The sequence below is a fragment of the Rhinatrema bivittatum genome, chromosome 16, assembly GCF_901001135.1.
Source record: "Rhinatrema bivittatum chromosome 16, aRhiBiv1.1, whole genome shotgun sequence".
In the NCBI taxonomy this organism is placed as follows: domain Eukaryota; kingdom Metazoa; phylum Chordata; class Amphibia; order Gymnophiona; family Rhinatrematidae; genus Rhinatrema; species Rhinatrema bivittatum.
In genome coordinates this window covers 38425661-38483420 of record NC_042630.1, presented here as the reverse complement: position 1 = coordinate 38483420, position 57760 = coordinate 38425661, and the positions used below count along the sequence as shown (strand labels likewise).

General features: G+C 50.2%; 1 protein-coding gene across 1 annotated transcript; it reads right to left on the bottom strand.

Annotated features, from left to right (window-relative positions):
* Window positions 1-5318: 5318 nt before the first annotated feature.
* PCP4L1 (Purkinje cell protein 4 like 1) lies at window positions 5319-54714 on the bottom strand. The gene is made up of 3 exons (XM_029581749.1): window positions 54590-54714; window positions 12790-12847; window positions 5319-8030 (listed from the first exon to the last, which is right to left on the bottom strand). The coding sequence occupies exons 1-3, from the start codon at window positions 54596-54598 to the stop codon at window positions 7888-7890; spliced, it is 210 nt and encodes a 69-aa protein (XP_029437609.1). The 5' UTR covers window positions 54599-54714; the 3' UTR covers window positions 5319-7887.
* Between the last annotated feature and the right edge of the window lie 3046 nt (window positions 54715-57760).

The window sequence follows — 57760 nt, the reverse complement described above, 5'->3', positions numbered from 1 at the left end:
GGTGCGATTCGGTTCGGGAGGCTGGCGCTCCTCCTGCACCCAGGTGTGAATGCGCCAGCCCATTCCTGGGACGGCCACGGACCATCACCGCCTCAGAAAAGCCCAGGCCAACACTGAGTGCCCGTTTTCCGCACTTTACTGTATCGGCCTGAGTATTCGGCGAGCGCCTGTGTTTATACCTCATACGTGGGCCGATACAGTAAAAGTCACGGGAGAGCCGCTCTCCTGTGCGCGCAATTCTGTATTCAAATGAGGGCCCGTGGCAAAAAGAGGCGGCTGTCAGCGGGTTTGACATGCATTTGCATGTTGCGGGCGCTATTAGGTTCAGGGGGGTTGGACGCACGTTTTTGATGCGCTATTACCCCTTACTGAATAAGGGGTAAAGCTAGTGTGTCGAAAACGAGCATCCAATCGCGTACTGTATCGGCCTGACAATAAGATGAGGGCCATCTGTGTACGCAGTGCGGTGCAAGATGAATTGGCCGGTTCCAACCAGAGGCCCCTCTCCTTCCGTTCGGGGTAGAAATAAGGCAACATGATGAGGTCTTTTATTTCCAATATTTTTATTATTTAAACATGCTAAAAGAGTCACCAGGGTAGCGACTGGGCTGATGGGCTCAATAACACCCAAAGCGCTAAAGGTGTCCAATCCCCAACCCCCATTCCTCTCACACACACACCCCCCCCCCCCCCCCAGCCGATATCTCTGGAACCTCCTGCCCTCCCCTCAAGGTGGCCTCCTGGAGTTGAGAGTCATCAACAGAATCTCAGATTACAAGGGGGGCCGGGGGGAGAGAGGAGGGGGCACAAAACACGAGGAAGGGGGGAGAGGAAGGGTAGATCTCTGGGGTGTGGAGGGAGGGAGGTGAATGTTCACAGTCCTGAATGCTGAAGCTCTAGCAGAGTGAATAAGTCATCTGGCGGTTAGAGCAGTGGGTGAGGACCTAGGAAGCCGAGGTTCAAATCCTGCTTGTCCCACTGACGCACCTTGTGCCAATCACTTACCCTTCCACTGCCTCACCCAGAACAAGATTGTAAGCCCTCTGGGGCAGGAACCTACCAACTTTACCTGAATTTGTTACTCGTCTTGAGCTCAGATTTGGAAAAGTGAGTAATTTCAATTGCTGCCCCTCATCACTACCACCACCACCCCTTAATGGATATCCCCCAGTGAATATGCAATGATCTATATTTGCACTGGAAAAATGCCAAGGAAACATGACCTCCTGAAGGGTGTGAGGCATATTCATCTTTCACAGGATACGGGGCTTGATGGAGCCTTGGTCCGACCCAATAGGGCGGTTCTTATGACACCATGAGCCCAGCCCAGCTCTAGTACTCCCACGTCACTTAATGACAAGAGAGTTCTCCAATTCTTGATCAATGAAACGAACGCATGGAGAAGAACAACTAAAACGAGAGAAAACCAAAATGGTTCTTAAAATGTCTTTCTTCAGTCCCAGAAGATGTTTTATGTTTTCTTCTTTTTCTCTCACTTTTAGAGGGTTATTTTTCTTTCTTTTTTCTGATCTGTCCTATCCCTACATCTCTCTCTCTTTCTGCCCATACTGGCTGCTCAACAAATAGGAAGTCATATCCCAGAATGCAAGAGGAGAGGTGTGGCTACAAACTGAAGGAAGCTCATTGGTTCACCAGCAGCCATATTTAAAGCAGATCTTAAATTATTTTTCAAAGGGATTTTCTAGCAAGGCCATGAACATACTGACAGGGTCACTTAACCAGAAGAACTCGATAATGAGCCAGTGTGGGACACCGACTGGAACCGACTCACAGTGTTCTGTGTATTTGGATTGATCTCCCACCATGATTCGCTTTACGTTGAAGGCAAGTTACAATCTAACCATAATGGGTCAGCACATAAAAACACAAAATATTATAAGACTAGAATATATACCAGAGCATATCAACTTTTTAATCAATATAAAACAGCTAGTAACGACCACAAAGATCCTGTCCAACATCTGCCAGATAAAATAGCCTGCCTAAATGAACAATCACAGATTCAGATTGCCCCATGAACCCAGCAGCTTGATCCCAAATTGGCTAAGAGTAGTTTGAACTAGAACAGATTTTACTGATTTTCTAAAGGCCCAGCCTTCTTTAGGGAGCGCGTTCCAGGATTCAGGACCAGCCACGCCGAGAGTCCTTTTATCAGCAGACTGCAGCCAGGCTTCCTTGGGTGAAGGTAACACCGCCGGCAAGGTCTCGTGAGAGGATCTCATGTCCCTCAAGGGCTTATAAAGGCTCAGGCTCTCACGTATGCTGGACACAAATTACGCGTGGATTTTAACGATTAAAGAGAGAAAGTTCTGGAATGGGACTGGAAGCCGACGTAAAAGATTCCGAGTGGGTAAAGTACTTTCCCAGGGAAGCGTGGCCATTAGACGGCGAGCCACACGATTCTTTCGTTCGCAATCTAAGCAGGGGATGCCACAGAAGGCCCACACAAGAGAGCACTGCAGTAGCACAGCACCCCTTTTGTCTTCTTGCTGGTGAGAGTTTGCCACCCCCCAAAATGTTGATGCTCTAGGTGACTGCCTAGTTTTCCTAATGGAAGCACCGGCCCTGTCTTAACAACTGGGGCCCTAAGGAGAGGAGATCTCCTCAACCAGAGCAATTCAGATTTACTGGGGCTTAACCTAAGATCATGCCTGAACATCCGGTCAGCAGCCACTGCTGGCTAACAACGTAAAAGATCCAAGGCCTTCTCTCTGTCTCTACCCATGGAACACAGAGCTGAATATCATCCACACGACACATAAATTCCATGCCCCACTTCCATTCAAATTTTGCTGAGGGGGGAAGAGAAAGATTAAATAAGGAAAGAGGAGACGGGGAACCCTGAGGAGCAGCACAGGGAACCTCGAATGGCTGAGGAATAATTCTCCAGCACCACTCTCTGCTTCCTATTCTCCAATAGTGACACAAATCACTAGAGGCTCCTGTCCACAGTATCGACCGTCCGAAGCCACGACCTTAGGATTACACGGGTCTCCTGTATCAAATGTCACAGCCGGATCCATCGGGACCAGCACCACCCTTATCCAGACGTTTGTGAAGTGAATCCACAAGAGCCACCAAAGGAAGTCTCTGTGATGGGACCAGGTCAAACCCTGACTGGCACTTCTCCAAGGCATTATCATTCTCCAAGAACTGGAACAATTGCATTAGTATTTCTTTCTCCCAGTTCTGGCAAGGTAAGGCAAATTAGACACGGGACTAAAGCTGACCAGCAGCCTGGGATCAAAACTAGCTTTTTTCGGCAAAAGATTTACCAGTGCCTCCTTTAAGGAGTCGGGAACAAAACCATGTTGCAGTGAAAGATTCACAGTCTTCCCCACCAGTCTGCTTATGTGTGGGCTGGCCAGTTTTCAAAACCAAGATGAGCAGGGGTCCAGGGTACACGAGGTGGGGGTCTCAGAAATGTCAACGCTGATCAAAAGTCCAGTTAGCTCTGCAAACTTAACCATAAACCGACCAAAACCAGGTTCGGTAGAGCACCACCTGTCATAACCTTCTGGTGCAGTCCTTCTTGTGGGAACAAGCGGTGATTCCCACAGGCCAGGAGACAAACTAGTCTGATTCTTGCCTTGCTTAAAACAGTATAACTTTATTACAGCTTCACACATGCACAACAGTAGATTGTCTTCCCTTCAGAACTGGGTACTCTCTTTACATACAGTTCAGTACTGCTTCCCTCAGTATTCACAGTTCATCCTCGTCTCAGCTCCGTGTTTGGACAGAGTTATGTTACAGGAGCTGTCTTCCTCCTGGAGACCTGGGCCTTGTCTGATTATCCCCACCTGGATCCCAGCTCTTATTCCTCAGTCTCTGGTTATGCCCTCTGAGCTCCACCTGCCCTGCAGGATCCCGCCCATAGAGCATACACTCCTTAAGAAATTTAAGGTGGGCTCCTGCACGGGTAAATAGGGAAACACCCTCCTGCTGCTGCTTCAGCTGAAAATGAGGACTGGTATTTTATTGTCCAACAAATCTTTCCAAAGGGTCAAAATCTTATCTCTTGAAAAACAAAAAACCCTCACACTTAGCCACTGAAGCCTCAGGTCCTTCTCTGGCTGGGCTTGGAAGTTAAACTCTGAGTTAATGCAAAAAGTTCTCTAGATCTATTCAGCGAGCTGTTTAAACAAGAGATAAAAAGGAATGCGTTTCAAAATCTCAACATTATACATTTTTGAGATGAGACGTACCCAACTCTATCCTGAGAGAGATTTACATAAGAACATGCCATACTGGGTCAGACCAAGGGTCCATGAAGCCCAGCATCCTGTTTCCAACAGTGGCCAATCCAGGCCACAAGAACCTGGCATGTACCCAAACATTAAACAGATCCCATGCTAGTAATGCCAGCAACAAGCAGTGGCTATTTCCTAATGATTAATAGCAGTTTATGGACTTCTCCTCCAGGAACATATCCAAACTTTTTTTAAACCCAGCTACACTAGCTGCCTTAACCACACAGATTTGCATACTATTGAGGCAGTGCGCATGCAAATTGTTCTCATGCATATTCATTAGTGATGTCCTGAAACCATGCCTGTTTGCAGCCCCTGAGGGCTGGGAGCGAGTACCACCGATCTAGTCAATCAGCAGAAGCCTAACGGACTCCCTATAACCCCACAATAATGCATTCTGATATTGAGGGGGGCCTAGGAAATTCCATAAACTTGCAGAGGCCTAAAACACAAGGTAAGACTGGATAAATCCCCTCTAGTCTGCCACACTCCTTCCTAGTGCAGTGCCATAGACCCCAGCAGATCTCTGGCTCCCCCCCACCCCCAGCACTCACTTTTTCACCACTAGGGATCCCATCTGCTTATCCCCATGCTTTCTTGATTGTCTATTAGCATGTTAAAATGACGGGCACGATCCCTACCCAGGGCAGTCATAATCAGTCACCCCTCTCATGAGAACATTCTTTCCTTCAGTGACCCCCGCAGACTTCGAGCTTTTCAGATAAAAAATACACAGAAAAATACGTGTGCATATATTGGACTCGTGGGAGCCTGGAAATGTAGCTGTAACTATACAGAATCAGCCATGTTTACAAGTGAAGAGGGAAGGCGTCTGGCTGGGGATCGGGGCAGAATGGGGGGGCAATCAGCTTCCTAGTGGCTTTTCAAAATGTGCTTCTCCTCAGACTGCCTCTCCATGGCCCCCACAATAGTCCCGTTCCTTTGCAAACCTCCTCTCCCTACTGGGATTTAAAAAACTCTGAGACAACAGGCTCGGCCTTCTATATTGATCTAGGTTGGAGGTGAGGGGAATGAGAGATTTGGTTTTGCTAGATATCGGGTTTTGTACTTTTTTTTTTTTTTCAGGAAATTGAATTCTGACAGCCTATGCGAGCTGCATGAATGCACAGCAACTAGGGGTTTGAAATATCCAATAGATTGGACAAAGGTGCCTGAACTGTGTGCAAACTGGAAGTCAGGTGGCCACAAGGTGGCGCCCTCCCCACAGAGAGCAAGCCCTGCTCTTACGACCCTAAGGCCATCTCACCTCCCTTCCCAGGACAAACATTTGTTCTCTTTCAGAGGCCCAGCAGTTAAGTGGATAGTCTATCCTTCAAAAGCACTGTCACCACAAAAGTTTCGGCATTTTGCATTATCCCAGAAAAATTCCTCATAATTTACATCGAGGTCTATTTAGGGCTGCCACCTCATCCAGTTATACAGGATTGCCTGACCTAGTCCTGCTTTTTGCTCCATTGCATGCAGGAAGCCGTAGTTCTACTTTCCATAAGAAAAGTACAAATTATATCTCCATTGCATGCAATGGGGCAAAAACCAGGACTGGAAAACCTGTCCTAGCTGACTTGGGATTCCTAACGTTGGCAGCTCCACAGTATTGCCTGTGCTTGTTGAACAATACAAGCACAGGCAATATTGCATGCTCCTCCCTCCTTTGCTCTTTTGTGGATCATTCTAAGGGGCCCTGCCCCAAATAGTTTATGGTCTATGTTGGTGTCAGCAGTGGGATTGGAACCCTGGTCCCTTTCCTGGACCTCCAGATTAACAACAGCTAACAAACCCAATAATGAAGGCATGAGTCACTGAGGTTAAGGACAGCTTTCTCTGTTGCTCCACACCCACCATCTCCCTCCACCCAGCCAACCCCCTAATTAACAAAACAAATTACAGTTATTACCTCCGTGCAAGGACCTCGCCACTGACGAGATAATTAAGGTTTCATGCTTTAATAGCGCTGATCACGTTCATTACCGAGGCACTGCTTTGGGTTCTTATTTCTCTCTTTTATTTATCTTGTGAAAGGTTAGAATGCTGGATTTCCAGGGGGTGCTGATTTTCAGTTCACTGGGAGAAGAGGGGGGTGAAAGTGCAGCCTCAGGAGCCACGCACAGCTGGGAGTGCCATTCTTGTGTTGAATGCATCTGGTGGCTGTATGATAGATACTGGGTCACGAACAACAGGCTAATCCAGGTCTGGTTTTATACTCCTCTCCCCTCCCCCCACATACCCACTGTTGTTCTTACTGAAACTGCAAATGTACAGATGTAATGGGGTACCAGCACAGCCATCCAGTCATGGCTATTTAATTCCAGGTTTTGAAGGCCAGTTTAGTTCAGTCCTGTTCTATCCATCCTCCCTGGCTTTCTGGGATATGTAGTTAAGCATTTCTCATTCAGAAGTACAGAAATACATTTCCCAGAATACCCTGGGAGGAGATTTAAAGAAAGAGAAATGTAGGAGAGCGGGGTGGTCTCCCTAAGCTTAACATTACTTTGGGGCTTTCTGGTCTCCTTAATGAGAGACTTCCCTTCAATGTCCAGTGCAGTGATACTAACAAGCATCACAGAGTGAGGGCCAGGGCTCCAGGGGCCTCGTCCAGAACTGAACCGGGATGGCCTGCACGACCTGTGCTGTCAGATGATTCGGCCGGCCTACAACTCCTCTCTTCTTTTCCCTGTCTCTGCTTCTCTTGACCCTTCCTCTCCTCAGCAGTGGCTGTATCGGTGTTTACTGCCCTTACTTCACCCTTGCCTGTCCCTCTGTCTCCCCTCAGAAGTTACCATATCGCTCTTTATTGTCCCCGCCTGCCCACAGGGCTGTCACAAGGGCTGGGCAAGCAGGGCGACCCTCGCGGGGGGGGGGGGGGGGGAAGGGCATGCTACCCTTTTGAGTCAGTCTGTGAACATTCAAGCCCAAAAAGGGAAGGGAAGCCCCGAAAGCATCCCTTGCCTGGGGTGCCATTTTCTTCAGGAATTGCCCTGCCCCTCCTCTCTGGCCTTTTCACGGGTCGGGGGCACTGTTCCTGGCGGCTGGATGCTGTCAGGGATCCTTCCTGTTTCTTTATGGAGCTCATCGTGCCATGGGCTCTTACCACAGGTAGCTTTGCTTAATAAAGTCTTTACAACCAATTGGAAACGTGTTGGTATTTCCTGGCTTTGGACTGGCTGTTATTGATGCTTTTGAGTCGAATGGACGGGGGATGGAGGTTGACTGGGGAGGGTCTTAAAATTATTTCTACCTATGACATCATCACTCCTCCATGGCTTTGTGAGTATGACATCACCACGCGGTGCTATCACAGTGCAAATAATCAAGCATTGAGTATCTGTACCACACGAGGAGAGACTTCAGGGACCCAGATATGAACAGATTCAGAAGATATTCCAGACTCAGATGGAAGCTTTCCTGGGCAACGATCTCCAGAAAAAAAAAAGTGCTCTAGATGCAGAGGTCCCATAGATCCAATACGTGATGCACAGTTTACATCTTGTAAAACTCAATATTTTAACCTTAAACCCACTGTAGAAGGGAGGAAATGAAGGAAGAGAGAGGTGCTGGGGCGGAATCGGGCGTGGAGGAGAGAGGGTGCATGCACTCAAGGGCTGGGATCCTGTTTCCGTTTCTGGAAGCGGCGGAACTTGTTCTGGATGGCAAGCGCAGCTTTCTCCGTCTCGGGCGCGTTGAGGTCAATGTCGATCTCCTCTTCGGCTTCTGCCTTCACCGTGTCGATCGCTTTCCCTGCACAAGAAACAGAGGGTCAGGGAAACCGATCACTCTCTGGACCCAAATAAGGCTCAAGGGGTATATCGGCCATCCACTGGGGAAATGAGAGGCAGCTACTGCAGAAAGGCATGCATGCAACTTTCCTCCCATGAGGATAACATCCTCCCAGCCATGTAGTTCACTTCCATAGACTTCAGTGGCATCACCTTCTTAAATATCTCTTCCCCATGTCATTCACCTCCATATATTTCAATAGCATCACCCTCTTAAATATGTCTTCTCCATATCATTCATTTCCATGTACTTCAATGGCATCATCCTCTTAAATATCTCTTCCCCATGTTATTAATTTCCATAGGCTTTGATGGTGTCACCCTCTTAAATATCTCCTCCCCACATCATTCACCTCCATAGACTTCAATGGTGTCTCCCTCTTAAATATCTCTTCCCCACAACATTCACTGCCATAGACTTCAATGGCATCAGCCTTTTACATATCATTTTCCACATCATTACTGGATCATCCAGTTGAGAGTCAGCATATTGGCACTTTTGCAAGAGATTTGGTGAAGGGCTTCCAAGAAGACTTGGGTGAACTGCAAGGAGGAACCATGGATAAAATCTAAACTTTGGTAAGCATGGGGAGGCTGGATCTTAACATAGAAAGGAGTCAGGATGTTAGCAGAAGGAAGAAACAAAGTTGAAGATAGCAAGACCTGAAATAGCGGAGGTGCTAAGGGTCATCACCATTACAGATTTTGAGCATGCTAGGGGCAGATATGGAGGGCAGTGGTAGGAAAAGGGTTGAGACATCAGGCAAAAGATGTTGGGAGAGGGCGTTGATGTTTGGTAGCATGTTGAAACTCATATTCGAATCTACCCACAGTGCACAAATCTCAACTGGGAAGACTGGATGAGCCATTTTGGTCTTTATCTGCCAACATTTACTTTGTTATTATACTAAAAAGAGAAAGCAAGAGAATGGTCTAAAGTCCCTGCACCCCCTTTGCTCTTCTCCCTGGACATACACTGGAGGAATGGAAACTTACAGCACGATACGGTGGAAAACCAAGGCACGTTCTTAGCAAAACTGAAGGTGCTTCCCTGCACAAGAGAGAGAGAACTGATAGCTCTCCATCAGCAGCTTCCTCCGGGGTTGGTTAATGGATGATTCCAAGCTGGAACCTGCCTTGGGATGAGAATCCCTTCAGCTAATTAGATAATTGCATGATCCATCCCAAAACGGTCCCTCTTTCTGCCATCTGCTCCAGGGTTCAGCTGCGTGCAGTTAAGCGGTGGAAGAGCCTAGCGATGAAGCTCATTCCATGAGTGTGGCAGATGTTAAAATGAAAAACCAAAAAAATCTTTAACGGAAGGAGCGGAAATGTGGTTATTATAAGCACAAATGGGCAAAACTGGATGTTTCCGGTCCAAACTCACAGGGGAGAGAGGAGAAGCCACGGTGCTGGTTTCAAAACAGAATGTGACAATGCAAATAAGAGGATACCGGGGTGGGAGTGGCGTCTTTGTAGGCCTGGCAGTAACTGCCACCAGCCCACCACACTCCCAGGTCCGAGCAAGGCCCAGCAACCCGCCTCCCACTGTGATAGGAGGTCACTGACAGACAGACTGACACAATCTCCCCCCGTAAGCCGTTCTTGCTATGCTTTGCATGAGAATGCCTGAAGAAAAATGGGTGTGGCTCAGCCAATCAGGTCGGAGCAAGGGGGTTTCCGCAGTCTGTGAAAGGGGCTCGTCAGCATTTGCACAGGGTTTGTCTCAGTCCATTATTAGCACCCCTGGGTCCGCCCTTCTCTTCTCCGGGCTGAACAATCTGTGGCAGGTGGACAGAGAGAGTAAAATGCCCACCTTTGTGCCAAGACATTCGTTACTTCGGACTTTAAATCCCACTCCTATTCCCTCTGAAGTCCCACCCACCCCGTTTCCTGCGTGTCCTCCCCAGACCCTATGTGCCACAGGGAAGCCCGATGACAACAAGTGACCCCAAACAGGAATAAAACGCATGACAAACCACACAAAGAAAGGCTGAGAAGGCTTAGCGTCTGCTACTAAAGGGAGTGACCCGGTGGAGACCTTCAAATGTTTGACTGCTTTCGGGGTGCTGGGGAAAGATGAATTCTTTCTTGGAGGGGGGAGTTTAGGAATACGAAGCTGCAGGGAGGGGAATGTACCAGATGATACTTTTTCTTTGGCTGGGAGAGTGGTTGATGCCCGGACCGGCTTGCAAGCGACGGTCATGGCAGAACGTGGAAATGCTTGAGAAAGAGCCAGGGCATGGTGGTTCGGGGTAACAGGAGGAAGGAATGACAGAGGGACAGGCCTGAGGCAGTTAAAGAGAGCAGCAGTAGGAGCGAGATTGAAGGGCTGGGTGGGCGACATGGCTAGGGGAGCTGATGCTGATTTGGGCAATGAGGCTCCGTGGGTTCATCTCTCCAAGGTGGGAGGAAGATAAGCAAAGAGAAGAGTCTCAGATATCTGGGCAGACTGGATGGCTCTGTTTGTTGGTCTTTATCTGCCATCATTTACTATCGGGCCGATACGGTAAAACCCGCGGGAGAGCCGGCGCTTGGAGGCGCGCGCCGGCTCTCCCAACGCGGGCCCAGGCCACTCTCCTGGGCGCGTGATCCAGTATTTAAATGAGGGCCCGCAGTAAAAAGAGGCGCTAGGGACACTAGTGCGAACCTAGCGCCTCCTTTTTGACAGGAGCGGCGGCTGTCAGCGGGTTTGACAGCCGACGCTCAATTTTGCCGGCGTCGGTTCTCAAACCCGCTGACAGCCACGGGTTCGGAAAACGGATGCCAGTATAATTGAGCGTCCGTCTTCTGACCCGCGGGCCGCGGGTTTTACTTTTTTTTTTTTTTTAATTTAAAATTTTTTTTTATTTTTGGGGCCTCCGACTTAATATCGCTATGATATTAAGTCGGAGGGTGTACAGAAAAGCAGTTTTTCTGCTTTTCTGTACACTTCCCCAGTGCCGGCCGAAATTAGCACCTGCTTTTGGGCAGGCGTTAATTTCTGAAAGTAAATGTGCGGCTTTGCTGCACAATTTGCTTTCTGTATGGCACGGGAATGTCTAATAGGCTCATCAACATGCATTTGCACGTTGCGGGAGCTATTAGTTTCGGGGGGGGGGGGGGTTGGCCGCGCATTTTCGACGCGCTATTACCCCTTACTGTATAAGGGGTAAAGCTAGCGCGTCGAAAATGCGCATCCAAACCCGGAGCGCACTTTTCTGTATCGGCCCGTATGTGACCCTGTAAATGGATTACAGCCAGCAGCAGAGACAGGCTCTCCCTTCCCCACACACAGACTCTCTCTCTCTCTCCAATCCACACTGTAGGCACAGGACACAGAGGACCAGACATGAAATTAATAACTGTCCACCCTCTGCAGACACGCACGCTGTAAACAGCGCCACCAGAGCATGACCAGCGGAGGCAGGGACTCGGGCAAGGAGAAGTATTAGATTGTCAAATGCAGGCGCAGGGCAGGATTTACAGCACATGGCATTTCCGCAGCATGGCTCCTGGTGACTGGAGGGTGGCACCCTCCAGAGGACCTGGCATCCTTTGTGCCTGCTGTGGCTGATTGGAAATCTGGTCCCCGCACAGGGGGTGTGGCCGGGATTAAAAACGCACACTTTTCTTTCCAAGCTAAATATGAAAAAAAATATTGCAAAAATACTGATTGAAAAGACCAGAAGAAAAGAAACAGGGGACAGATGCTGGGGAAGGAGGAGGGAAAAGAGGCAGGGGGGGAGCTGTTCCCTCCTCCTTCCCGTCTTTGTAGCATGCCTAGCCCTAGCTGACCTGAACTGGACTTGAACTGGGGACCCTCTGTATGGCATCATGCAGCACTCGCACCGAGCAACCAAGCTGGCCCCATCGTCTCCCACAGTCAGGAGCCTAAATCCTTTGAAAATGCAGTTGTGTGCGTCAGTGGATACAGCAGTAGGAAGTCGGCCACTCACTGCCTGCATGACCCTCAACCTCTCTCCATCCGCCTCCATTCTAATCCCAGCTCTGCCACTGACCCCTCTTAGAGAGCGTTTCCCTGTTCAAGTTAGCCCTCTTAAAGACGAAGGGGATCATACACTGGCAGTGTTTCCAGTGCCTCCAGGCCCTCTAACCACTACACCTGTAATGGGCTGACTCAGATGTGCCAGGACCCTGCTGCTAGGGGAGGGGTCCTGAGCCATATGTGAGGACACACATCCCCCCCCCCCCCCCCACCACCACCACCCTATAACTAGGCCCCTGCCTTATGCAGATCTTGCTAGTCCCTCCTCCCCCCAACACACACACTTAACCTTCTCCAGCTTCCGTTCAGTAAGGAGGTTATGGTTTCTTTCCCCTTTCGGAATACGGCAGGTGAGCCAGAAATGTGCTGCTCATCCATCCGCACCAGAGCTGGCTGCACTTGTGTGACCAAGATAAACCTTTAAAGTTCCTGTTACAGTGGAAGGCTGCAGTACGACGCTGAGTTACTATTAATAATAAAAAATGTCCCCTGCGCCCGGTGCCTGTGATCTGCAGCCCTGGTCCTCACACAGGAAGATGCTGGTGCTGGTCTTTATAAGGGGGGTTTTGCAGGAATTCTCTCAGACCCCGGAAAGTCTCTGAAACATTTACACAGCCCCCATATGAGAAAGTGGAGGATAAGGCCTGTCTCCTCAGCAGGGGCAGGGTGCTCAGGCAGCTTTGGAAACGAGTCCAGGCCGCAGCACTTGTAAAACCCGCCCCTCTGCGCTCACCTTTTTCCTGGCTGCCGGGTGCTGGGTTCTGCGAGGGAGAGCCATTGTTTGCGCGGAGCTGGAAACAAATAGAGAAAGTGGTGATTAGCATGGCAGGCGCTGGGATGATGGGAGGGGGAGGAGGAGGAAGGCAAGGTGTCCTGAGTGCAAAATTCGGACAGTGAGAGACATTGTAAATGGGCTAAAATCAAAATAAAATCTATAGAGATTCCAGCCAGGTTTACTTTGCTGTTAATCTCGCACCAGAGAACTGTCCAGAGCGAGGAGAAACACAGCCATAGCTTCTGCAGACAGGTGCACCCAGCAGTAACTGAAAGGGTAGTAACTTCATGTTTAAGATCAAGGGGAATATTAAACTTTTTGCCACCTCTCTATAAATACCCCCCCCCCCCCCCCCAGTAACGTTTCCCTTACCCCTTAATGTCTTCCTCCCCCTCAGGTCGCAGTGAATTTCCCGAACATGTTTTCCCCCCTGTATTTCCCCTCTTCCAGGAGTTTGCCACTCTTTCATGTCTGCCCAGTTTATTTGGGCCTCCCCCCCTTGTCTGTAATATATACACACCCTCTACATAGTTAATTTTGTTCTGTTCCATTTTATCCCTTATCATGTTGCTACATTTTGTTACCTGTTCAATGTAAAGCCTCTTGCTGCATTAAGTTACCTGTAAACTGAGGTGAGGTTCCCAACGAAACTCGCTATATAAGAATGCTTAAATAAACATACATACATAAATAAACTCTCCTCCCCTATCCCCAGCTCACCCTTCTCCTAGCCCTCCCAGGCATGCTCCTCTCCTCCCTCGGCATACCACACTCCTCACCTCAGCTCTTTCCCTCTACTGGCACACCCCTCACATCGCCCTCCCCTCTCCCCCTCCCCAGACTGGAGAGCAGCCTTCACAAACATTAGTGGGGAGGGCGGTGGTACAGTTATTGCTTTATTGAAGAGGAATTCTGGGAGCCCCTTATCACATTATGGGAGGGGTATTATGGACTGCATTTATTTTATACCGCAGTTGTAAGATTATTATGGATTTTTTTTTTTTAGATGTTACTCTTATATACCTGCCTACAGCCTTTCCATAGGATGGGCAACAGAGAAAGGCAATTAAATAAATAAACCTGGGGACAACCCAGAGAGGGGATCAAAGCTGGCGAGAGCTTCTGGCTAAGATACTGGCAGCCCGTCACTGGTTCCAGTGAGGATGTGCCCAGTCTCCACTGGGGCAGGAGCAGAAGCGATGGGATTAAACCCCAGCGGGGCTTTTCTAGCTGTGGAGAGAGTGATCAGGCACTGGAAGGAGATCTCCGTCAGGGGAGGTTTTAAGAGCAGGTTGGCCACACGTGGGTGAGAGAAGGCTTTAGGTACTGCAGGCCATGCCCGGAGGCAGGGGATCCTTTGGGGTCCCATTCATCCCTATAAGTCTACGATTCAACGGTTATGTACCTATATAGGATGCCGGCCCTTTAAGACGACTTGCCATCCTGCAATAGTCTTAGGCTTTGCAATTTGCAACACAGGTTCCAACTTTTCAAAATGTTTAGGGGGTGCTAAACTCAACACACTTGACCCCTCTCTGGACCCACTGCGCTGCAGACAGGCGTTGGAGGTGACATGGATGGCCGGCTCTGGGCTCCCGGAAAGGCCTCGGCACGTCTCGAGTCAGGTCAAGGATTGCCATCCAGGAGTTTGAAACAGCTGTCGCCCACACGAGAGGGAAGAATGGAAGACGCTGTCTCAGCAGAAGGCTCTTTTGTTCGGTGTAAAAGCTTTTCCAGAGCTGTGCTATCAAAATCCATCCCAGCCCTCTCCATCCTGTTGTTAGCGAGGGGGAGAGATGAAAGGAAAGGGAAGGTGGGGGTGCAATCCATGGCAGAGACTTTTTCGACAAATGAAAAGAGGCTTTATACCCGAGCAGAGGATGAAGATAAGGCGTACGATGGAAGCTGGCAAAGCTGCTCGCATCATACACGGAGGAAAGCATCCCTAGCACTCCTGTGTGACACAGGCACGAATGTACAAATGTGCTCCTATCATCCAGGTGTGGAAGAGTGCCACATCACTTCTGTGCAACACAAACACAAGTGTGCAAACGTGCATATATCATGCATGGAGACAAGGGTCCCTGACACTCCTGTGTAACAAAGGTGCAAGAGTGCAGATGTGCTCTTATCATCCAGGTGTGGAAGAGTGCCACATCACTTCTGTGCAACACAAACACAAGTGTGCAAACGTGGATATATCAGGCATGGAGACAAGGGTCCCTGACACTCCTGTGTAACAAAGGTGCAAGAGTGCAGATGTGCTCCTGTCATCCAGGGGTATAAGGGTGCCAAATCACTTCTGTGCAACACAAACACAAGTGTGCAAACGTGCATATATCATGCATGGAGACAAAGGTCCCTGACGCTCCTGTGTAACAAAGGTGCAAGAGTGCAGATGTGCTCTTATCATCCAGGTGTGGAAGAGTGCCACATCACTTCTGTGCAACACAAACACAAGTGTGCAAACATGCATATATCATGCATGGAGACAAAGGTCCCTGACACTCCTGTGTAACAAAGGTGCAAGAGTGCAAATGTGCTCTTATCATCCAGGTGTGGAAGAGTGCCACATCACTTCTGTGCAACACAAACACAAGTGTGCAAACGTGCATATATCATGCATGGAGACAAAGGTCCCTGACACTCCTGTGTAACAAAGGTGCAAGAGTGCAAATGTGCTCTTATCATCCAGGTGTGGAAGAGTGCCACATCACTTCTGTGCAACACAAACACAAGTGTGCAAACGTGCATATATCATGCATGGAGACAAGGGTCCCTGACACTCCTGTGTAACAAAGTTGCAAGAGTGCAAATGTGCTCTTATCATCCAGGTGTGGAAGAGTGCCACATCACTTCTGTGCAACACAAACACAAGTGTGCAAACGTGCATATATCATGCATGGAGACAAGGGTCTCTGACACTCCTGTGTAACAAAGGTGCAAGAGTGCAGATGTGCTCCTGTCATCCAGGGGTATAAGGGTGCCAAATCACTTCTGTGCAACACAAACACAAGTGTGCAAACGTGGATATATCAGGCATGGAGACAAGGGTCCCTGACACTCCTGTGTAACAAAGGTGCAAGAGTGCAGATGTGCTCCTGTCATCCAGGGGTATAAGGGTGCCAAATCACTTCTGTGCAACACAAACACAAGTGTGCAAACGTGCATATATCAGGCATGGAGACAAAGGTCCCTGACGCTCCTGTGTAACAAAGGTGCAAGAGTGCAGATGTGGTCCTATCATCCAGGTGTGGAAGAGTGCCACATCACTTCTGTGCAACACAAACACAAGTGTGCAAACGTGCATATATCATGCATGGAGACAAGGGTCTCTGACACTCCTGTGTAACAAAGGTGCAAGAGTGCAGATGTGCTCCTGTCATCCAGGGGTATAAGGGTGCCAAATCACTTCTGTGCAACACAAACACAAGTGTGCAAACGTGGATATATCAGGCATGGAGACAAGGGTCCCTGACACTCCTGTGTAACAAAGGTGCAAGAGTGCAGATGTGCTCCTGTCATCCAGGGGTATAAGGGTGCCAAATCACTTCTGTGCAACACAAACACAAGTGTGCAAACGTGCATATATCATGCATGGAGACAAGGGTCCCTGACACTCCTGTGTAACAAAGGTGCAAGAGTGCAGATGTTCCTGTCATCCAGGGGTATAAGGGTGCCAAATCACTTCTGTGCAACACAAACACAAGTGTGCAAACGTGCATATATCAGGCATGGAGACAAAGGTCCCTGACGCTCCTGTGTAACAAAGGTGCAAGAGTGCAAATGTGCTCTTATCAGCCAGTGGTTTAAGGGGTGTCACATCACTTCTGTGTAACACAAACACAAGTGTACAAACGTGCATATATCATACGTGGAGATAAGGGTCGCTGACACTCCTGTGTAACTAAGGTGCAAGAGTGCAAATGTGCTCCTATCATCCAGGGATGTAAGGGTGTCCCGTCACTTCTGTGTAGCACAAGTGTGCAAACGTGCATATATCATACGTGGCGATAGGGTCCCTGACACTCCTGTGGAACAAAGGCACAAGTGGGAAAACCTGTTTTGCAGAAGGCTAGCGCTCCTTACTCTTGCAGTCCAACAGAGGGCAGATGAGATGTTTGGAAACTGGCAGCATGGAAACACAGGGCTCCCCTGGCACTCCCAGGCAACAGCAAAGGAAATGTGTGCTGGCTGGAATTAGAGAAGCAGGTGGAGGCTGCTGTGCGCTCTGCTGCCGCATTCTCTTCCTGGAAACCCCAGCTGCTCCTGGGAGCCAAGGTCTGCGGAATCAGACAGGAGGGGCTTCACGCGTTACTCAGTGTGGCAGGGGGCGTCTCATCAGTCACTCCATTAAACTGCAGTCTAGGCAAATGAGTTAATTAGGAGAGCCTGAGAGCAGGTGGCACTTCAGTGGGAGACTCTTGCCCCAGCCAGAGTGGGAGGGGGGATGGTAGCATCTGTGGCATCCTGGAGAGTGAGAGAACATGGGCTGGAAAGAAGGATCGGGTTTGGTCAGTGGAAGTTGCCGGGGTCTCTATGCCGAGGGGGACAGCGAGAAGCACGAAAGGGAACCAAGGAAAAAATGAGAAAAGGACAGAAAAAAAGGAAAAGAGAGAGTAAGAGGGAATGAGAGGGCAGGAAAATAGCGAGAGGGGAAGGGAGAATTTTACATAGGACCCGTGCATACAACAAGCTTAGCATGGGTGGTGCAGGCATGTGACATTGGCACATGGGCATTTCTTTAGGGAAAAAGGAAGAGTGCAAAGAGCAGAAGGTGGTCCTCAACTACTTGCATTGTATTATAATCCTACCAGTAGTAAAGGGCCGTCCAAGGACAGGGAGATCCTGTTAAGTGTAGGCAGTGCCTAATTGAAATATGTGGTAGGAGAGAGTGCAGGCTGAGCTCCAGTGCACTGTGTGGCCAATGCACTGTGTGATAGAGAGAGAGCGTGCAGGCTGAGCTCCAGTGCACTGTGTGGTAGGAGAGAGTGCAGGCTGAGCTCCAGTGCACTGTGTGGTAGGAAGAGTGCAGGCTGAGCTCCAGTGCACTGTGTGGTAGAGAGAGAGAGAAGGGCGGAGCTAGTGAGTGGGGCAGAGCTCAGTTTGCATATCAGGGAGGCAGGTGCAGGGCAACTTTCCTCTTTATTATAGTTAGATAGAATAATAATTTTAATTTATACCACCATTTCTTTTTATAAACCCAGGATACTACCCAGCTGCTCAGCTCCAGGACCCAGATCCTGTATACAGGGCCAGACTTAGGCATAGGCAGTTGGTTAGGGTGTTAAATTCTGAAGGCACCAAATATCCAGGTGAAGGAGAAGCCACTGCCAGCTCCTGCTTGCTATAGGGCCTCGTGCCAACACAACTTCAAAGAAGCACCCATTGCCATGGCTCAGCCAATGGGTGCCACAACCTTAAATCTGGTATTTGATCTCCCCTGGAGTAGATGTCATGTCACCTTCTCAAGCACAGAGAGGAGGAAGACACTGGGGCATGAGGGAAAAATTGACTTCCCCAAGATCACACAAAGAGTCAGTGACAAAGCCAGAATTAGGAATGAGGCAAAGGGAGGAGCTGTGAGGCCCATGGTTCAGGGTCAGGGCTCTGCACTGACATGGGAGGGACCTAGGTTTGATCTGCCGGACTGGGTCAGAGCTGGAGATGCCATGGCAGCAGCATTCACAGATCTTGGAAGGGAGGGTATTGCGGTCATTGCACAATGGCGACACCTAGTGGCCAGATTTAAGGCCCAAGAGTGCAGCGTTCCAGAAGGAGCCCTGGTGCGTGGCCCCCGACCCATGACTGTTACTGTGGTGAGTGGATTAAAATAGGAAGACATGACGGCTCATGGTGCCAGGGTCCAATCCCGGTTCCAGTTGAGCTGGAAGGAATGGCCAACCCCAACCCCAAATCCCGCCCCCCCCCCCCCCCCCGACCAAAAAAACCCATGGAACTGAGGCAGAGGGAGATAAAACAACAGTCCTGGCAGAGCCAGGGTTCATTGACCTCTGTTCTTTGGTTGCAGCCCTCTTCTTCTTTGTCATTCGGGAGCTGGGAAGGAATACATTTTTATGTACTGCGGATTTGGCGACAGGCGCACTGTGGGGTTTTCCCGCTTCCCCTTCCCTTCCCCCCCCAGGAAAGAGCCGGTAGGACAGCTGGAGCAAGGATGGCTTCGAAGGCCCTTCAAGTCTTCTGTCAGCCCCTCTTAGCAGCTACGAAACGATGACCTGGGAACTCCAGCCTGCCATCAAGGGATTCTACCATTGCTACCAGCCTCGCCCTGCCCAGCAGCGAGGGTCGCTACCCCCTCCTCCACAGCCATCCTGCAGGTTAAGCTCCAGGACAAACACCAGAGCATTCTGAATGTATAATTTCATGATAGTCTATTATTGTCTGTTAGGAACAGATGTGTTTACCTTCCCCTTCCCTCCGCCTGAGGCACAAAAAATAGGAATAATCCTTTTGATTAGATCTTTTAAAGGGCCAGGTCAGAGCTGAGCAGAGTTTACACTCTAATGCATGCAAAGCAAAAAACATATTTAAATGGGGCTTTGAAAAGGTAAAACAAATCCCATCAGCTTCTCAAAGCATGATGTTTCAGTACTAGAAGGCATTTTTCGAATACTGTATGTGCACCGCACTGGGATTTTGCATGACCCCGGAAAATCTGGCACATGCACGTAAGTTAGAATGACTTGAAGGGTTGGGCTAATTATATCAGATTTTTAAAAAGCCCCAGGAATAATTCCAAACTGGAGCCGGCCTCCCTAACAGCAGTCCGTGGCCTGTGCTTCATGTGTGGCTTGCTGGATAGGGCATGTGAAAAGAACAATAGCAGCGGATACCCTGCTCCCTGGGATCGGGCATGCTGGTCCGTTCATATCTGCCAATGTACCAAACTGGAATGTATCCTTGTGAGTGGACAGGGCTAGCTGCAGGAGGCTGGATGGGACAATTGGTCTTTTTCTGCCATCACCTACTATGTCACTGCAGCAGGGCCACAGCAGGTTCCACAGAAAGGGCTCTGGGCGGAGAAGACCCCAGGGTCTCTGCTTGAGTTCTGATGCTAATTTTTTGGGAGGAGGTATGTGGTTGCACTATAGGAGAGCAGAAGCTGTGGTATTTGGAATGGCCACTAGATGGCATGCTTTCTGGTAAAACTACAGGATGTATTTGCACTGCGTAAATGTGGGTGATGGATTTTTATGGGGTGAGGGGAGAAGTCCTGTAGAGGGAGTGTTCCTCTAGTATAAAATGCTGGGTTTAGGTTTTGACAGGGAGTTAGAGAGAATCCATCTGGGGAGTTCGGGGGGGCTCGCCTCTTCTGAAAGGACCCTGCAGGGGCTTTCTCCTTCAAGGGTAAAGGCCAGAGGCAGAGGCAATGCTTCTCTTCAAGAGGACATAACCAGAGGACCCGTCCTGGGTCCCGGGGGAGCGGCAGGGGACTCCCACCCTCAGTGGGGAGGAACTGGAGCAAAGGAACCTCAGAAGGGTGAGGGCCAGGGACTGAGAGGAGTCATTTGAAAGGTTACAGACTTTCTGTAGAGAATGGAGAAAATGACATTGTATATCCAGTAAGTGAGTCCCGGGGCATCCCATGTGCTACATTTCATGCTAAGACCGTGAGAGTTATGGTCTACCGGGTAAAGAGAGCAAGAAAGAGTTGGCGGATGCGAGTGGAACGTAATATTCCCTGCAGGTACTTGATCTACTGGAGCGGAGAGAGGGGGAAGATTTTGCAAGAAGTTCCCCTACCCAAGAGGAAGGAGCATGTAATGGCTGAAGAGCCTAAGGATCCTGATTGCACCAGTAACACTGCTAGCATTGGAAAATGAAATATCTTTTAAGTGAGTTTGGGGCAGTGCAGATATATCAGTCAAAGGGGGGAGAGGGGGGGCATGGAGGGGATTCTCATCGGGTGATATGTCCCCAGGGCTCGAGTCCAACACATCATCTGCTTCACCCCCCATTCCTTATGAACCCTTCTATTTAAAAAAGCCTACTATTAATGATCTGAATCCTCTACTCTTTTTCCTTATTTCCACAGTCTACCATATATTGTTTACATTCTATTAATACAAAGTTATACATGGTATTATACTTGTTCAGTTTATATATTACATTGTAAAGCGAAATGCTGAATTATTGTTTGAATGTAAACCGAGGTGATGTTACTTTCGTACCCCGGTATATAAAAATCTGTAAGTAAGTAAGTAAATAAATAAATAAATAGATAGATAGATAGGAGCCCGGCATCTGCTCCCCTAACATTTTATGTGTCCTGTCCAATTGGGGTCACCGATACTTGTTCTAATAGGTTTCCCAAAAAGACGGAGGCCGCCGTGTGGAGAGCACAAACGCCGGGGAGTGGCACATCGGGGCGCGCACCCTCAGTCAGCAAATCCCGCATGAGTTTTCTCCGTCGCGGGCCCATCGACGACAGATTCCGCTTCTGCTTAAGAGTGGGCGGCGAGACTCCCCAAGTCCGCATGGGCCGGAGCGCCCCCTTTCCTCCCCGGCAAGCTCGCGGGGCTTCATCTCTTTGAGACCTGACCTTTGGAAACTTCCTCAAAGGGGAAAGGCGCTGCCGGCGTGGCCCTGTGCGGCGGTGATGTCATCAATCCCATGATGCTGCAGAAAAGCAAGATGGCGCTGCCCAGACCTGCAGGACACATACTGCGCTTTCAGCCATAAAATCGTAACCAAACGCGCACGTGGAAAATTGTGCATAGAAATCAGTTTGGTAGGTCACTGCTATTCAGGGCAGTAATACACCATCGTGGCTGGGTGGACCTCCTCCCGCCCCAAGCTCCCTAGTGGCTGTTGCCAGGTAGGGAAAAACGTTGGTCAGGTCATGGTCCTAGTATCCTACCCCAGTCTGCTGCCTTTGGTGCTTTATGTCAGTTGCTGCCCCACAAAATAAGCCATGTCTGTGCTTATCCCAGGCTTTACTCCTCACTCCCCCACAGCTAAGGATCCTCTGTGCTTATCCCAGGCTTCACCCCTCACTCCCCCACAGCTAAGGATCCTCTGTGCTTATCCCAGGCTTTACCCCTCCCTCCCCCACAGCTAAGGATCCTCTGTGCTTATCCCAGGCTTCACCCCTCACTCCCCCACAGCTAAGGATCCTCTGTGCTTATCCCAGGCTTCACCCCTCACTCCCCCACAGCTAAGGATCCTCTGTGCTTATCCCAGGCTTTACCTCTCACTCCCCCACAGCTAAGGCTCCTCTGTGCTTATCCCAGGCTTTACCCCTCACTCCCCCCACAGCTAAGGATCCTCTGTGCTTATCCCAGGCTTCACCCCTCACTCCCCACAGCTAAGGATCCTCTGTGCTTATCCCAGGCTTCACCCCTCACTCCCCACAGCTAAGGATCCTCTGTGCTTATCCCAGGCTTTACCCCTCACTCCCCACAGCTAAGGATCCTCTGTGCTTATCCCAGGCTTTACCCCTCACTCCCTACAGCTAAGGATCCTCTGTGCTTATCCCAGACTTTACCCCTCACTCCCCACAGCTAAGGATCCTTTGTGCTTATCCCAGGCTTTACCCCTCACTCCCCCACAGCTAAGGATCCTCTGTGCTTATCCCAGGCTTTACCCCTCACTCCCCACAGCTAAGGATCCTCTGTGCTTATCCCAAGCTTTACCCCTCACTCCCCCACAGCTAAGGATCCTCTGTGCTTATCCCAGGCTTTACCCCTCACTCCCCCACAGCTAAGGATCCTCTGTGCTTATCCCAGACTTTACCCCTCACTCCCCCACAGCTAAGGATCCTCTGTGCTTATCCCAGGCTTTACCCCTCACTCCCCCCACAGCTAAGGATCCTCTGTGCTTATCCCAGACTTTACCCCTCACTCCCCCACAGCTAAGGATCCTCTGTGCTTATCCCAGGCTTTACCCCTCACTCCCCCACAGATAAGGATCCTCTGTGCTTATCCCAGACTTTACCCCTCACTCCCCCACAGCTAAGGATCCTCTGTGCTTATCCCAGGCTTCACCCCTCACTCCCCCACAGCTAAGGATCCTCTGTGCTTATCCCAGGCTTCACCCCTCACTCCCCCACAGCTGAGGATCCTCTGTGCTTATCCCAGGCTTCACCCCTCCCTCCCCCACAGCTAAGGATCCTCTGTGCTTATCCCAGGCTTTACCCCTCACTCCCCCACAGCTGAGGATCCTCTGTGCTTATCCCAGGCTTTACCCCTCACTCCCCCTCAGCTAAGGATCCTCTGTGCTTATCCCAGGCTTTACCCCTCACTCCCCCCACAGCTAAGGATCCTCTGTGCTTATCCCAGGCTTCACCCCTCACTCCCCCACAGCTAAGGATCCTCTGTGCTTATCCCAGGCTTTACCCCTCACTCCCCCACAGCTGAGGATCCTCTGTGCTTATCCCAGGCTTTACCCCTCACTCCCCCACAGCTAAGGATCCTCTGTGCTTATCCCAGACTTTACCCCTCACTCCCCCACAGCTAAGGATCCTCTGTGCTTATCCCAGGCTTTACCCCTCACTCCTCCACAGCTAAGGATCCTCTGTGCTTATCCCAGGCTTTACCCTGTCCTCCCCCACAGCTAAGGATCCTCTGTGCTTATCCCAGGCTTTACCCCTCACTCCCCCCACAGCTAAGGATCCTCTGTGCTTATCCCAGGCTTTACCCCTCACTCCTCCACAGCTAAGGATCCTCTGTGCTTATCCCAGGCTTTACCCTGTCCTCCCCCACAGCTAAGGATCCTCTGTGCTTATCCCAGGCTTTACCCCTCACACCCCACAGCTAAGGATCCTCTGTGCTTATCCCAGGCTTTACCCCTCACTCCTCCACAGCTAAGGATCCTCTGTGCTTATCCCAGGCTTTACCCCTCACTCCCCCCCAGCTAAGGATCCTCTGTGCTTATCCCAGGCTTTACCCCTCACTCCCCCCCAGCTAAGGATCCTCTGTGCTTATCCCAGGCTTTACCCCTCACTCCCCCCCAGCTAAGGATCCTCTGTGCTTATCCCAGGCTTTACCCCTCACTCCCCCCCAGCTAAGGATCCTCTGTGCTTATCCCAGGCTTCACCCCTCCCTCCCCCACAGCTAAGGATCCTCTGTGCTTATCCCAGGCTTTACCCCTCACTCCCCCACAGCTGAGGATCCTCTGTGCTTATCCCAGGCTTTACCCCTCACTCCCCCTCAGCTAAGGATCCTCTGTGCTTATCCCAGGCTTTACCCCTCACTCCCCCACAGCTAAGGATCCTCTGTGCTTATCCCAGGCTTCACCCCTCACTCCCCCACAGCTAAGGATCCTCTGTGCTTATCCCAGGCTTTACCCCTCACTCCCCCACAGCTGAGGATCCTCTGTGCTTATCCCAGGCTTTACCCCTCACTCCCCCACAGCTAAGGATCCTCTGTGCTTATCCCAGACTTTACCCCTCACTCCCCCACAGCTAAGGATCCTCTGTGCTTATCCCAGGCTTTACCCCTCACTCCTCCACAGCTAAGGATCCTCTGTGCTTATCCCAGGCTTTACCCCTCACTCCCCCACAGCTAAGGATCCTCTGTGCTTATCCCAGGCTTTACCCCTCACTCCCCCACAGCTAAGGATCCTCTGTGCTTATCCCAGACTTTACCCCTCACTCCCCCACAGCTAAGGATCCTCTGTGCTTATCCCAGACTTTACCCCTCACTCCTCCACAGCTAAGGATCCTCTGTGCTTATCCCAGGCTTTACCCCTCACTCCCCCACAGCTAAGGATCCTCTGTGCTTATCCCAGGCTTTACCCTGTCCTCCCCCACAGCTAAGGATCCTCTGTGCTTATCCCAGGCTTTACCCCTCACTCCCCCCACAGCTAAGGATCCTCTGTGCTTATCCCAGGCTTTACCCCTCACTCCTCCACAGCTAAGGATCCTCTGTGCTTATCCCAGGCTTTACCCTGTCCTCCCCCACAGCTAAGGATCCTCTGTGCTTATCCCAGGCTTTACCCCTCACACCCCACAGCTAAGGATCCTCTGTGCTTATCCCAGGCTTTACCCCTCACTCCCCCACAGCTAAGGATCCTCTGTGCTTATCCCAGGCTTTACCCCTCACTCCCCCCCAGCTAAGGATCCTCTGTGCTTATCCCAGGCTTTACCCCTCACTCCCCCCCAGCTAAGGATCCTCTGTGCTTATCCCAGGCTTTACCCCTCACTCCCCCCCAGCTAAGGATCCTCTGTGCTTATCCCAGGCTTTACCCCTCACTCCCCCCCCAGCTAAGGATCCTCTGTGCTTATCCCAGGCTTTACCCCTCACTCCCCACAGCTAAGGATCCTCTGTGCTTATCCCAGGCTTTACCCTGTCCTCCCCCACAGCTAAGGATCCTCTGTGCTTATCCCAGGCTTTACCCCTCACACCCCACAGCTAAGGATCCTCTGTGCTTATCCCAGGCTTTACCCCTCACTCCTCCACAGCTAAGGATCCTCTGTGCTTATCCCAGGCTTTACCCCTCACTCCCCCCCAGCTAAGGATCCTCTGTGCTTATCCCAGGCTTTACCCCTCACTCCCCCCCCAGCTAAGGATCCTCTGTGCTTATCCCAGGCTTTACCCCTCACTCCCCCCCAGCTAAGGATCCTCTGTGCTTATCCCAGGCTTTACCCCTCACTCCCCCCCAGCTAAGGATCCTCTGTGCTTATCCCAGGCTTTACCCCTCACTCCCCACAGCTAAGGATCCTCTGTGCTTATCCCAGGCTTTACCCCTCACTCCCCCACAGCTAAGGATCCTCTGTGCTTATCCCAGGCTTTACCCCTCACTCCCCCCACAGCTAAGGATCCTCTGTGCTTATCCCAGGCTTTACCCCTCACTCCCCACAGCTAAGGATCCTCTGTGCTTATCCCAGGCTTTACCCCTCACTCCCCAGAGCTAAGGATCCTCTGTGCTTATCCCAGGCTTTACCCCTCACTCCCCACAGCTATGGATCCTCTGTGCTTATCCCAGGCTTTACCTTTCACCAAGGTCCTAAGAAGGGATGAAAGGCTTTTCTATGCAGTGTATCTGGGGGAAGGGTTATATGGCCATTCTTGTTTTTGTCTGACAGGTTCCTCCTTCTCCTTTGGGTTTCCAGCTTAATCAATACCGGCTTTTGTTGAGCTGTGGCATCCTGCGTCTTTATCTGTCACTACCCAGAGAGTTTATATATCCACCCTCCCAATTAAATGAGCTAAGTCAGTGCAGTGCTAATCCTCAGCTGCAGTAACCTTGTAATCATGGGCCCTAACTCCGGTACGTGCCCATCCTTTGGTGAGGATCTGTCTGTGTTCTGTGTGTGTGTGAGTGAGGTGAGGTGAGGGATTCTGCTGGCCTGCAGGTTCTGTACCTCCCAGTAGGAGGTGTATTGATATTCTAGGGTCCGGTGTAATATTTGCAGTGTTGCCTTTTGGTAGGTAGGGCTGTTGCCATTTGAGTCTGGGCAGTTAGTGCTGTTATGGCCTGGCAGGTTGGTGCTGAGCGTGGTTTTTTTTTGTTTTTTTGCAGGGTTTTGTATCTGTACAATATTCCTGGAAATGGAAGGAGCCTGTGTGGCTTTTACAGAGCTGATGCCACAGATTGAATATTCTTGTTTTGTATGGGGAGAAGTAAGGGGAAGCATCCTAGTTCTGCTCGTCTGGGGACACAAAATGTCTGTCTGTAGGACCGGAGGGGTGCGGTTTCTTTTAGGGCTCTGTCCCCTTCTGTAGGGTTTTGGGTTGATGATAGACCCCCCACACCTTTTGCTCCCTCTCTGTTTCCCTCTCTCGTTCTATCCCTTTCTCTGTCTCTCTCTCTCTCTCTCTCACCCGCTCTCTGTTTCCCTCCCTCCCTCCCTCTCTCATCCATAACGTGCCCTGGAGCACTAATTCCTCTGAAGCCATAGACAATTTATTTTTCCGCAAGACGGATTGTTGCAGTTAAAATATTGGCAGGCTCTGAGCAGCTCACGAGCGAGCAATGCTTGTCGCTGCCGCAGCGCCCACACACCATGACATCAGGTACAGCCCAGAGCTCACAGCCTGCTCCGTCACCTGCCTGGCAGATGCCCCTGTTGGAGAAGGAAGGGGCCAGAGCAACTAAGGGGTGGAAGGAATTTCATTTTCTTTGTATGTACCTCCTGCCCTAAGTTTTTCAGAGCCATTCTATGAATAAAGGCGGTTAAAAGAGGGGAAATCCTTATCGACGTGGAAGAAAATACAAGCGGCATCTGTAAGAAATGTCCGATTCCAGTAATAAAGCCATTGTACCTGCAGATAACCATGCGAGGGGCAGAGTACAAACCCAGCCAAAAGCACCCTAGGGCCTAGAAGAACACAGCACCCCCACTGGAGCAACTCGAGATACCAAAAAGTATTCATAGAAAACTAAAGGGAGAAAATCAGAGCCATGAAGCCATTCATGGGCCTGAAATCTGAGTGGAGACCCCTGGTGCAGTCAGATGACTGCCCAGGCCGAAAACCCTCACCTTTATAGGACAGCTTGCTTAGAAGCTGCTGCAAACAGCTGGATAAACTCAGGAGCCACCTGGGGATAGTTAATGGAGGACCACCAAACCTCGCTGTGGTTGTGATTTGCCGAATACATGTTGAATGTCCATCGGTAAGACCTGCTCTAGCCTTCCTATGGATGGATTTGTTCGATAGGATGCTGTGTTTTGGTTCCAGAAGAAGGAGCTGCAGGCTGGGAGTCCCCTCAGCAGAGAACGTGTCTTCCAGGAGAAGGGGATTTGGGGTCCTGAGGTAATGGGGCGGGGGCAGTGGTGAGCTGCCAATGCCGCCTGCCGGGAGAAGCCATAACTGCAGGAACTGTAAGCTGTCCCTCATCGCCAGTGCTCCTGCACCTTTCCCTACAGCGCCTCCTGCTGGGAGAGGAGCTGTGTCCTCTCCTCACAGCCTGTGCTCCTGCACCATTCTGTACAGCGCCCCCTGCTGGGAGAGGGGGAGCTGTGACCTCTCCTTACAGCCTGTGCTCCTGCACCATTCCCTACAGCGCCTCCTGCTGGGAGAGGAGCTGTGTCCTTTCCTCACAGCCTGTGCTCCTGCACCATTCCGTACAGCGCCCCCTGCTGGGAGAGGGGGAGCTGTGACCTCTCCTTACAGCCTGTGCTCCTGCACCATTCCCTATAGCGCCTCCTGCTGGGAGAGGAGGAGCTGTGACCTCTCCTCACAGCCTGTGCTCCTGCACCGTTCCCTACAGCGCCTCCTGCTGGGAGAAGGGGAGCTGCGACCTCTCCTTACAGCCTGTGCTCCTGCACCATTCCCTACAGCGCCTCCTGCTGGAAGAGGAGGAGCTGTGACCTCTCCTCACAGCCTGTGCTCCTGCACCATTCCCTACAGCGCCTCCTGCTGGGAGAGGGGGAGCTGTGACCTCTCCTTACAGCCTGTGCTCCTGCACCATTCCCTATAGCGCCTCCTGCTGGGAGAGGAGGAGCTGTGACCTCTCCTCACAGCCTGTGCTCCTGCACCGTTCCCTACAGCGCCTCCTGCTGGGAGAAGGGGAGCTGCGACCTCTCCTTACAGCCTGTGCTCCTGCACCATTCCCTACAGCGCCTCCTGCTGGAAGAGGAGGAGCTGTGACCTCTCCTCACAGCCTGTGCTCCTGCACCATTCCCTACAGATCCTCCTGCTGGGAGAGGAGGAGCTGTGTCCTCTCCTCACAGCCTGTGCTCCTGCACCATTCCCTACACTGCCCCCTGCGGGGAGAGGGGGAGCTGTGACCTCTCCTCTCAGCCTGTGCTCCTGCACGTTGCCTACAGCACCCCCTGCTGGGAGAGGAGGAGCTGTGACCTCTCCTCACAGCCTGTGCTCCTGCACCATTCCCTACAGCTCCTCCTGCTGGGAGAAGAGGAGCTGTGACCTCTCCTCACAGCCAGTGCTCCTGCACCATTCCCTACAACTTCTACTGTGGCTTATTTCATGCAACTTATTAAAATGACAGGCTTTAGTCTGCATTGGTTGCTATGGCCACAGTCCGTATCCCATAATAATCATAGAGCATATAGGCTTCTAATCTCTGGGGGAAAGGCTGTTAAGCTGGTGAAAGCTTTTTTTGTTTGCTCCATAGGGATCAAATTAGAGATTTAAAGTCTGGACAGGCAATGCGATGATCACAGACTGATTCTGCGGTGGCAGCAAGAGAGGCAGGAAAGAAGGGATGAAGGGAGACGAGAGGGAAAGGTGAGGGAGAGAAGGAAAAATGGAAAATGGACAAGGTGGTGAAGAAAGAGGAGGATGAATAGGGGAGAAGGGCAGAGGACAGGAAGAAAAGATGAATGTACAAGGTAAGGAGGGGCAGATGAGGATAGAAAGGGGAGGAAGGGAGATAAAGGGACACGAGAAAAGGGTAGAGGAGAGGCAGAGTGTGGTGGCATCAGCCTGGCCATCTGTGCTGTCACAGGTCTTACTCAATCTTCCTTCCCTCCCTCCATCACTGTGGTCCCCTTTGTGCCCGTCCCATGCGCGCCCGGATTCTGCCACTGTTCTGGCTGCGCTCACCTCCACTCCAGGGGTTCACCACCCTCTGCTGAGGAAAAAGTGCTCCGTCTGAGCCTCCCTTCCTTCAGCTTCACGTGATGACCCTTTGTCCTTGAGGCGTTCATCTCACGGAACACGCTTCCTTCTGGGACTTTTTTATTGAACCCTGTCAGATGTTTGAATGTTTCTGTCGTATTTTCCCCGTTCCCTTCTTTCTCGTAGCGAGCACGTCTCTAGCTCCCTCCGTCTCTCTGTGCTTGGGCCCTCCTGAGCCCAGTCCCGCAGGCGGGGGTCTCACCACTGACCTGCAGAGAAGTAACGTTGCTTCCTGCTTTCCACCGGCCATTCCTCTTCATGTACCCAAGGATCCGCTCTCCCAACTGCCTGCTCACGCCGGCAGACTTCCCCGAGGTCAGCGGAGACGATGAACCCCAGATCGCCTTCCTGATTGCAGACTGCTAACTCTTCACCTCTGAAATGATCATTTAGCCCTCGGATTTCTGCATCCCAAATGCAGAGTTCCGTGTGTTTGGATTAAACGGGGAGTTGCCATTCCTGTGGCCACTTTTCAAACTTTAAAAAGATCTTCTTCCGCCTTTTCTAACTCCTATACTCTGTCGCAGGCTTTCATATCATCCACAATCAGGGACATTTCCCCTTCTAATCCTTCCGCAAAGTCACTCCTGCAGATGTTTAAGAAGGCTGGCCCCGGCGCTGAACCTCGTAGCATCCCGCAGGCCACTCTCCCTTCACCAGCGTGGACGATGTTGACCACCACTCTCGGGAATCCTCTTGCTCAACTGGCTCCTCGCCCCCAGTTTACCTTTCTTCTTCCACCCACCAGACTGAAACAGGATCAAAGGCTTGTCTGAAATCCATAGGCCACATCTACAGAGCCCCTTCTGATCTGCTGCACTGGTCAAAGGGAGGAATCATGCAAAGAGGGCTGGGCGGACGGAGAAGAAACGGGAAGAGAATGAGAGGCGATTAAGACAGACAGACACTAAAAAGTCGAGAGGCAGCGAAAAGGACCCATCATAACGGAAATCAGATGCCACATGTGATGCTTCGGAGGGAGATTCCCCCTACAATATTTGGTCTCCAAACTTAGCATTTCCTATCCTAGACCCATCCAAATCTTTCTATCTTCTGGTACATTTCAACGCCTTTGATCCGGCCATCTTCAGAGCTTTCAAGTGGCGCCTTAGATGGAAAATATATAGTGACAGGGTGTACCGGAGAGCCACGAAGGAAAGGCAGAACGTGACAGTCTTTGTAGTAAAGTATTTCCTGGAAAGATGTGAATTGCTGGAGGAGGTGAAGGCCCCTGCGCACGATCCCCTTCTAATCGCTGAGCCTTGAAGCCCAGCTCTAACTGTGAGGATGTCAGAGTCCTGTTCATTGTGAAACTCTAAGTCCCCCCCAACATACAGCTACAGACACACACTGTCTCGTTCTCTCAAACACACACACACACACATACCAACACACACCTACACCCATTATCATCTAAATACTATCACATACATAAAATCACCCACACACACAGTCTTCTCTATACACATGCCTACACAAAGTCTCCAATATTTAGACACACACATATAGTCTCACACACACACACACTCTCTGATAATATCACATCCAATCGCTTTGGGATCAGCTTTGATCAGGGAAGGCAGGATATAAATGTGACATGACACAACATCCACCCACCACAATCTCTCATGCACACAGGCACTCTCAAATGGGCATACTTACACTCGCATGCGTACTCACATTCATGCATCCTGTCTCCAGCAGCGACAAGTGGTGGGTGCACAGAGGGGATGCACAAGAAACAGAGAATGGAGTCACCGTCTCCATGTTTCTGGCAGTCACAGATTAAGGGTAACGTGAACCCAGGGCAACATCTCTGACATGTTAAATAGCCTCTGACTGATCCATGCATGCATGCACTCCCATTTTGAACCCAGCATGCAGGTTCACACGCAGTCCATCTCCTCTCCCAAGCTCTCAGGCTCTCTCTCATGTGTACATGCTGTGCCTCCTACATGCCATCCATTACGCAAGGAGAGCATTTTGTAAAGGGACGGAGCAGGGTACGTCAGTATTAACCTGACTAGATTCCCGCAGGTCAAAATTGTCTCTCAGAACAGCTGAAAGGATTGACAGGCATATACCGTCAGCCAGATTAAAATGGGAACGTTCCTGAGGGAAGGGGGACATTTCCCTTTGAAAATTTGCTACAGGTATTTATTTTTATTTAAAAAAAAAAATTTTTATATACCGACGTTCATCCGGGATATCACATCGGTTTACAGTGTAACTGAAACAGGCGCCTGGGATGGCGGTTTACATCGAACAGATATAACGAATTTAACATAAGAACAAATGAGGAGGGGGAAAAGAGGAGGGAAATAATTAAACAAAACTTATGAGCAAAATTTACAAATATATACATTTACAAATATATATAGAGTATCACTATGTATCACTATGTATCACTATGTATCACTATGTACACAGGTACAAAGTGCCTGGGTACCTTGCAATGGCACAGGTGACTGAACATTTTTTCGTTCCTCCCCCAGCAAAGGATTCGATTCAGGTGCCAGTCCTCCTGTAAGGTGGACTGGATTCTCCCCTAGAAAACATCATAAGAACATAAGAAATGCCATACTGGGTCAGACCAAGGGTCCATCAAGCCCAATATCCTGTTTCCAACAGTGACCATTCCAAACATTACATACTCAAACATTAAATGAATAGATCCCAAGCTATTAATCCTTATTGATTAATAGCAGTTTATGGCCTTCTGCTCTAGGAGCTTATCCAAACCTTTTTTAAACCCAGTTACACTAACTGCCATAGCCATATCCTCTGGCAATTAATTCATGATCTTAATTATGCATTGAGTGAAACAGAATTTTCTCCGATTTGTTTTAAATGTGCTACATGCTAACTTCATGGAGTGCCCCCTAGTCCTGGTATTATCCAAAAGAGTAAATAACCGAGTCACATTTACCCGTTCAAGTCCTTTCATGATTTTGTAGACCTCTATCATATCCCCCTCAGCCGTCTCTTCTCCAAGCTGAACAGGCCTAACCTCTTCAGCCTTTCCTCATAGGGAAGCCGTTCCATCCCCTTTATCATTTTAGTCGCCCTTCTCTGCACCTTCTCCACTGCAACTACATCTTTTTTGGGATGCGGCGACCAGAATTGTACACATTATTCAAGGTATGGTCCCACCACGGAGCAATATAGAGGCATTATGACATTTTCCGTTTTATTAACCATTCCCTTCCTAATAATTCCTATCATTCTGTTTCCTTTTTTGACTGCTGCAGCACATTGAGCTGACAATTTCAACTATGACGCCTAGATTTCCTTCTTGGGTGGTAACTCCTAATGTGAACCTAACATTGAGAAGCCATAGCAAGGGTTATTTTTCCCTATATGCATCACCTTGCACTTGTCCACATTAAATTTCATCTGCCATTTGGATGCCCAATCTTCCAATCTTGCAAGGTCCTCCTGTAATGTATCACAGTCTGCTTGTGATTTAACTACTCTGAACAATTTTGTATCATCCGCAAATTTGATAACCTCACTCGTCTTATTCCTTTCCAGATCATTTATAAATATATTAAAAAGCACCAGGCCAAGTACAGATCCCTGAGGCACTCCACTGTTTACCCTTTTCCACTGTGAAAACTGACCATTTAATCCTACTCTCTGTTACCTGTCTTAACCAGTTTGTAATCCACAAAAGGACATCACCTCCTATTCCATGACATTTTAGTTTTCTTAGAAGCCTTTCGAACGTCTTAGAAGCCTTCTGAAAATCCAAATATGCCACATTTACCGGTTCTCCTTTGTCCACATGTTTATTCACCCCCTTCACAAAAATGTAGGAGATTTGTGAGGCAAGACTTCCCTTGGGTAAATCATGCTGGCTGTGCCCATTAAACCAGGCCTATCTAAATGTTCAATGATTTTATTCTTTATAATAGTTTCTACAATTTTTCCCGGCACTGAAGTCAGGCTCATTGGTCTATAGTTTCCCAGATCTCCCCTGGAGCCCTTTCTAAATATTGGGGTTACATTGGCCACCCTCCAGTCTTCAGGTACAGTGGACAACTTTAATGATAGTTACACATTTTTACTAATAGGTCTGAAATTTCATTTTTTTAGTTCTTTCAGAACCTTGGGGTGTATAGCATCCGGTCCAGGTGATTTACTATTCTTTGGCGGAGCGCACTGTTAACCCGTGTTTGGACACGTGTTTTCGACATGCTAGCTTTACCCCTTATTCAGTAAGGGGTAATAGATTGTTGAAAACGCGCGGCCAAACCCCCCTCCCCCGAAACTAATAGCGCCCGCAACATGCAAATGCTTGTTGATGGCCCTATTAGTTATTCTCGCGTGATTCATTAGGTAAAATGTGCAGCCAAGCCGCAATTACTTTCAGAAATTAGCGCCTACCCAAAGGTAGGCGCTAATTTCTCCGGGGTACTGGGAAAGTGCACAGAAAAGCAGTAAAAACTGCTTTCCTGTAAAACCCTTTGATTTAATATCATGGCGATACTAAGTCGGAGGTCCCAAAAGTAAAAAATAATTAAAAAAAATTTTTTTTTTAAATTTAAAATCAGCTCGCGGGTTGAAAACCGGACGCTCAATTTTGCCGGTGTCCGGTTTCAGAGCCCGTGGCTGTCAGCGGGTTTGAGAACAGACGCCAGCAAAATTGAGCGCCGGCTGTCAAACTCGCTGACAGCCGCCGCTCCTGACAAAAAAAGAGGCGCTAGGGACGCGCTAGTGTCCCTAGCGCCTCTTTTTACCGCGGGCCCTCATTTGAATACTGAATCGCACGCACAGGAGAGTGGGAGCTCGCCCGCTCTCCCGCGACTTTTACTGTATCGGCCTGACAATGATTATCCTCCTTCCACCATGTCTCTGAGAAGCTAATCTCATCATTCACTGCTATGCACTCTAACTCTCCCACCTTAACTTCTTAGACTTCTGGCATTGGCATACAGACATATCAACGTGTGTTTTGTTTGTATTAACATTCTGCTTTTCAGTTAGTACTTTAACTCAGAGGCTTGCAGGTGGGCTACCCTTCTGTAGATGAGTTCACAGCTGACACCAGTGAAGAAGAGAAGACGGGAGGGTGTCCTGGTTAAGTCCTCAGAGGTTATTTTAAAAGCAAAAATGAAAAAAAAAATAATTTTTCCATTCAGACCTAAAACGAAGGCAAACCTCACTGAGAAAGGAATCAGGGGATGAGGCCAGTGAAGTAATCCTTCCTAACCCCTCGGCAAATCCATCCTGCAGGTGCTCCTTTCCTCCCATCCCCCGGCGACTGTCACGGGAAAACTGGGGTGAGCATCATTTCTCTATGGGAATCTGCAAAATGAGACTCACCGAAGCAGAGAACCAGTCCAAAGGGTCAGGTGCAGTCCAAAAGGAGAGAGGTGCTTTGTGGCATGCGTGCGGCCTTGCTGGGACTTGTGCCTCGTGTCCTGCGGAGTTTACCAGGGACTGCAGGGTGAATCCAGCATGCAAAGCTCAGGATGTGTTTTTCAGTCTCCCACCCCCCCCCCCCAGCTACTTTTTTAGAAAATAATTTTGGCCAGCACGACCCAGAACGGATTGATATAAAAAGTCCCCAGATGTACTGGATCCTTTAATAATATAACAGCCCCTCCCCCTCTCCTGACATATCGCAATCCCCTGCTTTAGTGATGTACAAGAGATCCTCTGTTGCTGTGCCACAGTGCATCCTCTCATGCAGAGATGACTGCAGTAACATCCATTTTCCCAGTTTTGTGATACAGCGGGTCCACTGGAATAAGGGATGTACGGTTTATAAATCCTGGGTGTATCTCTCCACTAGTGAGCTGTGCAGCAGTTCATCTCCTAGTCTGAAGCCATACTTCCTGATACGGATACAGAACAGATTCTGTGCAAATAGAACAAGACTGGAGGGCAACCTGCAGAGAGCAGCCATGGTTACCACCCTGACAGCAGCAGCGGCACCGCTGCATGGGGGCTTGCCAAGAAGGTGGGGGTAACCCATCCAGGGCGGCCATCGCTGTAACCCTATCAGTGAAAGTGCTTGGGACAGATACAGAGCACAGTGGGTGGTGGGGAAACAGGGCTATGAGGCGGGGGTGGGTGGGTGGGGAGAGCTGGAGTTGGTTTAAGTATTAGGAATTTAAATACTCATCTACCCGAAGAAGCAGAGACCTGGAGACTGAATGGGCCCCCTACAGTTGCCCTGAAACCATTGCAACCTATAAATCAATACATGATCTGCTCTATGTTACCGAATGCTATTGGTGCAATGCTACAATGGCTCCCCTAATGTCCCTTTCGCTGGGGCACTGCACAGTAAATTCCTTGATGCCTTCCTGACCTCGGACCCTGCGAAGGGCTCAGCTGGTGCTGGAGGAAATGAAAGTCCCTGATTCCCTAACACTGGGCAGCAGATTTACTAGAAGGACCAAAACCGGGATTTGCTGGGCAGCGACCCGGGCATTGCTCATGTTTAGTGAGAAATCCCAGACAAATTGTCTTCAGATAGGGGTTTCCAGGCAGCTCTGGGTTATCAGGGAGAGACTGAGCACCCCCCGAGGGCACACGAGGACTTGCACTTCTGATTTTCTTAGGGAAATCAATGGGAAAAATCAGAAGTACAACTCTATGCATGCACTTGGTGGTGGTGGTGGGGAAGGAGAGAAAAACCAGGACTGGATCAAGGTGTTACCGATGACCTGGAGCCATCCGGTAACCGGAGCCTCAAGCATACAGTGCTGCGGTAAGCAAGGGAGGATTTGTGCTCAGAGTCCTCTTCAGGGTGAATGAAAGGGAAATCCAAGGAAGAGCCTTGATGCAATCACGTCACCACGTCTCACCCCTCTTTTCTCTTGCCTTCCTTTTTTTCTTTCCTCTCTTTTTTTTTTTTGGGGGGGGGGGGATATTTGTGTTTGTTTTCAAGCAACTTTATTTTAGCCTTTCACCACTGCTGAAGCAACCGTGGTTGCCGTGGTAACTGCAAAGCAGCGACTCCATGTTTGATTTGACCAGCAGGCTCCGAGTTGTCCTTGGCAGCTCTCAATCTGCCAGTGCCATCAGCGGATATTCTGAAGGCCTGTTTCAGATCCATCCAGCTCTGAGGAGGGGGGGGAGGCAAATGGGCTCCAGGACCTGGGGGACAGGATTGACCAGTTCCGGGTTTCCTCCCACTGCATCTCCAGACTTGGAGCTCCAGCTTTCCCAAGCAGAACTATTTTAGGCCAGTTTGACTGACGCCACCTGCTGGTGGAAGCCTCATTTCCAGCAATTTAGTTCCCAAGGCGAACTAAAACCAGAACCAATATAAACTAAGTATAAACAAAACCCAGTAATCTGCAAATCAGAAATGAAATGCAGGGCAGGAGGAAAATTACAAATTCAACTGTAAAACATAATCCAGGGGGAGAAGAGTCAAGCAGAGCACACCATTCACTGCTCACTTCCTGTCTCCCCCAGTACAACTACACATCCATAAATGCAACGGGGTAAGACCAGGACTGTCTCAGCCTGTCCCTGGTGGCTTGGAGCCATCTGGTTGCTCCAAAGATACTCTAGGATTGCCACCTCACCCCAGGTCAATCAAACATGCTGATCTCATCCTGGTGTTACCCCAGGGCGTACACGCAGAGCAGAATTACAATTCCATGCATGCTGTGGGGTAAAATCAGGACTGGATCAGCCTGTTTGGTTGACCTGGGAGTGAGGTGGCAACCTTAAATTCCACCCAAACCCCAGGCTAGAAAGTGGTCTTGGGGCGGGCCTCAACTGAGGGGGGCACCTCTAAGCACTGTGGGATTTGTAGTCTTGTACTTTGTGTTCATGGCAGGTCTCATACTGCATAGGGATATGTGTAGAAACAAAAACCAGGGTCATCTTAGTGTTTCCTGAAGGAGTCCCTCGGCAGGTCAGAGACAGTAAAGCTCTAGTACCTCCCTCACAGCCCGACTCCAGGCCAGCATCAGAGCATTAGCCAGTCCTGGCTTTGCAGCCCTCAGACCGGAGCAGGCTGAGCGTTCCCTATCCTGCAGGATGCGTCAGGAGGGGTGTCCGATTTATTTAATTCTGCAATGTGCATACTGCCTTGCCAACAAGTGCTCTATGCAGAAAACAATACCAAGAAGCAATAACAACATAAAAATGACAAAGCAACTACAAATAGCAGACAGTAATAACCGTAGAAATTACCAAATTTTGTACAGAATAGCTGTTAAAAAAAAATCAGAGTAAAACTCAGTCCTAAAAGTGTCACCGCATATCAATATCTGCCTCCAAAATCATAAACAACATGAATCAGAGACATCTATGTGAAAAATATATCCAAGAAAGCAAACAAAAAAAAAAAGCTGCAATACATATGGAAATTTTAAAAACGGAGTAAAAACTGCTAGAATGACTCGCAGGAGGCAGAATCAGGCCGGCAACAGTGCCAGGTCCCAAAATCCCCCAGGGCTCTCTCCCCCGCTCTCTTTTCTCCTTTTCTGGACTGCACCGCTGGACTAAGAAGCTTGCTGCATATCAGCTCTCCAGCTTCTGATTCCCGTGGCTTTTGCTTTTAGGGCTTAGCCCTCCCCTCTCTTTCTTTACCTGCGTGCCCTTGTTTTGGAATAAGAGGTGCTGTGCACGTTTAAATCACATCCATGCTCTGCCCTCCCCTGAGCCCACCTTTCAGCTGCTCTGGCACAGCGATGCCTGCAGGCAGCTCAGAGCTCTTATTTTTAAATAGCACTTTGCTTTATATAGGGGATCCCTCTTTATTTAGCAGATCGGAGGCGCCCAGGTGTCGCTTCCTGAGAGTGGACTTTCGGGGACTGTTTTCTCCAACAGTCTGCTCTGATCCTTTCTCTTCTGTGGACAAGCACATCTGCTACCTCTCTGCAGGGCTGAGCAAGCCAGTCCCTGAAGCGGGGTTGAGCCAGCTGGTGCCGGGTCGTCCTGGATGGGCCTGAAGATTCCCAGTTTGGCTATGAAAATCTGAAATACAAATCCATGCACGAGATGTAGTGGGCGCGGGAAGGGCAAAACCAGGACTGGCCCCGATGACCTGGAGCCATCTGGTAGCCCTCCCCCAATTTAAGTAAAGTGGGAGCTCACTGCATATTATTACTCCCACTGTACAGGGACCAGGTTTATCTCCAGGCCCTGTATGGGGAGAAGACATGAAGGTGTCCCCAGGTGCAAACACAGATAAGGTTGTTAGGATATAATAAGGTTATCAGCTTGTCCAGACCTCTGTGCAGAGTAAAAGTGCATTTTTCTGTTGTGCCCTGACTCTTTGGAATTTGATTCCACTGGATAAGCTCCTGGAGGAGAAGTTCATGAATCATTATTAAGCAGGTAGTTAGGGAAAGCCACCGCTTACCTCTGTGCGATGGCAGCTTGGGACCTGTTTACTGTTTGGGATCCTGCCAGGTGCTTGTGACCTGGACTGGCCACTGTTGCAAACAGGATGCTGGGCTTGATGGACCCTCAGTATGGCAGCTCTGATGAAAGCCACCAGGAGCTCAATTATTTTACATTTCAGAAGAAAGTCAAGGTCTATCTCTTCCAAGAGATATTTAGTTTACGGATTGGCAGATTAAGAGCCAGCTCCTTATCAGGCAGGATTACATCTGCTACTGATATGCATTAGCCTTTATCAGACAGTGCTATGAGTGTCTGGATAGCAAGGAGGGAGTCTGGATTGATGATTGTAGGAATTGTTAATAGACTGGATTTTCCATTCCGATTGCAGGTAATGAGGCATTGCCTGAGGGGGGTGGTGCGTGCGTAAACTGTATTATTGCACAGATATTTTATTTTAAGGACTTTAATTGGAAGGTCCTATATTGTAGAGAGGCTGATGGCTGTTGGGAAGGGAGATGCTGGCTAGTAGTTTATTTATATGAGATAATCTTTTAAGGGAACTGGCGAGCTGCTAGCATAGCATCCCAGGCCGTCTCCAGATCACAAGGAACAGGAAAATCCTTCCTGGTTTTTTTTTTTAATCCCTGATCCAGGACCAGGTTTTCTCCCTGAGAACCTCCCAGGCTATTTTGGAACATGAGTTAAAAAAAGAATCCCTGGAGCGATTCGCACATTCCCCCTGATGGCCTGGTAAGGTGCAGTGGAAAAGACGTCTCTCAGCCAGTGCCCTGGCACCTGTCCACGTCAGCATCCCTACAGACAGCTCAGAGCTGGGGCTGCCACCTGAGCCAGGTCAACCTGATCAGGCCGACCCAGTATGGGTTTGGCCTCACTGATTCTACGGGTTTACAGTTCCCGCCTTTCTCAGGGATTGATGTAAAAAGCTACGCTGGGCGGAGTGCACAGTTTAACCCTGCAGTTCTGTGCAGGTTTTTTTCTGTGCAAACTTTCGCACACAATTGTGCATTCAGGTTAGTGCCCTTTCATGCAAAATCCCACGCTAATGATGGCATTAAGCTATTATCTAATAGATATATAAGCTACAAACCCACAAAATAAAAACTATATAGTGGTGTAGATACACAAAGTGATCTCATTCCATGGCAGACCTCATACGGGGCATACGTATCTAATGCCAATTCGCAGTAGTACAGCAGCAATATAATCATTGGTCTATTGCCCGATATATATTTTTTCAAAAAGTTTTTCTCATGCGTCAGTGAACAGTAAAATAGCCCATTGGCATATCACAAGATGTATAGCAAGTGAACAGTAGAGTAGCCCATTGGCATATCACAGGATGTAAAGCATCGCAGCTTTTTGCACTTATCTTTTCTGAAGCTTTGCAGATTTTATTCTCGAGAGATTAGCAGAGACATGGGCGTGAGGACATGCACGGAGTCAAGCTATTATCACCACCCTCCCCATGCAGAGAGCTGAACTGGGTTAACTCTCACTTACATTCGGGCCAATACAGTAAAAATCGAGGGAGAGTGAGCAAGCGCCTGCTCTCCCAGCAAACCCACAGGACCCTCTCCTGGGGGCGCAATACAGTAATTTAATTTATTTAAATTAGGGCCGGCGGTAAAAAGAGGCACTAGGGACAATAGTGCGTCCCTAGCGCTTCTTTTCGGACAGGAGCGGCGGCTGTCAGCGGGTTTGACAGCAGACGCTCAATTTTGCCGGCGTCGGTTCTCGAGCCCGCTGACAGCCACGGGTTTGGAAACCGGACGCCGGCAAAATTGAGCGTCCTGTTTTCAACCCGCGAGCCATGGGCCTATTTCAATTTTTTTTTTATTTTTTATTTTTTTTTACTTTTTTTTAAACTTTCGGGTCCTCCGACTTAATACGTCCAATCGCGGGTTAACAGTGCGCTCCACCGGAGCACACTGTACTGTAATGGCCTGTGTGACAGGAGTTACTTTTTTTTTTTTTTTACCTCAAGGGTTAAAAAAAAAACAACTGTGTGCTGAATTCCAGCTCACAATTTTACTGGGTCCCTAGAGAGAAACTGGAAAAGCAAGAAATGCAGTATGAGGCTAAGCCAGGCCTGGATCAGCAGGCAATCCCAGGTCTACCCAGCTCTGAGGCTCAGCCACTGTATTCCTACGTGGGAATGAGAGCACTCAGGGAGATGTGTCCAGTGTAAGGATTAGGTCATTTCTGGAGATGTCTCTACCGTAAGGATCAGAGCACTAATGGAGATGCTATGGGGTATGGATAAGAGATGTCTTTTTTTCTAAGGATTAGAGTGCTTATAGAGGTTTCTCCGTTGTAAGGATCACAGCACTGATGGAGGTGTCTCCATTGTAAGGATCACAGCACTGATGGAGGTGTCTCCATTGTAAGGTTCACAGCACTGAAGAAGGTGTCTCCATTAAAAGGATCACAGCACTGATGGAGGTGTCTCCATTGTAAGGATCACAGCACTGATGGAGGTGTCTCTGTTGTAAGGATTAGAGTGCTGATGGAGGTGTTTCCAGTGGTCCAAACCTTACAGTGAAAGAGGTGTCTCTGTTGTAAGAGTCACAGCACTGATGGATGTGTCTCCGTGGTATGGATCACAGCACTGATGGAGGTGTCTCCGTTCTAAAGATCACAGCACTGATAGAGGTGTCTCCGTTGTAAGGATCACAGCACTGATGGAAGTGTCTCTGTTGTAAGGATTAGAGTGCTGCTGGAGGTGTTTCCAGTGGTCTAATCCTTACAGTGAAGGAGGTGTCTCTGTTGTAAGAGTCACAGCACTGATGGAAATGTCTCCATTGTAAGGATCACGGCACGGATGGAGGTGTTTGCACTGTAAGGATTAGAGTGCTGATGGAGGTGTCTCCGTTGTAAGGATCACAGCACTGATGGAAATGTCTCCGTTGTAAGGATCACGGCACTGATGGAGGTGTCTCCGTTGTAAGAGTCACAGCACTGATGGATGTGTCTCCATTGTAAGAGTCACAGCACAGATGGAGGTGTTTGCACTGTAAGGATTAGAGTGCTGATGGAGGTGTCTCCAGTGATCTAATCCTTACAATGATGGAGGTGTCTCCGTTCTAAGGATCACAGCACTGATGGATGTGTCTCCATTCTAAGGATCACAGCACTGATGGAGGTGTTTGCACTGTAAGGCTTAGAGTGCTGATGGAGGTGTAAGTGATTTGCCATGGCTGGAGATGCACCAGGACCGCAGTGCGGTGCTGCGGTAGGCAGTGTGTTCTCAGGGTGAAACTGCACCTTCATGGCTCTGTGCTGCTACGCCTGGCGTCTAAGCCTCACTCTAGACAGAACAACAGCATGCTACAGCAGATATCAGAGCAAAAGTTCCTGCAGAGATGCCGCGGGCGTTTGTTTGAATGGATTTTAGTAAAATAGCCCTCCCCCCTTCGTTTGCGGCATGAAGACATCCCATAATTACAGGGTTATGCAGGGACAGCAGTGGGAACTACATTTACAAATCAAAGGATCATTTCAGGACCTTCTCAAAATATGAACAGGAAAAGGTGCCTGTGAGTGAATGAAGAGATATTCAAAGCAAACAGAAGATATGTCATAAGCATCTTCCATAAGAAAGACTGGAAGGCTTGGGGAAGGACACAGGGATAGACAGCCTGTCACCTCTAGGACTGGAGGGCTCAGGGGATGGACACAGGGATACAGAGCCTGTCACCTCTAGGACTGGAGGGCTCAGGGGATGGACACAGGGATACAGAGCCTGTCACCTCTAGGACTGGAGAGCTCGGGATGGACGCAGGGATACAGAGCCTGTCACCTCTAGGACTGGAGAGCACAGGGATACAGAGCCTGTCACCTCTAGGACTGGAGGGCTCAGGGGATGGGAGCAGGGATACAGAGCCTGTCACCTCTAGGACTGGAGGGCTCAGGGGATGGGAGCAGGGATACAGAGCCTGTCACCTCTAGGACTGGAGGGCTCAGGGGATGGATGCAGGGATACAGAGCCTGTCACCTCTAGGACTGGAGGGCTCAGGGGATGGGAGCAGGGATACAGAGCCTGTCACCTCTAGGACTGGAGGGCTCAGGGGATGGGCGCAGGGATACAGAGCCTGTCACCTGTAGGACTGGAGGGATCAGGGGATGGGCGCAGGGATACAGAGCCTGTCACCTCTAGGACTGGAGGGCTCAGGGGATGGACACAGGGATACAGAGCCTGTCACCTCTAGGACTGGAGGGCTCAGGGGATGGGCGCAGGGATACAGAGCCTGTCACCTCTAGGACTGGAGGGCTCAGGGGATGGGGGCAGGGATACAGAGCCTGTCACCTCTAGGACTGGAGGGCTCAGGGGATGGACGCAGGGATACAGAGCATGTCACCTCTAGGACTGGAGGGCTCGGGATCGATGCAGGGATACAGAGCCTGTCACCTCTAGGACTGGAGGCCTCAGGGGATGGGCACAGGGATACAGAGCCTGTCACCTCTAGGACTGGAGGCCTCAGGGAATGGGCACAGGGATACAGAGCCTGTCACCTCTAGGACTGGAGGCCTCAGGGAATGGGAGCAGGGATACAGAGCCTGTCACCTCAAGGACTGGAGGGATCAGGGGATGGGTGCAGGGATACAGAGCCTGTCACCTCTAGGACTGGAGGGCTCAGGGGATGGGAGCAGGGATACAGAGCCTGTCACCTCTAGGACTGGAGGACTCAGGGGATGGGAGCAGGGATACAGAGCCTGTCACCTCTAGGACTGGAAGGCTCAGGGGATGGGAGCAGGGATACAGAGCCTGTCACCTCTAGGACTGGAGGGCTCAGGGGATGGGAGCAGGGATACAGAGCCTGTCACCTCTAGGACTGGAGGGCTCAGGGGATGGGTGCAGGGATACAGAGCCTGTCACCTCTAGGACTGGAAGGCTCAGGGGATGGGAGCAGGGATACAGAGCCTGTCACCTCTAGGACTGGAGGGCTCAGGGGACAGGCACAGAGGAAGGTTTCATTTGCTTGAAGCTGATTCTTATATTCAGACTGGAATATTTTTTACAGTGAATTCAGCAAAGACAGAGGAGCACTCCACTTCCCAAAGATCAGAGGTTTAGAGGAGTATTAAATCTTATATCTATAAACTATTTTTTTCTCTCTTATCTTGTCAGCACCAGACAATCTGATAAAAGCTGAGCAGAAATCTGTTTGGAGGAGGCAGCTGAAGAAACCCAGAGGAAGCAAGAGGTAAAAGTAAACCAGAGAGACCGTGGGACTATCTGTGGTATCTAAAACACATTTTCATGGGACAACTGGAAGTGGGGAGCGGTTGTGAGGGCCACAGGAAGCTGGAGCAAGAACAGCATGGATACCAGATGCTTCAGGTTAGAACAATGTATTCTGCATTTCAGCGCTGCCTCAGACCTCTCCTGCTGGCAAAGAAACCAGGAGGGCAGGAGCAGAGAAGGTGATGGAGAGTGGGAGCAGAGAAGGTGATGGAGAGTGGGAGCAGAGAAGGTGATGAGGAAAGAGGAAGGAGAAAAAGTGATGGCAGGGAGGGTGCAGAGCAGGTAACGAAGAGAGAGGAATCAGAGAAAGGTGATGGGGAGAAAGGGAGCAGAGAAGGTGATGAGGAAAGAGGAAGCAGAAAAAGAGATGGCAGGGAGTGTGCAGAGCAGGTAATGAAGAGAGAGGAATCAATAGAAAGGTGATGGGGAGAAAGGGAGCAGAAAAGGTGATGGAGAGAGAGAGAGTGAGAGCCATTAAGGCGAAGGGGAGAGAGAGCAGAGAAAGTGCTGTGGAGGGACTAGTACAGAGAAGGTGATGAAGAGAGAGAGGAGACTTATGGGATTCATTTGTGACCCTCTAAGTGGCGCCGCACTGCCGCTCTGAACTTTTAGATCCTGAAAACTTGTCATCTTCAACACAAATAGCTTTCCAGGGGGTTGGAAGAGAAATAGATTGAGTTGGTGAAAATCAGAAATCATCTTTGGCAAGAAGGAAGGCACCAGCTGAACAATAACCTTCTCTTCCGAAATGACCAAATAATGCTTCCTGCCGGAGATATCCTGTCGCTTGGAAATACACCTCGGAGAGGTAATCACAACCTGAAAAACAAGTCTTCAGGGTGAGATCCTTCATGGAAGACCCTTTAATTGGCTCAAAGGAAGGGCCAACCAAAACTTTTTAACACCAAATTGAGAAACCCACTCCCCCCCCCCCCCCCCAGGGCGGTGCCCCGACCCTAAATGGATGATGGATGTGCTTAAAGCCTCTCAGAAAATACATTTACATCCAGATGAGCCACTGCCAAAAAGCCTCAGATCTGCCTTCTGGAGCAAGCTGGGGTGGCCCCCTGCACTTTAAGGGAATCCAGGGCCCAACTGTTCTGCAGCCCCTCTGATGAAAGGTCAGAATAGATGACATGGATGTCTTAGAGAGGTTCACGCCACTGTCCTGACAGCCTCCGAACCTGAGTATAAGCTAAGAAAGTTGACAGTTTTTGAGCTTTCGGCATCGTTGCAATTATAGACATGAAAACGCCCCACTTGTGCAGACCTCTCCCCTCAAGTGGAGGTGGATCTGCCATGGGACATGGCCCCTGTCGCAGGAGATACCTCAAAACCCCCACCTTGAGACCCATCAGATTGGCAAACCATGGCCTCCTCGGCCAATTCAGAGTGACCAGTACCATCCTCTATCCACAGTAGCACTCACCCGATGAATGGCCATGGGGAGGGGGGAGGGGACACATACAAGAGTGGGCATCCATTCCCTCAACCTCCGATCCTTCCTGTGACCGAAACATTTGTCCATCTTGGCATTCCTTCCTGTTACTATGAAGTCCCACTGTGGTAAAGCCCCATCTGTCCACAATGAGCTGAGAGCCTTCCACTCTTCCAGGTCTAGCACATTCCCACTCAGGAAATCTTATTTGCACACTGTCAATACCAGCAATGTGGACAGCCGATAAAGACCAGACATGACATTCGGCACATTTCAGGACGACACCTGCCTCCCAGGCTACACCCAGACTCCTGGTTCCCCCTTGCTTGTTGACATACGCAACCTACCATCGCATTGACAAAAAAAACACTCTGACCACCATCTCTTGAATCAACAGGAAAACAGCCTGTATAACCCTGATCTCCAACCTGTTTATCAACCACGGCGCTTCCTTTCTAGGCCTTGAGTCACCTTTTCCTGGCAATGGGCATCCCAGACTGAAAGCCTCACATCATAGGTAAATACTGTCCACCCCAAGGGGTCCGTCCACCCCATTGGTCAGGTTGTCTAAGCTCAAACACCAGCCCAAACTCTGGATGCTGGCAGTATTGGCAAATGCATCTTGAAATCCTGCATCTCAGGGTACCACCTTCTCAGAAGAGACTGCTGCAAGTGGCACACATAAGCCCTTGCCCCAGGGACCACCTGTGTCGTAGACGCCAACGACCCCGGGATTTAAAGATAATCCCAAAGCTTGGGTCTCTGATACTCAAGAGCTTCCAAATCTGGATAGGCCTCTTGACAAAGAGAAATCCCAAAGTATCCCAACAACTGAGACAGCGTCAACTTGCTGTTGCCAAAATTCACCACTCAACCCAGAGACTCCAACAGCTGAACAACTCTGGAGATGGACTGATGACATTTCTGTTCTGACATGGCTCTGGATCAACCAATTGTCCAAATACCGGTAGACTAGGATCTTCTCCTTTCACAGACAGGAACGGGGCCAAGCCAAATGGAAGGGCCCTGAATGGGAAATGCTGCCCCAGAACCACAAAATATGGAGGTAGGCTTCCGACAGGAACTTCCCCCACCGGACTGCCACTATCACCGAATGCAGAGTGGGACCTGGAGACATCTGTTGAACATCTTGAGATCCAGGATAGCATGAAAGGTACCTTCCTTTTTTTTGGGACCACACAAAAGACAGAGCACTGACCCTGGCCCCACTTCAGGGTCCCCAGATGTGCTATTCCCTCACATGCACCAGACCAAGAACCAGCATCCAACCAGCAGAGAGAGAGAGAGCAGCACCGGCGGTGATCACCAGAAAGGGATGTGAGCTCTCTTCCATCAGTCACGGGCCTGGGGACCCCTGCTTCCCAACACCGCCACTCTGCTGCTGCGGCCGCCACCATCACCACCACATGCTGCCACCAGAGTGCGCCCTCCTGGGAGGGAGGAGGCACGGTTGCCACACAGGACAGGCAGGATACACCGGTGGCTGCCGTTACTACAGTTCCACCAAGTGGCTTCCTCACTCAGTGCCCCCCGACCTGCTCGGTCCTTGCTCAATGCCCCAAATGCCATTTCTCCCTTCTCCCCATTTTCAGCAGTTGCTTCGGATTGCAGACGCTCTTAAGCCAATGTACTGCACTCTCGCTCCAGTCCCGCCCGCATGGCTCAGGACTCTTGGGCTGTGTCTGGTCCCATCGGGAACATTTTTTTTTTTTTTAGAGAGGCTTGGTGTCCCCCAAGCTGCTTATATGCCCCACCTAGGATGCAGGGCAGAAATGAGGGTCACTTAGCATCACATCCCGGGGGCCGATGCAATAAGGCATGCGCTGAGAAGCGGGTGCTCGCACTGAGCGCCCGTTTTCCTAACACGCAGGCAGCCCACATCCCCTGGGCTGCCTGATGCAGAATTTAAACGAGGGGCTGCATAAGAACAGGGTGCGCTGGGGGAGAACCGTGCGTCCGTGGTGCTCGAATGCATCGGGCGCCCACAATCGCAGCGGGTGCCGAGTACGAGCGTCCGTTCTTCTCCCTCTTCTTCAGGAGGATTTTCTCGTTATGTTGCTGAGGTCTCTGAAGTGTCTTATATTATGGGCGTCTAAATTGTGCGGCCATTAGAAATTTAAAAAAAAAAAAAAAAATCAAGCCAACGTACATTGGTTTTTCTCCCCCACTAGCGGTAAATTAAAGCGTCAAAACGATACGAAGTAAGAGGAACCACAGAGAACCGTATTTTTTAAATTTTTCCTGAGCCCTGTAACTCGTGGATTGACTTTACGCCACCTCTGAGGCTGGAGTTAAATTTGCCGCGTTAAAAAGCGTGCATTGGGCGCCCAGTGCTTTCCTGCTTCAGGGGGGTAATAGCTAATAGTCTTATCTACATGGAACTTACATATGATGGGCACTGCTACGCATTTGTTTGCGAGTGCGTGTTGGATGCGCCAATCTCCTTATTGCACCCAACCCCGTGCAAACCTATTTGCTAGGCTGGGCACACTTTATTGCACTGGCACAAATTAATCACCCAGAGAAAAATAGAAACAGGAGAGAAAAAACCACTTCCTGTCTGCTTTCCACCTGCTCCAGGGCCTTTTGCTCTGCCTCTGTTCACCCTAATATACCCTGGGCACATTGGCCAGGGACTCGGGTGCGAAACACCGAGCTCGCTCCTGCAGATCTGAATCTGCAGCTCTCCTTCCAGCCCTGCGGATCAGGCAATTATCTTAACGAGGCGTAGGGGTTGAAGTTGGTTAAGAATTCTGCGTAGCAGGGGAGGGGGTGGATGGGGTGTCAGCCTGTGACTGGCTGCTGTCACAGCACTTCTACCCCCGGGCACAGTGGCAGTTTCTCGCACTCAGCTCCGATGCAGCAGGCCGTGGCGCGGTTTCCTGGCACAGAGCGCCATGTGGCCACAGCACTGCAGAAAGATGGGGGGGGCGGGCTGGGGATCTCTGTGGCTAGCTGCAGACTACTGTGCTAGCTACTGTAAGGCTACTGTAAGGCTGCACCTTACCGTAGCCTTCCTGCACAGGTCGGGAGGAAACCATACCAGGTGCATGCAGCACAGAATAAGGAATGCACAATTGTATGGTCTGTTTGTGGCACGGTGGCAGAACTGAACCTTGAGCCTGTGCACACATGGGTCTGGGATGAGTGGCCTACATTGGCTATGATGCACTCAATGACCTCACAGACTAGGCCGGCCAGGTGGCTTGCTTTATTCAGGACAGTCCTGTTCTTCTAAGGATTTGTCCCATGTCCTGCTTAAGCAAGAACAGGATGCTCAATTATCACCTTGTTTCGCATCTTCCCTTGGTAAAGTTACAGAGAAAACGGTGTACCAACAGCTGCTAGAATACATGGAGCCCGCTGGAATTCGTTCTTCCTGCAAGTTAGGGTCCTGAGCTGATCGTGCCACAGAAACAGTTCTTGGTTGATGGTGCGTGGAGGCAGGCAGACCGGGAGACAGACTCATTATTTGTGCTGTTAGACTTGTCTGCCGTGTTAGACACCATCGACCGTGATAATCCTACCGGACCGGTTGCGTGAGACTGGAATGAGTGGGCTAGCACCGTGTCGGCTTTCTTCGTTTCTGGCAGGGAGGATCCACGGTGCCCTGTGGAGCAGGGTCACGGTCAGCCCCACAGCTCAGGAAGTCTGGGGCTCCAGAAGGATGCGCGCTGTCTGTTTAACATCCGTGGGGCTCCTCTAGGGAAGGCTGTGCGGAGGGGGCGGGGTTGACTGCCACCTTAGTCACGGACGACGTTGGATTGGCGTCGGCGGTTGACGATGACCGGAGATCTCGGGTGTCCAGGCCCTGCTGGTGTTTGGAAGCGGGAGCAGCCTGTGCTGAAGCCGGGCCCTGTAGAAACAGGACCTACTCTGGGGGAGCAGGGGGGAAAAGGGCTTGGGCCACCTTTCCTGCAGCACTGGGGATGAGTTTGGAACCTAGGGACGTTCACCTTCATTCACAATCACAAACGGACAAGCAGGTGTCCATCTTCCTAAGAGCACATTTGTTTTCCCTGCGTTAGATCCATCGGCTGCAGCCACGGTAGGATAAGAAAGATTTGGATTAATATTAGGGAAAACTGATTATTGCAGAGCCTTCCGGCTATTAGATTAAAATGGCTGCAGTCGGTGCAAAATAGGGCAGCGCGTCTCAGAGAAGAGAAGCAGCGTTTGGATCATCCTGGCACCGGCTTCCCGCAGAGAATTCAGTTTAAGGTTCCTGCCCTGGTGTTTAAATGTCTTCATGGGGGCCAGTGCAGGAACTCCCAGCTCTCCCCCCCCCCCCCCCCCCATCAGCTTGTGCTCTAGAAAGGGAATTTCTGGTTACTCTCGGCGGTCTTCTTTTTGAAGTGAAATCAAAATAACCTTTTTCTTTTGTCCTGTCCAGAAACGTTTTTTGGTTTGGTTTTTTTTTTTGCAACAAGGAATGGCAATGTAGCTCAGTCGGGGGAGAGTATTTACACGGATACCGCGAATCCTCCCGATCGGAGAAATATGACATTTATTCCATGTTACTAGAACCTGCGAGATTTCTTCTTATCAATGGGGAATAATTTGCCACAAACGGCGAGCTTTCCTCATCTGTAACATTGCTGCCTAAATATTTAGGGCTCCCCATGGCCCAGGGGAGAGGAAGGGTTTCTGTGTTTGCCCGGGTAAGAATGGTCGGGCTTAGGACAACAGCAGGATTTGATAAGGTTTTTACCCAGGGGGAGGGGTCCTGTATTCTGGGGGTGCCTTGCTGACCACCCTGACGCACACTGCACCCGTTAAAATATCCCTGGCTCTCACCATAATAAGGGCTTTCGGAAAAATGCTGGGGAATAGTAAAAGTGTCCATTTCAGAACGCAAGATTCATGGGGTTGGTTTGGTTTTGTTTTTTTTTTTCTGTACCCAGCAATTTGCAGTCTGTTTCCCTTCCAGCTTGTCGTGTATGAAGGCTTCACAGCTGGATCAAGCTAACTCCAGCTGTGAAGAAGAAAATTAGAGCAAGAGAGATCTCCCCCACTGTGAAATGAGGGAGGTGCAGCCGTTCCAGGGCCCAAAGGAAAGGAAATCCGGGGAAATTCTGCAGGGAGTGGACCTTTAAGGTCACCAGGTAGCTGCAGCTCAGCGGGGGCAGGCTGAGCCAGTCTTGGTTTTAGCCCCCAGTGTATCCTGGATCCTGAAGACAAGATGTGCACAAGATGTGCACAAGATGTGCACTAGAAATAAAACCAGGATGAGCTCAGCCTGCCCCGGGAGCTTGCAGACAAACTTACCAGCCAGGATCAGGAAACAAACAGCATGGATTTTAACTGCGCATTTTAAGCCGGACTCTCCTCCTCAAAATCAGAGGCACAGAATCAGATAACAGCTAAACTGCTCCAGGCCCACCCCGGTCTCTGCAACACAGCAGCCCCCCCCCCCCCCCCCCATGCAATCTCTCACTTTGCCCTTCACTTCCCCACCCCTCAGGATCCTCCCTGCTGGTCTGATGCCTTCCCATGCAAGAGGTAGGGAACCTGCAGTCCTCGCGGACACCAATCAGTTCAGGCTATCCCTCATGAATATGCAGGCGATAGATTTGCATACGGTTGAAGCAGTGTGCGTGCCTATCTGCCTCATGCATATTCACGAGGAACAACCTGGAGGGAAGCAGGGACTGCTCTCGGCAGGGACTGCAGGTTGCTTACCCCTGCTCCCGTATGGAAGGGCCCCTTGCACTCTATGGGAAGGAGAAGTCCCCTCCTGTCTGCTGGAAGATGGTAAATGTCCTTTTTTAGTGCGTTTCAGAAAGGCTCTACTGATTTTGATGTCTGTCTGTCTGTCTGTCACCGGAGCTGTCCACACAATGGTGCTGAACAATGGGACCCCTCCCCTCTCCATTGCATGTGTATATACACAATTATTCATGATAAAGAGAACTTCAGATCCTCACTAATAAATGCTCGTTAGTGAACCCCAAGCTTTATTGATAATTCTTGTCCTCTCTCATTTTGGGGTGCTGGCTCCTGTTTTTTCTGTGAAGGCTGTGTCCATCAGATGCTTCTTTGGAGCAGGGGAGGAAAGGAGTGCTGGAAAGGCAGCTTATGGGAGGATGCCAGAAGCCGGAGGCAAGGGGCAGCAGTTGCCTCCCCCCCCCCCCCCCCCTCCAGCCACAGAATCCTCGGGACCATTCCCTAAGAAAGCGACAGGAGCGCGGGGCTCTGAGCAGAGACAGCTGGACCCCAGGCCTGAGCACAAGGAGTCCCTGATAACATGCCCTGAGCACAGGGAGACTCCGATACATGCCCTGAGCACAAGGAGTCCCTGATAACATGCCCTGAGCACAGGGAGTCTCCGATACATGCCCTGAGCACAGGGAGTCCCAAATCCCCACCCCGAGCACAGGGAGTCACTGAACCTAGCTTGCTGCTGAAGTGCAGTTACTTTCCTCGCTGGAATCAATGTTCCCCTAATACACAAAATTCACTTTTACTCTCTGTTTTGAAAAGGGAATGGAAAACTCTTTTTTTTTTCAACCTTGCTTTTACATCGCCGCATAGTACAATCTCTTCCTATAGCAATGGATAGTGCAACATGGAGGTCACGCAAAGGCGAAGAGCCTCAGGGATCCATCCTAGGGACGATTCCATTAAATATCTGTGAGAGAGACTGCAGAGGAGTTAATAAGAAAAAGTTTGTCCGTTTGCAGTTGGCACTAAGAGCTGCATCAGAGTGGACGCTCCTGAGGGAGGAGACAGAAGGAGAAGGGGTCTGAGAAAGCCTGAGGAACGGTGGCCGCGTGCTTGGCTGCTGGGATTCAATGCAAACTCCTACCAGGGTCATGCACTAGGGGATGCAGAAATCGAAGGGAGCGATGCATGGTGTGCACCGAGCAGAAAAGAGACTGCAGGGTGATCATATCTTAGACTAGCCAAGCAGTGCCACAAGGTGCTGGACAGAGCTGGAGGGATGCTGGGGTGCAGAGGCAAAGGAGAAGAGGGATGTCTCTGCTGTAGGTGGTGAGGCCTGGCCTGGAGGATTGTGTCCAGCTCTGGCAGCTGCGCCTCTGAAAGGCTGGAGACGGAGCAGAGGCAGTCCAGAGAAGGGCTTCCAGAATGGTACAGGGGGGTGAGGTTCAGTCTGGAGGAGAGGTCAAGATGTGCCTTATGTGCCTTCCTTCTACCCAGCCTCCTACCTCTTTCTTTTGCTGCCAACGGTTTTAAAATCTTAGTGCAGGCATTTCCTGGGCTCCCTCTCATCTCTCCGGCCTAGGGCATGAACTCCCATCCTGGCATTCATGAGTCCCTTCACTCACTGCCACAAACGTGTCTGTAACACGCTGCCTGCACCTCCTTCGACATGCTTGATGACACTTCACTGCTCCCCTCCGTATGACATGGTTTGCATTAAAGAGGGGGCTGCTATAGCAGAACTTGGCATCTGGTATTATCCACAAGGTTACTTTTTTTGTGGGAGAAGACGTATACAGGGGGTGCGGAGGTCTGGCAGCCCTGCAGGGCCCGGGGAAGTGTGCATCCCTCATGGGCTGTGACGCTCTTCGTGGGTGCCCAGAGAGGCTGATTCACGCAAGCTTTTGAGGCCAGGAGGCTGATGCAGGTCTTAGGCTGGCGGGGGCAGGCAGAGCTTGGCGCAAGGTGGGGAGGGGAGACAGACGGGAACCAAATAGGAGCACTGGGACTGAGTCTGCCGTGACCCGCTGGCAGCACCAGACGCCCATCCCCTGCCCTCTCAAAGCCCAGCACTTTGTCCGGGTGCTGCCAGAGAAGCGGCCCAGTGGTCACTCAGAGCAGCGAAGTCAGGGATCCCCCTCCCACTGCTACTCCTTGTGAGCTTGGGCAGGTCACTTTACCCTCCGGGGCCCCAGGAAGAAGGTCAAGGGGTCATTAACTAAGCCTTTTGCCCCTGGAGACGGAATGGGACTAAAGCTGACCCTTACACTGAGAGCCCTCTGGGGATAAGGCAATGCCCCCAGCACCTGAATGTGATCGGCTCTGGAGGGCCCCTGAAAGGCGGAATACGAATCAAACAAAGAAATAAAAGTCAATTCATAAGGCACAGTACAGCGGAAATAACAAAAATAGACCAGGACAAGATCTATGGTCTCTGATCATATTCTGGCCTCTTTCTCTCTCCCCACCTGTCCTGGGGATGCAGGGGATACCCCCTTTCAAAACCAAGACCAGAAAATCCAGTTCCACTGGAGCAAGAACAATATCTCCTCCACCTCATTTTACTTCCTCAAAGCAGCGTCCGCCTCATGGGCCAATTATTCGACCGAGACTCACTCCCCATGTCCATCTCTCCGATGACCTCCCCCTCCTCTCTTCTCCCCCTGTTCCTCTCTCTCTCTCCCCCCTTTTAATTCTCTCTCCTCCTCTCCGTCTTTCCTAACATAAAGCCCCCCCCACCCACCCCCCAACTCCTCCCATTCCGCCGCCACCGAAAAGAACCAAGAAAAAAAGCCCAAATTTAGGAACTGCGCCACCTCGTCTTTCATTGGGGGTTGCCCGGCGTCCCATCACTTATGTCTTCTAACCGGGCCACCTGCTTTGGCAGCCTCTCCCTCCACTCCCCCCCTTTCCATCTTTATCTCCCTTAAAATCAAGTCATCCTTTGACTTCCTCTCTTCTTTCAAACTTTGGGCATTTTTTTGTATTTTAAGAAGAAGTAGAACAGACCTGAAGGGAAGGGAAGGAACTTTGTGCATATTCAGGTCTGGAGTGGCACAGGACAGCTAAGATGTCAAGGAGACAAAACAGTCCTCCCTGTATTTCCACATCCTCTTCCCTACAGTCAGCCCTCTCTCTCCCTCCCCCTCCCTTAATATCTTAAACTTTCTTCCCTTCCCTGAAAACCCCATTTTTCTATCCACCTGCCACCCGGATCTTTGATTGCCCCCCTCCCCTGCACCGAGTTCAAATCACTCTCGCTCTTGCTCCTTCTTCCTGATTTTTTTTTTTTTTTTACAATTTTTTCTCCCCCTTTGCTCCTCTCTTTTCCTCCCTGGGCAGCTGCAGCAGGGGGTGGGGGGAGCACTGCTGGGGAAGGGACAGAGCCCGGCAACTTCTGCAAAGCCCCAAATCCCGGCAACTGAAACCTGCAAAGCAGGCGACCCGAAAGACAAGAGAAAGGAAGGGAAAAATGCAGCCCCCGAAGCCTCTCACCTCGCTCATGGTGCCGGGCTCGGATCTGCTCGGCTTCTCCTCTCAGGGCGTGAGGAAGCCTCGGTCGCGTTCGCTGAGCGCACAGTCAGTTTGTCCGTCTGCCTCTCTGTAATCCAGCTCGCTCTCTCTCTCTCTCTCCTCTCTCGCTCTCCCTTTATAACATCTCTCTGGAGTCAGGGCTGAGCGACAGCTGTGCACAGCCTATGGCTGCGGGCTCCGGCGTTTGCTGCATTTTCCGAAAAAAAAGGGCTGCTCAGAGGGGGATCTGCGGGGGGGGGGAGGGAGAGCTGTCCCTGCAAAAGTGTGGAAGGAGGGCTCGGGAAAGGATGAACCTTGTAAACGGATCTTGCTCTCCTATAGTGCCCAGCAGCTGCACTATGCTATGTAGCGCTGCACAGAGACAGGTGATGGCCCAGCCTGTCCTGCAACCTGTTTATGGTTTGACTGCCCCCCCCCCCCTTGAACAAAAAGAAAAGAAATAAATACAAATGTATAGAAGACTGCAATGTACCTGCTGAATTACAGTCCCCTATTGTCAGACCAAGGTCATGTTTATTAACTGTAATCAATGCAGACAGGGGCTCATTTCTGTCCATTTTATTTTTTTTTTTTGGGGGGGGGGTCCTTTTTTGTATCTTGGTTTTATTTTTAGTGTTAAAAAAATTGCTTATGTATCTCCCGAACCATTCAACCTACCTCAAAGAAAAAGGTACTGGGTGGGGGGAGGGGGCAGGGGGAGGGATATAAGGGGGGTAGTGAGTGTGTGTGTGTGTGTGTGGGGGGGGGGGGTGTGCACCAATGCCAAATCTCTCGCCCTCCTTCCCTTTCACGCGCTCAGGCTGCTGGGGCAGGTAAGCTTCCGGGATCCATGCCCCAGTTTCACCCAGCACAAATCAGCTAGAAATGAAAATGTGCTTTCCCTCTAAACATGTGGAGCCAGCCCCAAACTGAATAACCATCACCCTGTCCCATTAAGCCTATGGGATCCGTGCACACATTATTTCCTGAAGCACACAACCTACAGCAACCGAAGTTTCAGGATAAGTAGAGATATCTAAAAGCTAGAAACCAAAATGATTTCCCATAAAACTTGTGCATCCAGCTAAAAATTGACAAAGAATAGGATTTTCCCTGTTAAATGTATGAATCTGTCTGTGTGCACGTTCTCTCTCTAACCATTCAACCTACAGCAACATTTTCAGCTGTATGAAAGCTAGAAACTGGACCAACATTATCCTAGAAAACTTGGGGATCTAGCCAAAAATGTTCATAGTTATTGTCAGAAAAAAAACCCAAAAACCCCACTCTTGGGAATTGCTCTAATTCCTTTCTTACTTGAATGCCAGCTGTGGGTTCTGAGCACAGTAAGTGCAGAGCTGTGAATCTGGGTCTCTTGTTGGGTTTATGACCCAGGTGATGAGGTTGTCCAATGTCTGGGGAAAGGTCTTTGATCCTACTGCTGTCTGGAGCCTAACCTATGAGACGGATATCATTTGATCTGTTCAGCCAGGTCCAAGAGCTGACTGATCTCTGCTCCAGGAAGCTTTCCAGAAGGGTTCTGAGCCTGAAAAATATGGAAGGGGAGTTGGGAAAGGAGCATGGAGCGAGTACCTCTGCTGGCTTGAGATCATCTCCTGTACCTTTGGATTAGATTTATGTATTTATTTATTTAACGCTTTTTATATACCGGCATTCGTAGGACACATCATGTCGGTTTACAGGTAACTGAGACAGGAAATTACAATGAACGATGGGAGAAGGCTAACTAGATAATATACGACAGTGCAAAGATAGAGAGTCAACGAGCAGAATTACAACTTGGTAGAACGAAATGGATTTTGACTATCCCTATTAAAATTAGATATGCAAATGAACTTATAAACAATGTTAGGGGGGCGTGTGCACTTATGACCTTAGCATATGAACTTATGAACAATATAAAGAAAGTATGTGCACTACTGTACAATTGAATGCAGGGGTGGGGAGCGAGGAGGGAAGGGAGGGAGGGGTAGGGGACTAGAGCCGGGGAAGAAGGTGGGGCAAGGGGAAAAAGGGTACTTTAAAGCAGGGGTACTTTAGAGGAAGAGTTGCTAGGGGGTGAAAGGGCGGGGTGGGGGGAGGCTACGGGGCGCTGGAAAGGATGAGGGGAAAAAGGCAGGGAGAGTCTTAACTTTGCAGGGGATGAGGGTGAGGGAAGGGGCAGAGGAGGGGATGGGGCAGGAAGGGTGCTAGATGTGGGGAAGCGGTACAGAAGGGACTAAGCAGGTTTGCTTGGGCGGGAGAAGAAAGTTTACCCAGTGCACGATAGCCCAGCAGCCTCTGTGAGGAGGAGGAGGAGAGTGAGGGTATTCAGCGTGTGTAGGGTCTATTTTCAGTTTAAACCAATTTTCACCCCAAAATTCCCAGATTTTTCCAAAGATGACAATCAGTTTAAGCCGATATTCACCTTCATTTTAGGCTGTTCCGGAGCTGTTTCAAGGCCTCCGGTCACTGCTGGGAGCCAGTGCAGCCCAAAGTGCAGGCTGAGTTTCCCAATGAACGTGCTCCCCCTCCAGTGCTGCCCATGCCCTGTTTCAAATCCCACCTCCTCACCTCCCGAGCAGTCACAGTGCTCGCTCTGCCTTGTGCCGTGAATGCATTCGGAGCAGGCCCTGTCCAGCAGAAGTCTTTCCAGCAGGCTCCCTTGCCCTGCACAGATGCAGGCGTGCGGTGCTGCGGAGCACCGGAGCATCAGTAAGCTGCTCCTGCTGAAAGAGAGAGAGAGGCCCCGAGCCACCGTCAATAAGGATAAATGTTGTTGCAGTGCAGGCTTGGAGGGAGAGGGATATTTTTGGCAGGGGATGGAGAGAGAAAGGGACATGGTAGGTAGGGGGATGGGGCAGAGAAGGGGATTCTGCTGAGTGGGTGAGTGGGAGAATCCACTTAATATTGTTTTATTGTCCTGGCTTCTGTCCACCAAATAAACTCCAGTATTTACCTGGAAAATTAGTCTTTTTTTTTTCAATTGATTTTCTCCTGTTTTTGTTCTTATCATAATAAACCCTGATAAATTTCCGGGAAAAATAAATAGCAATAAAAACTGAAAATGAAGGTCCCTAAGTATGAGGCAAGTCATCAGCATGTCTAAGGATACCCATCTAGGAAAGCAGCCAGCCAAATGTGACAGAACCT

Coding starts and splice junctions, on each gene's coding strand:
- PCP4L1 (XM_029581749.1), bottom strand. Junction 8,031..12,789: donor ACCCGGCAGCCAGGAAAAAG/GTGAGCGCAGAG, acceptor TTTCTTGTGCAG/GGAAAGCGATCGACACGGTG.